Source organism: Leuresthes tenuis, unplaced genomic scaffold (assembly GCF_036924035.1).
Source record: "Leuresthes tenuis unplaced genomic scaffold, fLeuTen1.0.hap1 SCAF_24, whole genome shotgun sequence".
Classification (NCBI taxonomy): Eukaryota; Metazoa; Chordata; class Actinopteri; order Atheriniformes; family Atherinopsidae; genus Leuresthes; species Leuresthes tenuis.
This window is the reverse complement of record NW_027325378.1, coordinates 16145183-16215924: the sequence shown is the minus strand read 5'-3', so window position 1 is coordinate 16215924 and position 70742 is coordinate 16145183. Positions and strand designations below refer to the sequence as shown.

General features: G+C 41.2%; 4 protein-coding genes across 8 annotated transcripts; 2 read left to right on the top strand and 2 right to left on the bottom strand.

Annotated features, from left to right (window-relative positions):
- Positions 1 to 31921: 31921 nt before the first annotated feature.
- Positions 31922 to 44153, bottom strand: tfap2a (transcription factor AP-2 alpha). 3 transcript variants are annotated; one of them, XM_072378138.1, is made up of 8 exons: positions 42662 to 42749; positions 41837 to 42274; positions 40845 to 41264; positions 39520 to 39571; positions 37744 to 37966; positions 36788 to 36906; positions 34889 to 35030; positions 31922 to 33668 (listed from the first exon to the last, which is right to left on the bottom strand). In XM_072378138.1, exons 2-8 carry the CDS (start codon positions 41861 to 41863, stop codon positions 33380 to 33382), a joined length of 1272 nt encoding a protein of 423 aa, XP_072234239.1. In that variant the 5' UTR covers positions 41864 to 42274; positions 42662 to 42749; the 3' UTR covers positions 31922 to 33379. The 3 variants fall into 3 exon arrangements, with proteins under 3 accessions (XP_072234239.1, XP_072234238.1, XP_072234237.1); XM_072378137.1 differs by lacking the exons at positions 41837 to 42274; positions 42662 to 42749 and adding an exon at positions 43950 to 44153; XM_072378136.1 differs by lacking the exon at positions 41837 to 42274 and having other exon boundaries at positions 42662 to 43023.
- Positions 44154 to 48997: 4844 nt separating this feature from the next.
- On the top strand, positions 48998 to 51217 carry tmem14ca (transmembrane protein 14Ca). Of its 3 annotated transcripts, none has more exons than XM_072378141.1 (5): positions 48998 to 49091; positions 49577 to 49661; positions 50148 to 50249; positions 50637 to 50724; positions 50995 to 51217. In XM_072378141.1, the coding sequence occupies exons 2-5, from the start codon at positions 49586 to 49588 to the stop codon at positions 51053 to 51055; spliced, it is 327 nt and encodes a 108-aa protein (XP_072234242.1). In that variant the 5' UTR covers positions 48998 to 49091; positions 49577 to 49585; the 3' UTR covers positions 51056 to 51217. The 3 variants fall into 3 exon arrangements, with proteins under 3 accessions (XP_072234242.1, XP_072234241.1, XP_072234240.1); XM_072378140.1 differs by having other exon boundaries at positions 49016 to 49219; XM_072378139.1 differs by lacking the exon at positions 48998 to 49091 and adding an exon at positions 49303 to 49462.
- A 320-nt stretch (positions 51218 to 51537) lies between these two features.
- On the bottom strand, positions 51538 to 62256 carry mak (male germ cell-associated kinase). Its single transcript, XM_072378135.1, has 16 exons — positions 62141 to 62256; positions 59785 to 60192; positions 59068 to 59122; positions 58622 to 58743; positions 58113 to 58192; positions 56671 to 56803; positions 56317 to 56488; positions 56051 to 56218; positions 55111 to 55359; positions 54674 to 54882; positions 54376 to 54515; positions 54033 to 54179; positions 53175 to 53261; positions 52500 to 52619; positions 52173 to 52268; positions 51538 to 51951 (listed from the first exon to the last, which is right to left on the bottom strand). Exons 2-16 carry the CDS (start codon positions 59886 to 59888, stop codon positions 51791 to 51793), a joined length of 2043 nt encoding a protein of 680 aa, XP_072234236.1. The 5' UTR covers positions 59889 to 60192; positions 62141 to 62256; the 3' UTR covers positions 51538 to 51790.
- Positions 62257 to 63570: 1314 nt separating this feature from the next.
- On the top strand, positions 63571 to 69860 carry plcxd2 (phosphatidylinositol-specific phospholipase C, X domain containing 2). The gene is made up of 8 exons (XM_072378758.1): positions 63571 to 63673; positions 63981 to 64117; positions 64287 to 64406; positions 64990 to 65043; positions 65123 to 65278; positions 67569 to 67679; positions 68530 to 68660; positions 69662 to 69860. Exons 1-8 carry the CDS (start codon positions 63571 to 63573, stop codon positions 69819 to 69821), a joined length of 972 nt encoding a protein of 323 aa, XP_072234859.1. The 3' UTR covers positions 69822 to 69860.
- The last annotated feature ends 882 nt before the right edge of the window (positions 69861 to 70742 follow it).

Genomic DNA, 70742 nt, shown 5'->3' with positions numbered 1-70742 from the left:
ACAAAGTCACTTGATATCTGTGTGTGTTGTGATCTGAGGTAATTTGTTCTTTGCATGCAAGCTAGTCCCTGGCATTCAGTCTGAAGCTGGCATTTGTTTTACACTGACAATATAGCATTCCTCAGATAACATGTCTTTCATTAAGAGAAGCACAATACCAGAGAGTAGATTGCCCTAATTGTCCTGGGGTCTGGTTTTTCTTGATCAACAAGCTACTTAAAGGTTTGAAACTTAAGTTTCATGTTCAGTTTGGGCTGATTGTAAGATTCTGCCGCTCGACTATAACACAATGGATTTCTGAGATAGGATTCCTGTCAAATGTTATTTTAAATATTTAATTTAAATTCTATTTGGTTAGGTGTGGAAAAAAAGTATTGATTTGCGCTAAAATAGACGCAATAAGAATTTTTTTAAGTCACGTTCACTCTACAAAATTTAGAGCCTGATTTATCATGAACAACATGAAGAAACAGATCAGGAGTATGAACAGAATTTAGTTTAAAGTTACCAAAAACACTCTTGTCTCTTCGGTGCATCCAGCATGCACTATGACTACAGACACAAGGTAGAGAAGCCGTGGGAGAAACTGATATTTTCTCTTCAATAACCAGGTGAGAAAAAAATTATTGTTTCACCAGCAGCTACTTGAATCATCCCGGAACGTGAATGATTAATAAATAGATTTGTCTGCATGACAGTGGGAGGATCTTGATAAAGTTTGGGGCTAAGTCTGGCAAAAACTGTCACAGATTAATTGCGTAATGAGAACAAACAAAGTCTTAAAAACTCACAAATAAAGCAGATTGCTTAGTGTGAACATATCAGCCATTGACACTGATCCTTTCCTTGGTGAAGTATGGAAGGTATGTGCAGTTTTCCAAGCAAGGTAAAAAAAAAAAGACAGTCTGATGAAGAACTACTCAGTATATTATTATCATTATTGTGATTATAATTATGCAGTTTGACCAGTTGGATCCAAAATTCTGTTTATTCAACTGTTGTTCTTGACTCTTTTTTTAATCTAACCACCAAAGGAATCTTAGCTAAGCTCAGATAGCTAAATAGCGCTTGACGTTTATGTACTTCTACTCATTTAAAACTGCTGACTTGTTGTCAAGGTGTGTGATGATTAAAGCATACTCTACATCCTGTCAATTTTTTTTTGCCACAAATAACACTTTTCAGGGAGAAATTACAACCCAAGAAAGACAAAGATTGTTTCGTGAAAACACTCAGGAAGAATTCCTTTGCCTGAGGGCTGGAACTGAGATCTGAGTGTGGAACCTCCGGTCAGTCCAAGGCACACAAAAGCATGTACACACTTCCAAATTTTCACAATATTCTTCAAATGTCTGTGCACATCCATACATACATACATACATACATTGACATCAACATACCTGAAGACATCTGTTATATGTTTGGATGCACTCATTGTCTCATTTGTCATACACTAATCTACACAGTACACTCTCAAAGTCTCACACAGACACACAACAGCTCTCGGATCAGTTTCTTTGCAACACTTCTGGAGTGTCCCTGGAGTGCCAGGATCGCACCACGCAGTGTCATCTGAAGAGCAGACATTTGTACCTGTTACTCCTTCACTCTCATGAGAAACTGTGCTGCCACCTCTTCCAGTAGTTTCCTTTGTGGATGTAAGAGTAAAAAAAATGTATGCTACAAAGAGCGAGCAGTGGATAGAAGAGAGGAAGATGAAAGTCATTGAGTGCAGACAGAGGGAGACAGAGAAAGGGGGAAAGAAGCGTTAATGCCAGAAACCAGTGAGCTGGATGGAAACATGAGACTTTGCATTATAATAGAGAAGAACCTTTTAAAACAGAATAAATGTGTTTGTTTATGTCTTAAACTGAAAAAGTATTTAGCACTAAGTTGATTTGTGAGGTGTGTGGGACGGTTAGCATTGAAGCTGGGCTCTTAAATATTTTTTAAATTACAAATGGAGATTTTGTATACACACACATTCAGGTGGTGGAAAGGCTGATTCATTGGTGAAATAGCATGTGGGAAAAGTTTAGCAATGGACACAATAGTCTCCACTGAAAAAAAAGAAAGTCTTAATCAGAGCAGGACTACATTCAACAATTATTTCTTATCACAGTGAATTTTCCTGTTCTGTCAATACGTAATGCAGGGATTATTTGGGTTTGAGCAGATAGACTTACAACGTAACAGTCCAGCCTTCCACAAACTATAGCCATAAGCTACTGTTTGATAACAATGGTTATGTTCACAGAACTAGTCATTATGTTCAATTCTATTTCAATACCATGTGCATTTGACTCTCATGCCAGATGCCAACTGAAAGGTCACACATGTGCAGTATACACTTTAGTGTACATTATATATATATATATATACAAAATCATTAAGTCTGTGTAGCTTTTAGTATTACATACTTGCATTTTATTATCTTGCCGACAAACTTATATTCTAGTGGTATACTAGCATCGTAGTTCTTATTCTTATTCTTATTCTTATTCTTATTCTTATTCTTATTCTTATTCTTATTCTTATTCTTATTCTTATTCTTATTCTTATTCTTATTCTTATTCTTATTCTTATTCTTATTCTTATTCTTCAAATCAGCTGAGGGTGATCCTGCTGTAGACAGAGATCACTGCACCAAATTATTATCATTGTCATTTTTCATTTTAGCATTTTCAAATCTAGATTGGATTTAAATGACATGTAAAATGTTTGTTTTTTTTACCCTCTGTATGAGAGCGGAGGGACAAATTTCTGCTCCATCCTTTCGCTACCTCTAGTTACAATGTTATTTCACTAACTGACTTGTACACGTCAGACTGAAAAACAGATTTCGTTTTAAACATACTCAAACATGTTTATTGCTGAGTTTATGAAAAACATTGGCCAATGTTATTTTTAAGTGATGTGATAAAATGATACTTTTACTCTGATGTGAAGTAATTAAGTAGTAAGTAAAAGCTGTCAATCTTATTTGAATACAAATACTATTTTTTGCCCCAGCAAATACAAATACCAGATGCTCTGCACAAACTTAAAATGTGCATATGCCCGTTCACATCTGGTGGAAGAGTTTTGGACAGATTTTTAATGTAGTCATTTGCACATTTGCTTGTTTGTGTAATTGAATTCACTTTTATTCTTCGTATTGACTTTTTGAGAGTTCTCTGACAGCCACTGTAGTTTGTTTCACTGTATGTTTTTTCACTAATTTTCCATGAAGAACCCCCCACTCCAGGAAGCATTTTTCTTTATTATTTCTGCCTCATATAGCGAAAATCTGACTCACAAAAGGGGATTCACATGACTGATGGTAACTTCCATACTTTGATCACTATGAGACTTTTTTTTTTTATTTAAAATAACTCTGGTTAAATATTTTTTACATTAACTCCCATTTTAACCTTCCAATGTGAGCTCCAGATATAATTGACCCTCTGGGAATATTTTGGAAAGGTCCTTTTGGGGTCATTGCCGGAGGCAAACATGTGTTGCCCCAGGCGATCTGTATGATCACTTCTTAAGCTGAATATGCCTTACGGGTCATACTGCTGTAAGGTTGTAAATTCATGTTCATTCATGTTCAAATTCATACACAATTTCAGAACAAAATTTCCTGGAAGTCTTTTGTGGATTTATATTTTTAATATAAAGATATATTCAATCTTTGGACCTTTGTGAATGTGACAAATCAAAGATACGTCAGAACCATCCTTAGATTCTGTTTAGTTCATTTTTTACATGTTTAAAATGAAACACGTGCAAAGTTTCTCAATTTTCATCACACAAATGTTACACCAACTTGTCTGACCTCGTGCTGAGTAGCATGCATCTCTCTATTTCAGTTCATGTGCTTCACATTGCCCTTGCATTGGACACGAAGGTGTCCTCTTTCTCTTTTTTTTCTTTCTCTCTCTTTCTCTCTCTCTCTCTTTCCTCACGCTGTGCTCTCACTAATGGACAGATGGCATCCCATTGTTTACTGAGCCAAGGTACAATGCCTTATCGGCCATAGCAGCGGAAACTGGGGTAGCGTTTCTGCTTGACCCAGCTTAAATCTGCCACCAAAAAAAGGAGGAGGGGAAAGTAGGCAGGAAGAAAAAGAGAGGGAGGAATGGTAGAAAAATGACCAGCCAAAGAAGATTGTTGCAAAAAAAAGAAAAAAAATCTCCCTGCAATATGCTTTCTGGCTCTGTTTTCACCTCTTTGACCCTGCTGTGTGTGTTTCAGTCTGTGTGTGTGTGTGTTGTGATGGTCAAGCCTTCACTCCCCTATTCCCTTCCTCACCACCTAGTAATCAAGTGAGCTGTGACAGCGCCATCATATACACTCATCCAAACATACACATAAACACACACAAAACACTCACACAGGCCTTGGGGCAAACAGTGATTTCTTGACAGTGGGATGCAATCAGCTCAAAGCCAATCACTAATGAGTCTTAATCAGCTGATCGATTGAAGAGGAGGGGCTGTGTGGCTTGAGTTTCTAGCCCTTTTTACACTGTCCATTCAACACAAGACGGATGCATCCCAGATACACATTACCATCCAGTTTGTCAGGTACAGTAGCAGAATGGAGGATCGAAGCTCATGTACCTTTGAACTGGCTGAGGAGCTGGTCCTATAGAGACAAACAGACTCGTCTATGCGTGTGTGCCTGTTTTGAAAGTGCCAGCTATCAGAGCATAACAACCATACAGTTGTCAGTGGCTCCACGATACGAGTTTGCTTTTTCAAATCACACACTGATACAACGCTGAGTGCCCTTTATTTGGTTAGTTTGAACAAGCAAAGGGGAACATGAGCAGCTTGACAACTACTTCCTTTTTGCACAGCGGCGGCTCTTACATCACATTACATGATATATGTTAGAGTTCATTCAAAAATAATAATGTGATTTAAAGGTTATTATAGCATCCAAAACCAGAAAAATTTGTTTTCATTTTGAAGTCACAATATCAGGGTGGGAAAGGGTCATACTAGTCAAAAGCCTGCAAGGACCAGAGGATTTCAGGTGCAAAACAAATATTAATAAGCCCTTCATTTTACTTACTGGAATTATCATATCATTACTTACTTTCAGTTTGTGTTTGTGGATGACTAGTCCTCATGCTAACTATCAACTTGTTGTATGCCATTCTAAAATGCTGTTGCTGCCAAGTGTTCAAAACCCTAAAGACCTAAGATAATATATAAGCTTATATATACACACATATATACAGTACATATATACATTAACTTGTAATCTATTTCATTATAAACTTTTGCCACAGACATATCCTTAAATATTTGCATTTTTTTTTCAATAAAGGTCTAATTCGAACACAAATTTTAACCCGACACAAAATCAGACCGATTCCCTCTATCTGTTTCGTTTGTGCAGTCCCCTAAAAGATTGGCTATACATCACAACCATGGAAAGCCCCTGTTTCAATCACTCTGGGTCCAGCTCCTCCCCCTCTTTTAACCCCTGAGGGCCTGAGACCTGGGGAACTTTTAATTATCCACAGCCCCAGCTCTCTTCTTCTGTTGCCACTGAATGGTCAACAGGCTTTTTACTACTTACTGAGGCATCAGTGCCTGAATAATAATAGAAAACAATGTCAGCGTGTGGGGAGGAGTGTCTAGGGGGGTCTAGGCTGAGAAGAAGAGAGATAGACAGAAAGAGAGAGATAGGGGTATCATTAGATAAGCCTGTCGGTTAATTAGCCCTGCTTCAGGAGGAGGGGACCCCCCTCCTGATGCCAAGAATGGCCATCAGGCGTTATCCGTGATCGCCTATTTTTTATGGTCCTTTGCAGACTCCACTGACGAGGTTGTTAAGCAGTGTGGAGGGCATATGGTGCCAGGATAGAAACACGCTGTTGTCAGTCAGTTGCACATTGACAGAGAGAAAAAGAAGTTTTTATGAGGTTGCAGAGGCAGGACTGAAGATGCTGGGTTCCAGCTGTTTGTTAGCCACGGACTTTAAAAGAAGATCCCCCAGAGTAACAGAGGTGTTCGGACTATTCATCGGTCTATCTGTGCGAGTTGAAAGCTTATGACACAGTCTACTCATACATATATCTGTATGGATTCTCTCAGAAATTTTCCCAAAGACAAGTGCCAGAAATTGTGCTTGTGAGACGTTAAATGCATCACAAAGTTTATTTTGACAGGATTTAATCTTATTTAAAGGGTCACTTGAAATACTGAGAAACATTTCTCCCACTTATTCCTAGTGGCATCAAGCCATCTGGAGAGTATGAGTTTTACTTGGAGAGATTTTCTGATCCTTGCTGATGTTGGCAGTTGTATCAGCAGCTCGTAGATTTCAGTGAAAACATATGACATTGAGGTTTTATCCTGTTTAACAGTAAGTTTTGGATACTTTCCATATCAAAAAGCCAAATACTGTTTACTGCTATTGTACTGGAGCAACAGTACAAATACGTGAACTGATGCTTTATTTCTAAATGCAAAATATGAACAGAGTCATTTCAATTCTGATCCATAAAAATTTGTGTGATATTTTGAAACTAAATGTCTTTTTTTCTCTTTTTATTTGTATTTCTTAATTTTGTTTAGTTAAAATACACTCACACAAGCAACTGTCTAGTCAAACTTATACATGTGTTACATGTACATACTACTTTATATTAGTAATACATAATGCATACTGCGCCTTTGACAATTACTCAGAGAAAAAGTCTTCAGCCTGCAGCACATTCCAGACTTAAAACAAAAAGTAGGAGTAAATACAGCACAATTCTTTTTCACTGCTGTACCCTTCCAATCATCCCTTCACCCTTGTTCACTAATTCTTGTCCTTCATCCATTCATCCTCTAATTTTTTGTCTTCACCTCCTCATCCTTCCTCTCTTTCACTCTCCCCTCTTTCTCTTGGAGTAGTATCTGAGCAGGCTGAGCCCCGGGGCAAGAGAAGCAGCACCCAGATCTGTTCTGTGTCGTATGACTAGTTATTTTTATCTCCAGTCACTTTCTAGGCCCAAACAGCTCCATCTTCGTCTCTCTGTTGTCTCTCTTTCTCTCTCTCTATCTCTGTCTTATTTAGTTTTCTTTTTCTTCTTATCTAAATTTTTCCTCTCATTTTTGGCAGGGGTCCTAGGTTACTCACTATACTGTATTTCTTCTACTAAGCAGTGTTAGATTACATGAGTGGGCAGTGCTTGTGTGCATGCAGCCTGTGTGAGTGTCTGTCTGTGTGTGTGTGTGTGGGTGTGTGTGTAGCAATATGATTCAGCTTCCCTTTTGCCATTGATGTTGACGAGCATAAACACAAACATGCTCTGTCTGCTAGTAAATGAGTAAATGTTCCTCAAAATTATGAAGAAAAAATAACACCTCAGGTGATGACTATTGCTCATATGATGAAATAAAAACATTTTATATCGCAGCGATATATAAACAAAGAAAATGCATCTCCCTGATTTGCATTTACAGTTTTATTAAAGTCCCCATATGCTGTAGCCACGTTATAAACAGAATTAGAATCTGCAGCTCGGGAAAACACCTCGGAGACTTCTCCTGGTTAGAACTAAATACCATGTCAGGAAAAAGGAAGGAGGACACACACACTCACATGTCCACACACACACGTTCTACTCTTCAGGAGGAAGCCCATTGTGTGGAGAGGAGATCGATGGAGGGGTCAGGCCATGTCAGAAGAGGTAAAGCAGAAACAAGCAGAAGATTGTTTTCTGTGTGTCTCTCTCCTCCGCTGTCTGGAGACCCTGCTGGTCAGTGCTTTGCACCAGGTTACAACCTTTCAGTTCAGGGAGAAGGCAATGTTCACTTCCAACAAGTTATTTCCATGCAAATGCATCGTAAAATGTAAAGCAATATAAATATCAGCAGATGCCTTTACAATGATACATTTAAAGGTCTTGTGCACAATGATAAAATAACATTATCTGGTGAATAGATTTGTTAAATTTATTGTTTATCTGCAGTATTTTCCTGTATGTATAGAGTGAATATGTTCATCTAGAATCTTACACAATTGATTTATTGTGAAATCTCAGTATTCACTGCAGCAAAAGACTGTAACTACCCACTGTTTATCTAATTCAATCCCTTGGATGCAATGATATTGTACAAAAGGTACATTTGGTAGAAATTTATAGGGAAAAAAAGTCTTATATATCAAAACACTCATTTGCGTTTTGAAGACATTTAACCCATATCACAGCTTCTGAAATTCAGACAGACAAGTATTTTCATTCCATAATAGATGACAGCACTTTTATAGTAAATTACAGTCTTGATTTTTAATTCATAAGTGATGAGAAGCGTTTTCCAAAATATCTGAATCCTCTGCCAATGACACACTTTAGATTGTTTCATCTCTCATGACAGCTTACAAGGGGCAAGCTCACAAGCAAGAAGAAATTGGCATGTCAAATCATATGAACAGTGAGTAATTCTATTCACTCTGATTAATCTGAGCCTCCAAAAATACAGTATAAAGGCAGTAACTTACAAAGGCCAGCATACGCTAAAATATAATACAGTTAAAGAATGCAGCGTATTACTGACTATTAAACACAAAGAACAATGGCATGTTGTCTTTATCACAACTGCTAATTTCTTGCCATCTTTAGCTGTTACTAACCATAATCTGTTATTTTCGGATGCTGGCCCCTAACTGATAACTGTGGGAAAGGAACATGTGGTTCTCCACACAAGTCCTCCAGCCTCAATCACAATGGTCTGCTTTGTCCACCTCACCTCCCTCCTGCCCTGTCTTGGGCGATACATAGGGTTGGCATTGTGCTTAATAAAGTTACAGTGGCCCTAAGACGCCTGACTTCCCTGGGTTGCAAAAGCCAGCACATCGGGGTGTAACAAGCAGGGACAAAAGACCTCAACTGCCATTTTTCCCCTGTCGGGCGAAGTGTAGCTCGGCACAAAAATGAAGAATGGAGCTACCTAGCGAGGTTACATCAAGCCATGAAATGCAATTATCTTTTGAAAAACCTAACAGCATGGCAAATTTCTGATGTATTTAAAATAAAGGAGATTCTGTCTGCAGGGCAGATCATTGACATAGCTAATGAGTTAGCCCTGGCTGGCACCAAACCAAGCTAATGATTCACTAGAGCTTTCTTATGATGCTTCAGCCCTCATGTGACCCTTTTAACATCTTTTAAGGCTGTTGGTTGAGTGAGTGTGGTTGGTGGGGTGCAGAGGAGCTAGCAGTTAAACTAAAACAGTCTAAATGCTTGGGTGTTGGCTCAAATATTATGCATTATCAGATTAGTTACCAAGCAATTATTGCATTACCTTTGTAAATGTAGGGCAGAAGAAATGTGAGGTGTATTTATGGATAGAATGAAAGTTAGGGTGGGTAGAATGTTTCAGGATCCACCTGTGGCTAACTTAAAGGGACCGACTAATGCATACATTAATAGTCATATTCAGTTTATTCATTCAAAGATCCCAAATGGTGTCATTTTAATGCCAGAACTACAGTCAACATAAGCCATCCTCATCAGTTCAAAAAGATCACTGTCACTATTGTTTGCCCTGCAGGCCTAAATATTATCTTATAATCTGATGCTATTTTTGGTCTTAATGTTTTCAAATTGCTTTGTGTGTCATATGACACACAAATGTCCCCCTCTGTATCACCTTAAGAATTTTGTTTGCCACTCAAAAAGCCATTTTGCTCATGTCACAGCGAGCACATGGCCAGCTCTTGACTGATGGCATGCTCTCATTCCCCGGAGCTCCCAGGTCCCCTGGTAGTCACATTCCCCACGCCACAAAGCTCCCTGAGGGTGTCACCACCAGTTTGTGTACTGTGTGTCACAGAGAGTGTGTGAATATGTGTGTGGGTGCGGGCACTATATCTGTCCTGTGCAGGTAGCTTACTGTGACACCTCAGTCCTCAGGTAATAGTCAGGTGGCTGAAAAGATGGCCCCCTTGGGAAAATCACAGCCTAGAAGACTCTAAGCGACAGAGAGAGAAGCTCAGAGGTAGGTGGATAGGTCAAGCAGTGAGGGGTTTCAGACCTGGGGTGAGTGTTTCCTTCTGTCTTGCCAACAAGAACCATTCCTCTGCCGTCCAATGCTCTGCCCACAAATGTTTAAGTGTGTATTTGTAACTCTGCACATTGTGAAGTCAAGACAGACCCACTGCTAAGATGAGACCAGGATCACAAACGCTTAATATATCCATCCAGCCATCTATTTTCTGCACCCGCTTAATCCAACTCAGGGTCGCGGGGCCTATCCCAGCTGTCATTGGGCGAGAGGCAGGGTACACCCTGGACAGATACACTAAATGTATTTACATGAAACATTTGTAACAAAAATACAGATCTGTACATCATAAGTGTATTAAGGCATCCTCTCAAGTAACTGCAAAGGAAACAATATAAGTGATTACATTTTCTTACCATAGCATAGAACTTTCACGGAAATGGAGATGATATGTATTGTGATTTGAATTGAGCAATCCAGAAGCAAGAGCACTCAAAACACACTCCGATGCACATTGTTTGGTCTTTATTCTCACACGTCACATCACCAGCTTTAACACCCAAGTCAGGGAACACAGAACAGCAGATATTTGTGTCAGAACTTCCATTAGCTTCATCTTATTTAACATACATTATATACATGTTGATGTGGTGTGGCTTTATATAGCAAATACTGAGAAAGAATTAGCAGGTCATGACAGCAAGTCTCCATATCTAAAAAACTAAATCAAATAAAACATGTCTAAAAACATGTCCTGCAAATTTAAAAAGTAGTAATATAGTAGGAGAGTCTTCATGGTTATTGTCGCTTTACAGTTATTTGAGTAGATTATGATAACCTCAAGTTCCATTTAGTTCAGAAACAGAAAAGTGTTTAGAACTAGTTATAACTACTAATATATTACAATTTTTTACCCCTTTATTGTCTGTTGTTAAAAATGCAATATGCATACAGCCAGGAGTTATATTCAAATACAAGATACTAACCCAAAAATGACAACCACTCAATCAGGATTTTATTACCAACAATTTTGGAAAGCACATAATTTAAGATAGAAATTCCTTGAATGTGATACTAATTAGATGAAATCTGACCGTGACTAGCATAACAGCTGCAGCTATATTAGACAGTTATTGGCATCTGGTAAAATCAAGGTGATATTTAAAGAGAGTTGTCACACAGGTAGACTGTTATCATTAGCTAGTTATCCTCACTGGCTTAACTTTAAAAAAAAAAACTTTCTTACCTTTCTTTACACTTGCTCTTTGCTAAGTGATGATGTCTGATGTCCAGTGCTGAAAGCAAGACCCCACCCCAGAAGCCCCAGGGTCCAAAGGATCTATTGCTCAAGACTCCATTCCAGACACCAGGGCATCTCAGATGTTCTTTGTTCACACCCTGACTGGTCAGAGCTCTCTCAGCAGTATGACAGGGAGCTACTTAATATTAGGCAGAGGGTCATAACTTTATGGTTGGTTGGTGTAAGTAGCCAAATTGTGTTGCAGAATTTATGCAGACATCTCCTCCCAGACAGTCATAGCTTCCTCTGCCATGTGCTTTTTCTTTCTTGAAAGGAAGATTGACAGCTCCCAACAGAAACAAGGATTTCAGCTTCTCAGTCAAGTCGCTGGTTGCATTTGAATTTGGGAGATTTACTGTACAACATATTACTTGTAATTATGACGTTAATGATTCAATCAAACAATGCAGAGAAAGTCCTAAGTTTTTTCCAAGATATACCAAGACAAGATGGAGAACTTAAAATAAAAGATTTTAAGACCAAGGCTGTTCTTCAATACTGCAACTAATAACTAAACTAGTCTGAGATTGACTCATCACATGTTGGCATGAGCTGTCCAACTGCATACTCTCCAATTGCACATTCTTTCTGTTTTTTTCTTAAAATCATCCCCTAAGCTGCAAACTGTCTGTTTCTTGGACCTACAAACAGGTAAGTTTTAAGATATTGATTATCCAATAAAGCACAGCTGCTTGGTTATTGGACATTTGATAAAACATTCTAAATGGTTTGTAATTTATGGTGAATAGTGACATAATTAAGGCAGTATGATGATCACACAGTCTGAAAAAAACAGCCTTTAGTGGTCTTTATCATGGGGCCACCTTGTGTTGTATATGAACCCGGTGTTGGCTTTAAGTTCCTCTGCATTTAGAAGAGAATTTTATCAAGACAAATTTAAATGTACGCCACTGTGTAGTAGACTAATATTTTATTTCTGCTCAAATTGAATTGGTTTTTGTCAAATGGCTACCGTATTTCAAAGTTGATTCAGAAAATTGAACTGAATAAAATTGCATTACAGCTTCATAGCATTGCAGCAGGTGTTTCATGATTCAGAAAACAGTAACTCTCCAGGGTTTGAACATGTCTTGACATGCACTGACAGTAAATATACCTTGAGACATAGATCAAGCTGAGTTTGGATGCTTGCTGTTCAAAACTGTACCTAATGTTAATTGAGGAAGGGGAGGGAGCTATTACGTTGTCTGTTCCTCAAGCTAACCGCACAATTTGAGTCATTTGCTCATCGAAATCCTCAGACTCGCATGTCACAAGACGGCAAGACCTCCCCTGTCTTGTGCTGCAATGCAAATGAACCCCATTAAGAAAACTTCCCAACAAGGCAACACAAACAAGATTCTCTTCCTCTTGAATCCTCTTGTTAGGGCTGCCCTTTATCATCCTCTCCAGTTTTTATGAAGGGAGGCCTATCTTTGGAATATCATTTGACATCATGTACACATTCCTCTTAGCAGATGCTCCCTTGTGATATGCTGTGTGTGTTTCCCCCCTTTCTATGTGACTCAAAGGGTTGCTTTCTTCTTCTGCAGCTTCCCCCCTGCACCCACACACAAACATATAGACCATGTCAGCCACAAAGTCCATTCAGCTGATGGAGACTGCTGGCTGAGGGGGGAAAGCCACCACATGATAGTGGGTCTGGCCCCCTCACAGAAAACCACCTTTTCTGTCCGAGGGGGGAAACAGACAATGCTTTGTGGGCCGTATAGAGGGAGTCTACCCCTTCTATTAAAGGCACTGACACCCAGCTGCTTAAGCACGTCAGCCAAACTATGGTCCATTGTTCCATGCATGCCTGCTTTAGTCACAATCCTTCCTCGATAGGCCCCTAGTGATGATCAATGGCCAGACCCTGCTGGAGTGGCCGATGGTCTGCGGCACCCCACAGGTCTCAATACTGGGCCCACTCTTCTTGTGACTGATCGCCTGTCACTCTCCACCCTGTCCACACCCCTGGCCTGTAAGAGGCACTCGTCTTGTCCCCCTCAATTAAACTGACACAGCAGGTCACAGACTCCTTGCGACTGGTAGCTGGCTTTGTCAGACCACATAAAAACAGCAAGCAGTATTTTTTTCTCTACAGTATAGCTTTTATTGGCTTGGAGTTTGTTGGAGATAGGTGTTCCAGTTCTTATGTTCTCTCATTTTACAACAGCCTTTAAAAAGCTAATGTCTGTCATCTTATCTGTTTGGTGCAATTAAATTGTTCTTTTAGTGGAATTGTGAGGAGGCCTCAGCTCACCCGTCCATCAGAAGAGGAGCTGTGCATAAGAGACATGCTCAGTTAGACTGCACGGTCATAAAGGTTATATTAATGGTTTATGTACCCCACTGCAGCATTGTTAATGGCACATGGCATTTACTGGGTGCTGCAGAAGAAGGCCATTCAATCCACTGTATGGTTTATCTATCATGTCAAGCGCTCAATAAAAAGCCCTCAGTAATATCAAAGAAGATTCCACACAAAGACTCTACCCCTGGGCTAGATTTAAACCTTCTCTTGTGTTCTACATAACAAAATGAATAGTTTATATTTTCAAAATCCTTCTGCAATTAATCAAATTTAATTCCTCTTTGCGCCGTGCCTAAGTACATACACACGGACACACAGAGACAAACACACACAGCATGTATGTGTGTGCACACAAGGCAACAATACCATCCACACTCGGTGAAACAAACCCCATTAAAAGAATTTCAGGGGTAGTTTCAAATCCGACTCTATGAAATAGCTCACGCCTGAGCCAGCGACTGAGTTCATGAGCCTATTTGATTGTTCAGTGTCCCTTTATCTATGATGATGTCATCAAAATGAGGCACCACACTAGAGCTTCACCTCACTGGCTGTACAGTGCAATGTTGGTAGAGTGCAAGAGAGGATAATGATAATGATGATGGAGGTTATCATGAAGTAATTACTGTGCATGGTAGATTCCATGCAGTGTGAATGAGTAAAACATCCAAGCGTGATAGACTCAGAAAGGGAATGAGGAAGAAGCATTGGGGGGTGGGAGGGGGGACTGAATCTCTAAATGTGTCGCTTGATTGAAGTGCGTAAGGTTCTGAGCTAATTACATCCAGAACTGCAACATAGGAACAGATGCCACACTTGTGCATCAATAAATGCTTATAAGTAACTTATTTAGGGCTGCCTGCCATGCAAGGAAATGGCATGACTTAAAGCACAAGTGCCTGGGGGCTATTCCCCAGCTCTTTGTCTTGTCATCTTGCATCTTTTATATCAATTCACTGCTTCAAAACAACGCAGGCAGACAGCAGGGCAGGAAAAAGAAAAAAAGTAGAGGAAGGGAAAAAAGATACAAATATTCACACTTTGCAGACAGTATTACGTTTTCCGTTTGAGTTGTCTGCCATCAAAGAAATGCTGTCTTCTGTTACATTTGTGAGTCATAAAGGAGTGGTGAGAGCACTGTTTTAGGGCCAGGACCCTGTTTGATGAAATGCAGCTGTTCTTTAAAGTTTTAAGATAAATATGTTTTGACTGGAGCATAGAGAGATATATTAGCTTGACAAGTTGGTGCTATGTTTTATTTAGCTTTTGATGTAATAAAATGTGTGTTGTCACAAATTAGAGGTATCTTCCTGCTTTATGATTTCATCTGCTGTGAATAGAAATGAGGGTTTTGGCTGCTGATATGGTGGTATATACCATCATCTTTACTGGCTTGCTGAGTGACAGATTCAAACAGTCAGTTTACTAAGTGGATGATTCCACAGTGAGGCACAAATAACAAAAATATCAAATATCAAAGACAGACCTTAACTCTCTTCCCAGATAAAAAGCTATTAGTGTTGCCACAGATATAGTGCTTCACTTTCCATGAAGTATTTTCATTCTGACACAATTAGTCTCAATATTAGTTTTGAACTGTCTGAAGCATTTGAGTCATGAGTGTGGTATCAAAAGCAACCTGCTTCTGTCTTCTGAATCTTTCTGTATTTGTTGTGTCACCGGTTTTATGTCTGCTCGCTTGTCAAGAAATATTTCCAGTGGACATTTTATGTAAATAGGGCGGGAAGAAACTGAGTGAAGGCATGCCATTTTGCTCATGCTCTAGTAACTTTTTGGGTATTTATTTGCACTCAGGCTTGCAATTTGATGTGCATGTTAATCAGCATGCCAGTGATTCTTGCTATCTCAGGCTACAAATCTGGAAATCAACTATATTGACACGAAAGGCTCCTTAACACTTGCAAACACAGAGAGAAAAAGCATCTTCCCTGATCACTTTTTCTGCTAAGAAGGTGAAAGTACCTGGGAATTCTGGTTGGTCTCAAGTCAACCTGCATGACAGTCCTGGGCCAGAAAACATAGCAGTGCTTAAAACAAGAATGCTAATGACAAAGGAGAGCGATCATTTCCCGCTCGACTACTCTGTCGTTGAATGCAAGAAGCTGTTTTGCAATTGATGATTGTACCCTTGGAATAATTAGACAGGTTTGCATTTTTCATGAGATTAATTCATGGTTTTCTACTGTACGTTTTGTTCCTTCACACTGCATATATTCCAAGCCATTAACATATTTGAAATATGTATGATCTTTAAGGAATATGCCATATGTTACGAGCGAGCTCTGCTAGTAACACGCACTTTAACCATGTGAAAGCAAAAATACAAATAACGCACTTGGTTAGTTTTGTAATATTTAGTATAATCAGAAGTGTACATTTAAGGAATTTTACATTCTACATCTGAGGAAAATCCATTCCTAAACAATATCCATTGGCAAAATCTGCTGCAAGCACTGACAGCCTTGTATAGAAATGAAGTTAATTCACCTCTTTCAGGACTAAAATGTATGGAAGTCTGCAGTTTTTATTTATGTGTGTGCTTGTATGCTTTTTGTGCATATTTCCTGACAACTATGACTTTTATTAGCAGATCTATTTACGAACTCTCATCTCTTTTGTGGACAAACAAAAAGATGGCTTGAGAACAGGGAGATGTGATTTTGTTGAAGGTGCTGCAATCAAACATGGTAATTTTCCATGACATCAGTCAGCTGGTATTAACAACTTAACCGCATCGTGCTGCTTTTCTCTTCCCTCCATGCCACCCAAATGAGAAGAATATGGCAAAGAGACTGTGCGTGTTGCTGTTTTATGGAGTTCTGAGTGGCCTGCTGCCACAGCCTCTGCTCTGCTCCTCAGTCGCCTCTAAAGTGTGCAAGTTGTCTTGGGATAGGGATGCACTGGTATGTTACTATTTAGTGGGACACAGCACTGCATTGTACCTTGTCCTAACTTTATTAGCATTTTTTTTTTAAGTATAAAAAGCAAGATGTCAAGCTTTAGTTTTATCTTATAGAGCAGGTGGACTCAATCTGCAATATCTGTTGATGGTACATTAGTTTTTGTTTAATTTTCTCAATTGAAAGGTCACCCCAACATTTAGTAATACACAGCAAGATGTTCGGTCAGGAGCAAAGTCACTTCAGCAACCCCTTTTTAGTTGATCTATGAAATGAAAAAACTTTGTAAACCTTTAAACTGTCAAATAATCAGACTGGAGGCATTGTTTGCATTAGTATCCAGAACACACTTGGAGTGAGTCTTTAAATATAAGCAGTATGTGACAAATATGAAGGGAAAAAAAATCTTTAATCCAAGGTGTCTGGTTTCACCTCCAGGGCAGGAGGTGGAGGTGAGCTGCTTTGTGGGAAGGTACCATATTTTCATGCCTTAAAAAATTACCACTCACTCTTTGCTGACTTGTTCAGGCAGTGAACTAACACTCATGGCATATATACCTCAAAGACCCACCTCTCCTCTGCACCCACAGCTGCAAACACCACCCCCAATCGTTTTGATCTAATTTCCTCTTTTTTTTCTTCTTCTTCCTTTACCTTTCCTGCTGAAATTGATTTCTGCTTGTTTGGTTTGGCAGTAATAAGATCAACAGTAGGATCATGTTTCAATGGCATACTACCTTGAACCCCAGGCAAATGATTTGTCCAAACTTAATAATGGAAATACTTAGGATGTATTGGGAGATGTAAACAGTAGTTGTAATAAAAAAGTGCCGCAAGGTAAGCGCTCCTTTAAGTTGCAAAGCCTTTCCACTTATGTTGGCCGTACACACCTCAGGCTCTCCCCAAACACCATGAATAAAATGTATCCCCATTTAGCCTGGCGAAAAGTCACCCAATAAAAGCTATTTAACTGGAGAGCGGTCTGGAGTGTAGCATGTCTAGCTCACTGCAAAGTTTGACCGGCAAAGACAAAGACGTCAGCAGAACAGCTGACAACAGGACAAGTAACAGTTCACTTCACAGACAATTCATTTAAGCCACAGTTAAAGTCCCAAACATATACACCTGTAGACACTGGTGTAGTCCCACCTTGCAGTTTCATAATGCTCCAACATTCTTTGTGAACCATGAAGACAAATACACAAGGAAATCGCATTTCTTTACAATATTATTAACATCTGCATGTGTTTTGTTCTTTCAAAGACAAAGGAATCTGTATTATGAACATGCATTGCTGCTTCAAAGCTCACTGGACACTGGTTATTTTCAAGCAATATGACTTTGAGCAAAATAGTTAATTACTTATTAAAATTTGTAAGGAATGTACAAAATTACATTATTACAGAAAAACACTGGCATTTCACTTAAGTTAATGGAGAAGCTAATTTCAGGTTATATTTAGCTTCTAGGGCTGTATTTTGTAGATTTGTCAGTTTCTAATCTAACCCTTTAAGAGTTGTTTACAAGCTGTCGCCTCACACCTTGTATGCATTGGCTCATGGACATTCTTCAAAGGGAATTAGATTAGTTTCACTCCATGCAGGATGGCAAATTTACTCCCTGTCTTTTGCCATAGCCTGGAAATGTATCCATTCAGGAAATACTTCACATCCTATCTGTCCTTTCCCACAGATCTTTACCAAATACAAAGATAACTTAAAAACTATTTTGCTCAGAAGCACATGAGCAGGTAATGGACAATGAGATTCCTCTTACTTATTGTCTGTAAAATGAGTTTTTAAACTTCAGTCTCCTTTATTTAGTCGTTGGAGTAACTCAAGCATGACTAGGTGCCAAAAATATACTGTGAATGAATCATAAATCTTTTCCAAAAAACTCATATTAAAGGCAATACTCTCAAATGTGCATAGCATGAGAAGCTGTGACTGAAATGAGTTCAAGGCCCAAAACGTTTCTGCAGCTGCACTCTGTGGAGCTTTTGACCCAAAATAGACAGATTCATGGCGTGTTTAGTGCTGTATTGTACCCAGTGTTGTCTGCCTCATGAAGTCCTTGTGACCAGGCCACAGAATTGAGATAAATAGTTTACGGCTGAAGAACAAAAATCGACCCATTACTGAGAAATACAAATTCAAACATAGATAGATGGAAAATGTTAAAATGAAAACCAGCATTTTAGTGCTCAAGTATTTGATGTAGGCGCAATTCACAAATAGCAAATATCAGTTTAATCTTTTAGAAAATCTACGATCCAACTTAATGGCCGAGTGCAGTTGTTATTCCAGTCAAGATATTCTCTCAAAGGTTGTTCTTTTTCTGACTCTGTCCCTCCACAACAATGACTGCATTGAACCAGCAGCCAAAAGTCTTCCCTCCCTGTGAAAAATTAAACATGTTAAACAAATTCTGTCCAAATTCAATTTGCTATCATGATGCTTTTATTTCTTGTTACTTGCCACGAGTAAATTGGTATATTTGACCCAAGTGATGACACTAGAAAAAAAAAAACGCCTAAGACATTGGGTGGCTTTGTTGGTGGCATAACTGGTGTGCTAATGATTGTGAGCCTGACATATTTATAGTTAAATCAATTTGTACTGTTGCAGTTGAGGCAGTGTCAAGCCTTTCATGCCCTTTATCGTAATTTCAGTTTTCTTGCTCCGTTAATTATTTGGTTCTTTACTGGCTGAGCAAGAGCGACTGAAAAATGATCGGTCTTAACATGGCACATATTCATCAATTAACAGCAAAGGGGCCAGTGTTTCTTCTCAGGAGTTACTTTTTCTGGGGCTGGGGCTAATATGAGACCAAACAGGAAAAAAAGTGTAAACCATGGGATTTGAAGCTGTCATCTACTTAGGTGTTTAATTTTTTTAACCCTTCGCCAGGGGTAGAAATTGAGACGCGGAAAGTTGGTTGGAATAAACAGCAGGACATGTGTCTGTGTGGGGGTGGACTCGTAAAACACCTGTTTGCAGTATGGGGTCTGAAAGCAGGAGTTGTTAATAGCCAACCATAAATCGCTCACTCCATTGTTCTGTCACCAAGTTGCAGGGCTGCATTTCTCTGTGGGATTCATGAGGTAAAACTTGGTTGAAAGTATAAGCAACCCCCCCACCCCCAGTCGTCCCTTTCGCCACTTCAGAATCAAACATTTTAAAGCCTCAATCACCAAGCACGCCATGTGTGCTGTGACCCTACACAAACATGCAAACTGCCCTTTTAATTGTGACTCTTTTGCAAGTAATTCAGTTCTCCTTAAATAGTCTACATGGATCCATTTCATAAATTTAAATCAAAGATTGCTGTCTGCTCTTGTGGGCACACAGTTCGACCGTACAGCAAATTAGTCACAGCCCTTTAACGTGCGCTTTTTGGTGGAATGCTGATAGGGTGATTTATGTGTATAGAAAAACACAGAAATTTATCAGAGTTTAGCTGCTGTTGACCTTTTGTTAGGTCTTGGGAGAGCCAGCAGAGAGGGTTCTTTTTTTTTCCACTAATCAGTCTTTTGACAACAAACACAAGGTGTTTGGGCCACAGAAAGCACTAAAGGTGTGTGAATGCGTGTGAACAGTCAATTTATGTCTGTGTATATGTCACCTGGAAAGCCTGTGAACCCTCCACCCCCTCTGAATTTTAAAATAGACCTGTGGACGCCTCGGCCACCTCATTGTGAAGCAGTCAGTAAAGACAAGTCTGAACGGGACAGAGGGGAGACCTCTGGCCTTATGGCTGCCATCCCTCAGACTCTCCACAGAGTGTGGAGTCAGTTCACTGTAACAAGCTTCACAAAAGACAGCAGGAGGAACAGAGGGAGCACCTGAGATCAGATCTGCTGATCACTTGCCTGTAGTAAAGGGTCATCTCGGCACTCATTTATTCCACCTTGAAAAAGTCAGACTTCTATTGTGAGGGAAAAACATCAAGGGGGGTAGAAAAAACAGAAACAGATACATTGTGTTAAAGCTTGTGTTTTTTTTGGGATAAATCTTTGTTGATTAAAAGCTGGAAACTACAATTCTTTTTTTTGAAAAAATTGTTGCAACACTATTTTAATGTTTGCATTGATTATAAATCCATTTCTAAAGAGCTGAAACAGAAGACTTTCCATTCACCCGCTACATAAGGACTTAAAAGTGTGGAACATTTTATACCTCAGTTTTAAATGGGTGGCAGAAGGAGTAAAACAGAAAAGATAAGAGCCGCACCAGATTTTACGTTCTCAGTCTAGTTAATTTTGAGAGGCTTTAATAAAAAGCCACCATGTGCCAATTGAGCGCCTACAATTAACAGATTAGAGTGATAAAGAGGTTGCATGGCTGCAAGGCACAGGGCCGCCTCCCCGGGCCCTCAGGGCTCCATGACGGGCAGGAGCAGGCGGAGGAGGAGGAGGGAGGCTGAACCGCTGATGAAGGGCCCAGATAATCTCTTCCTCCCTCCTTCTTTCTCCCTCTCTCTCCCCCTTTCCCTCCTCCCTTTGCCCTCTCCTCTCACTTCACCTCCCCTCTTCCCAGCCACCCCACCCAATCCCTTGCACTCTGTGCCCTGGAGCACCTTTTGCAAATACCTGCTCAATATTCTAGTTGGGGGGTTCAGCCGCAGTGGCGGTGGTGGGGCATGTGGTGTGTCTGCAGAGGGGAGATACAACGCACAAAAAAGCTGCTTGAAACAAAAAGCGGAACATCTGCTAAAGCGATTGTGGGGTAAATATGTTTGACAATTATTGTTTACAGTGACAGTGGTAACAGTTTCAACACCAAAATCAAAACCCCACCATTTCTCTATTTGGAGTGAAACAGATGGGCCTAGAGCGATCCATTAGCAACCTGTCAAAAGCTTCATTCTCAACTTACTTTTATGTCTTTGCTTCATCGCAGTGTGACTGAGACTCTGTTTGGGTATAATGATTATTATCTATTTACCCATCATTAATCTGATACCTACCGCTCATTGTGTGTATGATTTTGTCTTTCTCATTCCTTAGTTTCTACTCCTGCCAGTGTTTACTGTTCAAGGAGAGCTGCTTGAACCCTCCTCCTCACATATTATAGTATTATTGATGGAGATACACTCTGCTGTAGGTTGCACTTGAAAGAACCGAAAAGAGATAAAGATTTTTCACAGGTTGTTGTTTTTGTTTGTTTGCTTCAACGGTGAGCATGTAGGGGCATTTCTGATTTGTGTCAGTGAGATTATTCAGCAATACAAATTATTAAAAAGTTGCCTCCATCATCATGCAGTCTGCATTATTAACGCCACCGTGAGCTGTTCTGAACGAGCATGAAGTGCAAGGATTTTGGATACACTGATGTGAAGATCTTAATCAAATCAATTGTCAGATGTTTCCCAGCAAGAGTCAAACAAAATCAGATCCTTTCAAGATTCAAATTAAGCTCCCCAGAAATGAATGTAAGTCTACTTACATGTGTGTGTGCACATACATAAGCTTGCATATGTCTGTCACTGTCTGCCTGTGACTGTCAATGCACATCAACAAAGACTAAAGCATTATCTACCACTAACCAGGTCGCTGTTCTTCCACAGCACAGTGCTGCTCTAAATATGCCCAATCAAATAATGTGTTTAGAATAATTAACCCCAGAGCCCCCATTGGTTCTAATTGGCACCTATTAGAGGGCTGTATGATTTTCTTGATAAACACTGAGGAGAGAGAGCTGCACCGGCAGCAGTGGTGGGCGGAGGTCTGATTGGTAAGCAAAGTGCGGGAGCGATGCATACCGGGGGTAACCAACATTTAATTATCAATGAGGTTTTCGCAACACTTTAGAGAGGCCCCGGGCATCATTTCCTTCAGTAGTAGTAATGGGCTCTTTTTAATGGAACTTGTGTTAAACACGGTGCTGCCACTGCAAAGCTTTGGCGTTCAGCCCCGGCCCTTAGTTGTGGCTGCTTTAATTTAGGTGACTACAGAGAGAAGACAGAGCACATTTGGGTTACACACTTTAAAAAGCGTGTATCAGGGCTATGGAGGGAGATAAAGAGGGTGCCCATTGTGAATTCACATAGGCTGCTTTTTTGCATTTGCTTTGCAACTTCTTTAGTCAAATTATTCATTTATTCAGGCCGCATCTAATAGCTTAACAGTAGTCTCTTCTCAGTATAACTATATGTTGGTATGCTATAAAATAAAACAGTACAAATGATAATTTAACTACTTCCATGTTTTAAACTTTTAAGCCACAGCACTGAAGCCACACTGTTTTAAATGACTTGTGGTTGAGTGTCGTTCTAAAGTCAAACTCCACCAGTTGTCACCACAGTTATTAATGTGGTTTTCCCATTAAGACTAGTGAGAATTTTATATGATCTGTCACTTGACTTCTTTCAACAATCTTCTCTTGGTTCTATGTTTGTCCCACTCATTCACCCCACAGTGTCAAAATATGTGTTCCTTTTCTTTTTGACTGTGTGGTCTATAAACATTTTGGCAGGTCAAGAACTAGTTGTCATGAAGGCTCAACATGTTGCCAGACTTCCTGTGTTGAACAGTCAGCCCGGCCTCTGCTGAATGTTAATTCTTCTCTTTCTTTTTTTTTTGCTTTTTACGCCTTGTACTTTCAAGGACTGACACCCTGCCATGAACCTTTAGCCTAACAATTTCACATGTCATTTAACGCCTTAAAGTGACACATGCAAAGCGTAAAATACATAGAAATTACATGCAAAACTATGGCTGAAGTGACCTTTGATTCATACGCAAAGCCATCAGATCACTGAAATCAATTTAACATCCTATGTTAGTGTCCTCCTCCCCAAAACTTGCCCGTGTCCAGGACCTGCCATGTTTTTGTTGTTTCTCTTTGCATTTTCCAAATGCCTTTTGTTCACCACAAGGTCCATTTTCTGTCACTGAATTACAGAAAATAGTGATTCAACCAATCTGCACTATACTAGTTTCCTCTTTCTCTTATCTTTTTTCTTTGTGGGTATTCCAGACAAATTAAAAAAAGCATTGGAAATGTGTTCTAAAAGGATGAAGAAGCATACACAAGTTTATCCATTAGGGCCTTTTTTTCATAAACAAATATATTACCACTAATAACCACAAGACTTCACATTCATCACACTTTAATACTGTATTTTAAGGTAGAAGTCAAGGTCATGATGGAGCATTTATGACTTTGGCAATGATTGTTTCAAGGAAGCTATGGCCTTTCATCTTCGGCCTGAGGCCCGGTCCTTCTCCTTCACCACCACATGCACTGGGACCAGCAGTGGGGCAAAGGGGCTCCAGGCAGAGCCAAGCCCAAGTCTGACCCAGTTTTCAGGGGGTTCCTGATAACAAACGGCTTGAAGTCTCAGGGTAACCCCTCGTCAACACCAGCTCCTGTAATCTGGCCTAGCATGTGCCAATCAAGCGGACCATGATGACAAGCTCATGATGACATGGCCATCGTCCGCCCTCCTCTCTTTGCTGCCTGGACATTTCAAAAGCAAGAAAACATCCCAGTGATTATGGCATTTCAGTGTCAAGTGGCATGTTGAGTTTGGCCAGAACCATGAGATTGACAATCGAGAGACAAGATGTTTGTGAGCTTTGCAAAGTTTATTGGAAAAGGTTGAGGTTTTTGGCACACAAGTGTTCGGTGGTATTAGATAAAACTTGTTTGTGGAAGCTAACTATCAGATCACATTTACGTCCTGGGAGCTTCCAACAACCGTGAAATGAAACGTGTTTAATGTCCTGTTCTTCACCGCTATCATCCACAAGTATTAAGCACACAAGTCAAGTGGACGTTAGCCCAGATTTAGATATTAGCGGAAAATGAAAATGTTCTTGCACATTTACCAGCTGTCAGGACGGAATACTCCTTTTTCTATTTCTTTTTTTTTTTTTTTTTTGGACACTGACGTAAAAGTACAATGGCGGCAAGAGACAGAGATATATTCAGTGAGAGAAAGGGGGGAGAGAGCAGCACATCTGACAATCCACTGGCATGAAAGTGAGCCCCTCAAGCTAACAAATTCAGAGAGAAAATTACAGTTTTGTGCGTTTGTGTCAATATGCATGTCAAAAGGTAATTGGGAAATTGTACTGCAATGTCAAGTCCTGTTGGCAGTGTTTAGCCTGTGGTAAGATCAAAACCATTTCTTCACAGGCTCCAAGAGGCCAGACCAAGCTCCTCTAACTCCCTCAACCATGCAGGACTCTGCTTTAAGCTAATATCATGGCTGTTTATCATACAGTTATTACATTATTATCAGCTGCGCACAGGATCCGCTGCAAATGACAGAAAACTTAATTGTACCTCTGCCCTGTCATGAACAATTCTTCTGCGAGTACATTTTTGTGTCAATAGAATCACTTACATCGGGGAAAAAAATCAAATGAAGATTAACAAAGTGCAAAATAGTCTTTCTCCTTCATACACATGTATGGGTAATTGAGTAACTGCCTTTGTTTCATTAGTGAGAAAATAAGACGGAGGGCATAACTACACCCTGCTTCTGCCAGTTATTCCCATAATGTTGCTAGAAATGAACGTGTTTCAGCTGTAGTTACTTATATCCTCCAAGATGGCTCATCAAAACTATAGGAAGAAGATACTAAATGAAGGCTGACTGATTACTAAGTCCTTTTATCTTTAGCTGTCATGTCATTTTGACACACAGGTAATAGGAAAAATCACAGAAAAGTAACACTGCCATTGAGCCCAAGAATTGCAGTTGCATAGATAACCATGTGAAGCTTGAAATCATTAAAACATTTTTGTTCATTTGATGTCTTCTCATGAAACACATTGATTTGTTCCAAGGGTCAGACTGCGTCGAGGTGCTGTGGAAACGTGTGGCGTTAACAACAGACAGAGTGCACGCCACCTCGCAGGGATTTATGTGTGAAAGGAAGTTATGTGTGAAATTCTCCACTGCACAGTCCAACCTTGTAACTCTTTAGCATACTAGAAAGTTGGACGTTTGCATTCAATTTAGGCTGAATGAATGTTGGTCAATGCTGGCCTTTTAAAAAATGTTTTCTGATGTTGGAAGTTCTCTTCAGCCATGTTCATTTCATCTGGGTAAGAATGTTCTTTTCTTTTACTTTGTTTTTTCTTGGTACTATAAATAATTGTCAACCTTGTGAATTATTCTTGGCTTCTTTTACTGTTAAAGTCAAAGCTAAAGGTTGATAATGATGCTTATGTGATGACTTTCTTTTTTAAAAAAAGCACTCTTGGCAGGACTTTAATCTTGTCAGGAGTGCTTCTAGCTGGATCCCGTTCAAACTCCAACAAAATTGATTATTTCCGCTATTTATTTTTTAAATCATAATCACTGCCTGGCAACAATAACTGACAAAAACTATCAGCAATAAAGTGGAAAATATTTTATTTATCCATTTCGAAAAAGTCCGTTGCAATTGTCTGACCTGGAGTCGGAGGATACTTTTTCTTTTCTTTTTCTTTCTTTTTGACAGAACGAGTCTAATAGCATCACCTCCCATTTAAAAATCACATCTTGCTGCATATCAGACTGCACTGTTGTCATTGGAAAAAGTCTCCTTAGGTGCCTCATTCGCTACTATATTCAACCGGTAGCCTAAAGGTCGGTGAAATATGTCTGAAGAGATTTTTGGGTTTTTAGGGAGAAAAAAAGAAGTCTCTATAGCGCAAATGCCTACATAAATTACTTATAATAACACAAAAAATTATTTGGTTTTTTTTCCTTCTTTTTATTTTCATTTATTTATTTTTATAAAGATGCACGCTATGATCAACAGAAATTTGAGAAATTTGAAAAAGTAAAAGTGGTGCAGCTTGAACCACAACTTTGGCCTCCTCTTCAAAGTTTAATTTGTCTCATTCAAGTCGTTCACAAAATCTAATTCGTTGTTATAGAGAATTATATTTATTTTTCATTATTATCATTATTATTAGCAGTAGTATTAAGATGTTTGCGAAAGAATAACCAAGCCCAAAATGTGCAGGAACAAACAGAAGAAAAAGGCAGAAAAAAGAAGTAGAAATGGGGGGAGGGGGTAGGGATGGAGGGAAAGAGAAAAAGAGGGAGAGAAAGAGAGGCAGGGGGTGTATACCAATCGTTAAAGGGCCAAGCCAGTGAGTTGATTAGGTTCGGGAGAGAGAGAAGCTGCGGCTTTCTTTGCGCACAGACAGAGTATAAGTCCTTTATCATGGGGAGGCACTGGCGTGGCCCCGAGCTATTGCTGGCCTGAAGCAAAGTACCAGGGAGAAGGAAAAAAGACAGAGAGAGGGGAAAAGAAAGAGGGGGGCGTCTATCATCAAACTTCATAATAACGCTTGGGGTTTGCCACAGCTGCGCAGTGACCCTTTTATTTTGCTGTGATGGAACAGATAGCTCGCTATGAAATAGTGTGAAATTATCATGTCTATTAATTCAGTCAGACATCCACGGCTCTCTGCCGCTCCCTCCCCACCCCCCAGTCCACCTCTCCCTTGCTCTGTCTTATTCCATCTCTTATCCGCGGAAATATGTGATTTCCTAGCAAATGCACCTTTTTCACCAGAGTGATTTTTCATCGTTGATTCACAGAAAATAAGGCAAACGATTGTGTTAAAGCTCACGGCGTGCGCGAGCGCGCGTTTGTGTGCGCGAGCGCGCTTGAGTGTGTGTGTGCAAAACATGATCAAAGTCGATTTGCACTTTGAAACACATTTTAAACTTGCAGGAAAAAAGCGTTTGGGTCCATGAAACACATCTTTGTTTCCTTATTGAATCCCTTTGGTTATTCATTCAGCATTAAAATCAGATGAGAAAGTTTAACAATGCACGGTGCTGGTAGTCCATGGCCACCTGCGCGTGTGAACCTATCAGGAATGTCATTATTACTACTATTATCATTAATATTAATATCATTACTACAACTATTGTTGTTACTTAATAATAAACATTTTAGATTGTCAAACGTCTCCAACTTTGAACTTTAACGTCTCTTATATTTGTTGCTTTGCATGTTTTCCTACTAATGTAAGATAGTGGGTTTTCTCCTGAAATGAGGCGCACTTATCGCGAACCTTGCCAGCTCTGGTTGACAGGCCAAAGTGTTTTTCCCAACACTGACTAAACATTGCATGGTGTTAATTAAAAAAAAATTCAATAAAAATAGTCAGCGGCCTGACAAAGTCCCCAAAAGTTATAATAGAAAATCAACAAAAAACAGAAATAAAAAAAGCCAGTGTCGCACACTGTCAGTATTAATGAAGATGGTGCTCCTAATGTGATGACCTGACAGCAGCAGCATCAACAACACAGGGGGAACGCGAGGGCGCGTTTTAAAAGCTGGGGCTCTGTGCTTGAGATGCGCGAGGCTCTGGTTTGATATAAAAAGAAAAAAAAAGATAATTAAATGAAAATAGGAAAAAGGGGACTGGAGTTTCGACAGAGAGAGGGAGAGTTGATTGAAATGGCGTGTGCCTGGCTGACGGGAGCCAGTGAGGGACAAAGCCCCTGCGAAGCCACGGCCACTCGAGCAATTATTCCTCCACGCTGCATTTGGATTAGTGCAATGGAAAGAAGCATATGTTTGGCCCGGGGCGACACTCCCCCCCTGGCTGACTGCAGAGGATGCAGGGAAAGACAGAGAGAGAAAGACAGACACAGAGAGAGAGAATGACTAAAACTAGAATACAAACTGCATTAACCGAGTGAGGAAACATTAACACAATTTTAATCCGCTCGTTTTTCATATATTTGGGGACACACAAGCCCATTTTCCCCAGACCTCTGCGCTTGATGGGTGACTGGGGGGTAACAGTTAATTCCTGATGACTGCTGTCACAGCCACAAACTGCTAACAAAGCCAAGACTCCTTCAAAGTGGCGAAAAGAAAGCAACACGAAAGCCTATTTTAAATCAAATACTTAGTACTGAGAGTCGCCAAGTCTTTGCACATGTAGCGATAGAGGTGTGGGCTTGTGTGTGCAAGCTAAGGGACACTATTCACATACTTTTCGTTTTTCTGAATGGACCATATTGCAGTCGAATTATTGAGCTCTAATACCTATCAGGACTCCCTTTGTTTATTCAAAGTCACTTAATGTTTTCTAATCGATTACCTAATGTCTCAAGTAATCAAGGGCGATTTGGTGAAGTCTTTGACCTCTCTCAGAGCCCTGGATTGCAGAGTGGGCAAGGGGCCCATAGGGGGTCAGCGCCAGGCGAGAGTGGGGGCCAAGCCCCAAATTACGGCTGATGTCAGAGTTGAGGACAATTAGCCATTTTGCGCTTCATTGCAAACTTTAAAGTCACATAATTCGATTGCACCAATAACCGTATCAAATGCCATTTAGAGGAGCCCTGCATCTTGTCCAAGCCACTTATTATTAAGCAGGCAGTTTGAAATGCGCTCGCGATAGCAAACGTGACACAAGTAGCTCCGCTTGAGAGCGGTGCGTTTGCTGGAAATCCTGTCGATGAAATGAGGATCTGTTTGCTATTATCTCAGACTCAGTCCCATCTTAGTGTTTCTGGCACATCAACATATTTAGTCCACCAAAAGCCTCTATCAAAACATATCCGTTGCATCAAGAAGGAGAAACTTTCCAGCACTGTGAAGACACTAATCCCCCGTGAAAGCTCACTTCTCTCTTTTTTTTTTTTTCAAAATAAAGCGACGTGGAAACCATACCACAATCGCCCACCAGATTCAGAACCCTCTGTTTAAATGTCAGGAAGACAGCTGGGCTTGAATCAAATTCCAGGCATACCAATATAACGTCTATGTCAGTACAGTGAACAAATCTGGGCCTTATAGACGGCTGCTCTATATCCTCCCATGCAGGCGAGCGACTCCAAAGCATTGCCTCCAAGCGTCACAGTGCAGACTGTTGTAGCGATGCTGCTACAGGCTAATTAGGCCACGCAGACAGTCCCTTCACCGAGCAATGATCTCAGCAGTATCAACTAAAGACTTCCTGACCACAAAAAATCCCCCCTAGCGTGTAAAGTGGACGGGACACATTTGTACAGGACTGATGAACGCAGCGGCGACGCGCAGCTGCTTGTAGATGAGAGGCTGTGATCAATAGAAGGCGACCGGCATGAGAAAATACGTTTGTGTGGAGTATTAGCACGCAGGCATTCGTTTCTCCTCGAAATGTCTCATCCACACATGCCACATTTATTCCGATTCGGTACAACAAGACTTTTGTTCTAAACAAAGATGTGTGTGGCTTAAGCGCTGCAGAGGTGGTTCGACTTGCTCTGTCTGTGTTTGTCCTTCAACACATCTCTGCTGCCAACTGTAAATTTCAACATAGATAGAGCCAGCCCACTGAATCTCCGGCAGACAAATGTTGTAGGAAGTAAATATGAGCATATACACATTTCTGTATATATACATATATATATATATATAGAGAGAGAGAGATGTATATATATATATATATAAGAGAACCTTCCCTGAACATCATCGTCATCTGCCTGTAGAAAACTCTTCGTTTCACAGTTTCCTCCTTTATTCCTTCCCTTATTTTTGCTTCATATATTCCCATCAACATTTGATAACAACAGGCCTCGCGCTTATTAATTACTATAGGAGAATCAGCTGTAATTGCTTTAGTTGAGACAAGCAGCAGTTATGGATTGAATTATCCAAATTCAGCTGGGTATTGCTGACTGGCTCTTCAAATTTCAGACCTCCTTCTTTTGCAAATGACTTCTGCTGTGAGGCATGTGAGAAACCAGTTCTACCTGCTTAAGATCAAATTAGGGTAAAATTACAATTTTGCATTAAAAAGCGATGCAAATTGTGGGCTGGTATCAGTATAAACAAGCAACAGCACAATGGGATTTTGGAGTTTCACTCCCAATTCTATTAGACGGAAAGGCGCAATTATGGGCCTCCATCTTATAATAATAATGCACACAAATATCCGCCATTGTCACAGATGCAACTATTTCTAATGCGTTTGTTTCACCCTCAAAACCTGTTTTCTTTCAACCAAACCCCGATAAATTTATTAAATAACATTAGCATTAATGACACACGCGAGGGGCTTCCTTTTCCTCTAATACCAATGAATGCTGTTTTAATACGATTGTTTTCCCTTAAAGTGACTATTTATGCTACGCCTCCCTCCCCTCCACCCCCTCCAATCCACCATAGAAGCAGCAGCCGGGTAGTCTCTCCCCTTTATGAGTGAGCTATTGTGCCTGAGGACAGGATCCCACACACAATCTGAGGACTGAGCCAACAAAAACAGGCCCTGACAGACAATGACTCGCTTCACCTGCTCCAGCACTGTGCATCGCAATTATGCCAAGGACATGTACAGTTAGGCTTCGTTCACTCTCCCGCAAAACAACTGCCTCAGAATTAAACCAAGGACCAAAAATCATGCAGATAATAAGTGTGGCCGCTGAGGAGATGGGAGAGAATGAGTAGGAGGGTGAGTGGGGGGGCGGGGGTTGCCCGGTGCCATATCTCCCAGAGTTACAATATTTTAAACTGCATGGTTACCAGACAGTGAAATGGGGAAAGCAAGAAACAATACCAAGATGCATATATCACCAGACTGATTCATGCTCCAGACGAGATTGATTCCGAGCCATAGGTGCCACGCCATCAATACACAATCAAACTCAACTTAAATGTTATGCAATGGCCTGCTTTCTGCAGCTCTGCACGCAAAATAAAGCAAAGGCCAGAATCAGATTTGCCATTACAGGCGAGCAAGATCGCCACATCACCCAGACTGCCTCAGCCTCAGCGCAACGAGAGAGAGATGGGGAAAAAAAAAAAGAAAAAAGAGAGAGACTAAATCCCGGTTAGATGAGGAAATTCGTTATGAAAATGTTCTGATTATATCACGGGATAGACACAAGAAGCCAGCACACTGAGCGCTGATTGTGCGCTGATTACACTAAGAGGCAAACAACATAACAAATATTTGATGCACGTCTTTGAATAAGGGCTCCAGCACAGAATGAACGGGGGAGAGCCAAATATAGCCTGTAACAACCAAACACTGCACACCAGGCCTATATACATCTCAGAGGGTTTTAGCTGGAGGGGTGGCGCTGCACATCTCAAACGCGAATACATCCATTGTTGTGAGCCATTTTGGCCTGCATAAGATCATGTGCTCTGAACCAGGGAGTTAAAAGTAAGATTTTCTTTTATATATATATATATATATATTGTACTTGAGGGAAACAATGAGTTCAGCTGCTTATTGCAAGGAGAAATTGTCAGGGGAGACATAAACTCAATTACTGTAGCTCTTCAGAATGTGGAGGAAAGAAAAATATTAAAAAAATACTAAAAAGCATCAAAAGCAAAAACAGAAACAGAAAAAAAAAGCACCCGGGTGTATGAAGCGGTGGATACAAAAATTAAAAGATGTGAATAAAAATCGAGATGAAGCGTATCAAATATTTATTTTTTTCTGGGCAACAAAGGACTATAATACATTGACAGGCATAGGAACTATTGCCAGCACAGATCTATACAATACAGCTAAAACCGCCTCCAATTTTTGGACATTATCGGACATAACAAGATATCAGGTGGTCCCAAAAAATGTTTTTGAATGTCTTCAACCATAGAGAGAAAAAAAAAAAGACAATATTCCATTTATTGCTTTTATGGTGCTTCAAGGAGAGAACAAGAGGTGAAACGTATTCTGATTGGCACAACACATAAAAGCTTGTATAAAAACGAAAATAGACACACTAAAAAAATTCATATATATATATATATATATATACATATATATATATATGTATATATATATATATATATATATATTCTCGGGGTCTCACTTATGCTCTGTCTCAGCTCAGATTTTTAAAAAGGAAAACTGAATAGGATGATATATAGAGAGAGAAATGGAAGTTTATTTCTATTCAATTTGTTCACTTGCTTCAGTGTCGCCTCAACATGCTACAAGAGGGCTGAATTGAAATATCCCAGAGAATTAAAATACCCCAAAAACTTCTGTTTTCTAGAACCATAAAAATCACATGAAGAACTAACCGAATATTCAAACCCACTAAAACAGGAGGCACCAGATAAATAAAAAAAAAAAGAAAAAAAAAAAAGAAGAAGTTTCAACAGACGCACCATATTTACAATTCCCATTAAATTACACATAAATAAATATATACATACATGAACACTGATTCCCTTATATAACCGCGAATCGTGTTGAAAATTCAAAAAGTTCAAGTTGGTCGCTTGGAGAGAGAGAGAGAGAGTGTGAGAGTCTACAACTGAAGTCATGACATGGAGATCTGTGGAATTTCGCTTTGTTTTTCAAGTTTATTATTCACAATACTGATAAAGAATTCATCTTCTTTTTGCTTCGGTTTTGTCAGTAATCGTAAAATTGGGATATAGAAGGGGGGGGGTCTGCTGGATTTCAGTCCATTCGTTGCAGCTCATAAAAAATAGGAGGGGTGATGGGGGGGTACATAAAAAGTCCTCTGGCTGAGGTGGTGCACCTTTTCCTCGCCCTGGAGCTGCTCCTCTGCAGCGTTTCTCTCTTTTCTTTTGTTTTTCTTTCTTTCTTTTGTTTTTTTTTTTCTTTTTTTTTCTTTTCTTTTTTTCCAGAATAACGTTTCGCGTGGTTCAGGTGATGGAAGAAGGAGATTCTTGCGTCCTTCCCCCCCACCCCCCCCTTGAATCCAAAGTGGGATGTAAAAACAAAACATGGAAAATCGCGCAAGATCAGGAAGTGGCACGTTTAACTTTATCAATAATATTTATAAGGTATTTATAATATTTATATTGGATGAGAAGGGGCCGGAACGAGGGCGTGGGTCGGTGCAGAAGAAGGGCCCTGGGATTTGGCCCTCAGGTGCAGGTGGGATGGAAACATCACTTTCTGTGCTTCTCGTCTTTGTCTCCGCCTTTAGTGCCGTTATCTGAGTGACTGTTGGGGTTGTTGTTGAGGTACATTTTGTCCATGGCTTTGATAGCCTCGGTCAGATAGTTCTGCAGGGCCGTGATGGCCGCACACAGGGCAGGGGTCCCGAAACCGTGCGAGATTAGACTGAAGTGGGTCAAACAGCTTTGGATTCCCGGTTCGAGGATGGGCTGTGGCCGTGAGTTTCCCAGAGGCGAGCGGTCTTGGGACAGCAGATCTGTAAACTCTTTGCAGACTTGCCTGAAAGCAAAGAGAGTGGGGTGTTAATGATCGAGCCAGAAAAATCCCTACAAGCATTTCAATGTCCTGATAATAATTAAATATATCACAGCGGACACGCTGCAAGAATAACCAGTCCTGCGGTTGTAAATTCTGCATTTGCTTGAGGCAAGTGAGAAGTGCCAATTCATTGTGGTGAGATAAAGTCTCCCTGCTTCCATAATTAATTTGTTTTATCCTACAAAGAGATGACTGCGTATTCGTTGACTGGGTCCATGTTTCTTTCTCAAAGAATAACACCTGGGTAGCGAGAATATCGCGGCGCCAAACAGGTTGATGTAAATCTCTCGGCTCTGCGTCGCGATGACTAATTCTGCGCCGGAAAGGAAACTCATTTCAAGGCGAAAACACGAACCAAGTGACGAAAGCGTTACACCGTTTCTGCAACTTAGCACCCAAACGGGAAAAAATGAAAAAAAAAAAAAAAGACAGAAAATAAATAAACTTATTTCAGTCATCTGAAATTGCTGCAAAACGTGAAAAAGAAAATACTCCATCATTAAAATGTGCTTCAACGCAGGTTTAGGCCACTCTCCATTTCATGGTAACAACACTTTAAAAGCCTGTCATAGGCGGTTATGGCTGACAGCTGTTTGATTATAGCAGCCCATCATCAATATTAAATGCTGGCCCCTGCCTCTCTGTGCCTTGTGTGGAATCCCCGTGCTTTAGTTAATGCATAGTAAACAGCAATGGCAGCGCTGGATGAAAACCAGCTATGTGTCAGTGTCTCTGAAATTACACGGTAAACAAAATGCTGCTGTGCGAGCGCACGAGAGAAAGGCCCAGTCAACATATCAGCAGCACTATGGCCTGTTTGACTGCGCTGTAGTTATGATCATAATAATAACCGAAGCACCTGTTTAAATAGGAACAAAATGGACGTCTGAATCCAATCCGTATTCAGGAACAATGCAGGGTGAGGCACAACTTTTTAAAAAAAAAATCATTATTATTTATTAATTATCAGGCGTGCTAGTAGCGTTGACAGTATAACATGAACCTGGAGCAGTGTTATGTGTCTGAAACGTTTAGAGGCCAGGAAAAGAAAACGTCAAAACTTTAAGAACGGTGTGTGGGGGCAAAAACATGCGTTTTAATAGAGTGGGCAAGCAGGCCCGTGCTGGCAGAGACTGGGGTGCATTTGGTGTGACACGGTGAAATGTGATAATAACACTTACTTCGTGGCCAATAGCATGTTTTTTCTTTGGACTTGTTCGTTTGGGTCGGAATGCTGACGGTTTACATATTCAGCTACTGCCTTGGCTGGAAACTCGGTCTCGCATACATAACCAAAATCCCTGGCAAGATGCACCGCTTCGCCTGGGAGACAGAGGGGGAAAAGAGAAAAGGAAAACATGAGGGCTGAAAGTGTTTTCTCATTAAATATGGCTACATCAAAAACACGCAAGAGTTCACACCCCCTGCTTGGACGAGCACGTGATTAATCTGCTACGAACAGAACGTCCACTCTTGTTTATGCGTTCAGGCAGCAGGGTCGTGGCACCTGTGCGTTCCCAACCACTCTGATGATGATGGCGACGATGACAACAAGAATGACCCGGGAAATAACAATAATAATAATGATTATTATTATTCTAATAACAATCATTATTATTATACTTGGGAACTGTCATTACACGTTAGGTTCTTTTCGTCATACCGTGAGAACGCTTCAACATGGAGGGGGAAACTAAGTGGATATGAAATATAGACGGAGCGTCATGCTTAACACCATGTCATTGATTACCAATGCCTGCACATTATTGAAAGTCCAGCAGATCATAAAGGCATGGGGGAAGCAATTTTAAAGGGCTGTAGCCAAATCTCGTTGCCATTGCAGCTCTGAGAATTGCAGTTCTCATTCCGTCCGTGTCTGTCTGAGCTCGCCTCTCTTCTTGGTTCCATTTCCCCCCTCCAAGCCTTTGGTTTTAATTTCCTGAAGCAGTTGAGTTTTTACTGCGGGGCTTCCTGCCCATAAGCCTCTGCTCCGGAAGAACGCATGCGCCAATTAGCATCAAAGCTCGAGTCCAGTAAACTATTTTCCATAAAATGGAGCGGATCATAAACAATGACAGCACAGAAAAGGCAGTGTCCCCTCTCCAAACAACCAGGCTGCCTCTGCACCCCTCCCAACACTCCCTCTGTTACCCACCTCCCACGTGCCACCACCCTCGTATTACTCACAATCAAACATTTCTCCAGGCTCATTACAATACAGGACCAAATTTTCTACCAAACACAATGAATATTGCATTTGGGTCTAGTCTGCGATAATGATTAACGGGGACCAATGAACCGTCGCGTGCTTTCACCTTTGGAAACCAGCTGCACACCAAATACCACTGCACTGAATAATCAGACTCAACTCTGCGAGCGAAATGGATTTATTCAGTCACGTAAAAGGCATCTTTTCTGGGCACAATAATTGCCTAATTTATTCTTTAATAGGCCCAAAACATATAGCCCCCAATAGGTCAGCGCTGCGCCATCTGAATGCAGTACAAATCTTCACTGAAAACCAAAGCAAGGGAAGCTATTAACGAAAGAATTAAGTCGCCATTAAAAATCTGCCCCGCGCTGCTATATCCAGGCTGTATTAATGTTTGAAACAATGCTGGGTTAATAAATCAATCGACTTCTCATCCATGAGGTGAAACAGCTCAGCGGTGCCCAATAAACAAGCAGCACTCAATAATTAACTGGACTTCAACACAAATTAATCCAGTGTATAAACTAGGCCAGCCGTGGACCTGCAAGTGTGCTCCTGAAAGCGAAGGCCAACGCTCCAAAGCCACTAGAATTACCAGCACCACTCTCTCTCTGTATGTGTTGGTCTCTCTATCTCTCTCTCGCTCTCCACACACACTCGCATAATCACACACACGCACACACATCCTTCATGCTTTATTACTTGCGAGGCAAAGTCGGTCCACATTACACGGATGAGCGCATATGCTGATTTCCAACACAGAGAAAGAGAGTGGGGGGGGGGGGAGAGAAGAAAAAACGTTTTTTGCAAGTACCTGGTATCGCGGGAGCAACAAGAGTGGGAACGTGATTTAAGGCTAAAGACTTACCTTCGACTAGTGACGTCAGCAAGGTGACGTTGGCTGCCTTGCGTCTGCCTGCAGGTAGATTCAAGCCGATTTTATCCAGCTTCTCCCTTAAGGATCTTCCTCCGTTCTTGGACTTGGCTCTGTGACAGGAAAACAAAGCAGAAACTCATTGCGGTGTTGCTCATGTGGAGGAATTTGTGTCAGGGGGCAGAGATAAACTATGAGGAGGGATATTTTCCTTTGAAATGGACACGAAGATTTCTGCGCACCAAATATGGCTACAGTGATTTACAAGCACTCAAAATAAGGGGCTATAGCACTGTTCTTATGTGTTTGTACACTCGGATATTTAGGCGACAAGACATAAACAGATTTGACCCAGTAAAGAGGTTCATCTCCTCTTTGTTGTTTTTAATTTGGGAGTAGCTTTGCCCTTGTCCACATCTCTGATACAAACAATAAATAAATCCAAAAGAGCCCCCGCCTTATCACCAGCAGACAAATACTGTACAAACTGAATAAATAAAGTCCCACTTAATAGGCAGTGCTATTACTGGCTGCGTGTCTGCAGCAGCACTTCAGTAGACAGTTCACTGGAGACCAATGTTTTCATGTGTAATGCCTTCACTGGGCCTATAGAGCTGGTGTTGAAACAGACTAGGCCTACATTAATTTGAGAGAGACTGAGAGAGGGAGCTCCAGTGCGCAAAGGGAAGTTAATATGGAATTTAACAGAGCCCTCCTGCTTTAAATGCAGGAGCCAGGTGTCATGGTTGGTCGATTTTAATTATTCTTGGTACAGAGGAGGGAGAGAGAGCGCGAGAGAGAGATGCACGCTTGCAGAGAGAAATGATTGGAGAAGAGGGAGAGTGTTCGTGCGCACGCGCGCAAACACACAGGTAAAGACGGAGCAAAGTAGAGTGAGAAGATTTTTTTTCCGCTTTTTTTATTTCTCTTTTTTCGCCAGTCAAACTCACCTCCTCAGCACCCCGCCCAGCAGAGAGGCGTTGAGGCACTCGGGCGGCGAGAGGCGTCTCTGCACCTCGGCCACCGTGACCTTGTACTTTGATGTGGAGCTGAGGAGAGACAGGCGGCCCGGAACCGAGCAGAACACCTCGTTGGGGTTAACCACCCCTCCGAAAAGACCGTCCTTATTTACGGGGATGGAGACGCTGTTGTTCTTGGATAAAGACACTGGACCTATAGCCAGGGAGAGAGGAGGAGGGGGGGTGGAAGAGAGGGATAGTGGGATGGAGAGAAGGAGGGGGGATCAGGGGTGAGACGGAGAGAGAGAGAGAGAGACCGTGCTCAGTGAATTTCATGCAATGCAGAGCCTTAACTAAATGAGAAGGGGGGACTTAGGCCTCGTATTTAGAGTTTAGCATCACATGTGTACACGTTCAGAAACAAGCATATGAAGAGAAAACGAACAAACACAGGCCCATACATACTATTATGATAATGATAATAATATTAACAACGATTATATTTGTATAATACATTTGTGCCATTATTTCCATCATGACCTTGAGGCGTCAATATCTTATGTGCACTTCCTTATTTGCAACGGAGAGTGAGAAGCAGATCAGCGCTAAAACAGCGCATTTTTCTCGGATCACCAAAGAAAGACTGTGCATCCACACCAACGGAGAGATTCGATAAAGTCTACCCATTTTGACATATCCTTGGTATCCAACAAAACATCGCTGCCCGTGTGTGATTTCACACCGAGAGGGAGGAGGTGTGTGTGTGTGTGAGGGGGGACGGCTCAGCACTGCCGGGCTTTACACCGTTTTGGTGTGCAGTAACCGGAGACAAAGGGGGACTGTGCGCCTTTGGATAGATCACTTGTGACATTAATGGCTCAAGGGAGCCTAATAGAGACAATAGGAGTTAAACGAACTCTTGAGATTACTAATATAAGAAGCCAATTATCATGTTGATGCGCAGATAGACTCAAAAAAAAGGGCAAGAATGGGAAAAAAGACAAGACGAAAAAGCAGAAGGAGCAGAGAGAAAAGAAGCAAAATTGCTCCACATCATATCCAGTGAGATTTAATTTGACCTGACAAAACGCTTTTAAACATGGCCGCGAAAAGGCCTCCTTATGTTGGATCATCAGTCATATATATCACCGATTTTTTGACAGCAAATAAACAGATAAACCGAAGCAGGATAACCCATCGCGAAAATTACACGTATTTATATATATATATATATGTACATATATATATATATATATTTTTTTTAAACAGCCGGTAATTTTTATTTTCCATGCCCAGTTTTGATTCCCTCCTTAAACGACATATTATCACCCTGCACACGCTTGGCCTGTGCTCCATCCGGCGGTACCAACTTCCATTTTAGATTTGGCCATGCTGCGTGATTGCAGCTATTGGCTTCTAAGTGCCAGCATCGTCTATAGGCCTGTATCTTTGACCATCAATAGCGCGGGCCTACAAAGCCCACCAGCTCCACTCATCTCCCCGCTGCGCCGAAACGCTGACAGTAAATTCCATCAGCGAGAAAAAGGTGCAGCCAGTTTGATGCACTTGGAAACCATGTAATGAAAAATGGGCTACTGCGTATTAGGATCAGTCAGGCATTACCGCATTGCATCGAGTTCTCCCGAGCAGAATGGTGAACGGAGTGTGCGCGCGCGACCGTGTGCGTGTGTGTGCGTGCGTGTGTGTGTGTGTAGCGGTGTGAAAGCTTGAAGAAACATGCATGATATCTCAGAGGAAATTGCTTACCTTTTTTAATTACAGTCTGGTCGGGAATGTGAATTCCTTGATCCTCAACAGGCTATGACACAAATGCAAAAAAAAAAAAAAAAAGAAAAAAAAAAGAAGGAACATATTTTAGCACAAAAGGTACAAAAATGTCAGTCTCACTCCTGTGGAAGTAAGTATGCCGTGCGCGAACAAAGCCTGACACAATTAGCGGCCATATATCGCCCAACATGGAGGCTCTCGTGGCCCATACCTGTTAGGACTGTCCACGGGTGTTTTCGGCGCGTTACACTGGTGGACTCATTACAGGATAACACAAACTCAGACTTAAATAACGAAGCTGCGTTGCCCCATAATCCTGACCTAATTTCGCCCTCAGTTTGGCTCTATACGCACAAGGAAACTTCTAATCTAGATTGGATAGTAATTACGGTAGCACAGCCTATTAAAGGCCTATGAACTAATTAGAGAATTATTGGTGTTTGTTTCTGATTAAAAACTGGAAAGAATAGTCTCAATAAGAATGGGGGTTACTGACAATTTTAGAGCTCATTCATCACGCGTCTTTAGTAGCTAATCGCAGCTACCAAAACTCAGTATAACAAACTCAATTCTCCTGTAAGTGTGCATGCGATGTATTATGATGTTATTGTTCACGAAGAGCCGCGAGCTCGTGCTTTTTTCTTTCCCATTTCCCCCCCGCAAGACAAATCCAATAAAAGTCCAAGTACATCAAGGAAACCGCGTGGAAATACAGACGTACGGTTTCTTTTTTTTTCTATGATTTTAATTCAGTTTACTTTAAGTCAAAGACCAACGCTGAATTTTTTTGAAAAATATATATCAAAATTGGCAAGTAACAGCATTAAAAAGGGACCGGTTTGGGAAATATTTTTCAGGAAAGAAAAAAAAAAGCCAAATTCTTGTGATTTGTCTGGGATAATCTTGACAAAGCAGCAAACATTTCCATACTATTTGTTCAAAGCTGGGAGAGGAGGGGGGGGTCTATTTTAAAAGCAACAACAATAAGCAACCGGAACCTAATTAAACGCGTCATCCAACTAACTTCAATCCATTAATATTTATTCTAAAAACAGTTTTTCTACAATACCAATAAACCTACATTAAAAAAAAAACTCATATATGAAAATAAAGTAGAATGATAAGCAATACCACACTCCTTTATCCATCAAAATATTAACTGAGAAATTGTAGAGGTGCCTGAATGCACCAATTTAATGACAACAATGTTGCACTTTTATTTATCATCATATTATTTGTTTCTATATATATGTATATAACGAACAAACCAACAGAAAGGGAAACCCAGGTAAACGCTGCCTCACCTGAACGTCTTCTAAAGAGTGAGGTATTCCATGGATAGGGATAGAGTCCGACAGTCCCGTATCGATGCCGTGGCCGGACGGTAGAAGCACTTCCCTGCGATACTCCCGGCACAACTGGTGGGGCAGGCTGCGATGCTGGTGCAGCAGGCCGCTCTCCTGACCCTGTCTCTGGCCCGGCCAGCCCGGGTGCTGCGACTGAGGTTGGGCGTGCAGGGAGTTTAGGGAGTACGGGTCGTTGACGTGCGAGTACGGGTCCTGAGACTGCGGGTAGATGGGCTGGTAGGGTGGGGGGAAGTACGGGGGCTGGAAGTCCGAGTTTGGCGTGTGGGAGAGCGGAGGGGCGCTCGTGTAGGGACTCTGGCCCACGCCGCCCAGCTGAGGTAGCCTGGCTGTCCCATTGCTGGTGCCGTCGTGACGGTCCTGGCAGGGAAGGATAGAAAGAAAAGAAGATTTAATATTTAAGCCTCGAAGACACAGTCATAAATTGATCAAATGTCCCTCTTTTTTTTTTTTCGTCTATGCTCAGCGGGCGTGTACTCGGGCAATATAGCCTGAGCGGATGACAAGAACAAGACCAAGAGCTAAATCTGTGTGAAATTGTTAGTTGTTTGTCGATCAAATAAACAAAAGAGCATTTTAAAGGAGAAACACACCATTTTCTCACAACAACCACGTGTCCACAAAGTTTATACACACACACACACACATATATATATATATATATATACATATATATATTTATATATGTATATAAACGTGATAATAAATTGTCAAAAGTAAATAATAAAACGAGACATCCAAATTCCAGGGGGGGAAATGCTCATAAATATGTAACCGTGCCTTTTTGATCGTTTTTAGCAAGCTGCACCGCTGGTTTTAGGCAGACAACCTCCGCAAAATACAAATTTACGTGAAAAGAAGAAGACGAAAAAATCTGGAATGCAAACAGGCAGAGAAAAAGTGTCTGACACGGTGAGGCTCCAGCAACTTACCATCGCGGAAAAACTGTGCACTAACATCTGTAAGGATTTTTTTGGTGCAACTCAAGAGAAGAAGAAGAAAAAAATCAGTTCAAAAACACCGTTAGTGTTTTGGGGGGGACGAGCAAAGGGAATTAACCGGCAAAAGAAAAAAAAATAGGCCCCCGAAAAGACTCTTCTCTCCTGCAGGATCACGATGGCCCCGGTGATCAGATATGTGCCTCGACAGCGGGACGATAATCCATCAGAAACAAATGGTAAGATCCGAGCTGCCCTTCATCTGGGTCTAAAAATGCAGATACGCGGCGGTGCTGGCGGATTCGGGTTGAAAAGTTTCTCTCGGTAACCCCCTCTTTCTCCCTGCTCTCCGGCTTCTATCACAGTGCGACCGTCCCCTCGCTTGAGCTCATATTAGCAAAAGAGCCGCTTCTTCGTCTCCCTCTTGGACTCCTAATAGAACACATTCATGACTATTAATATTACAGGAATACTTAATAATAAGGAAAGAATAGTCGGAAATCTGGCGTGAAGCGGAGGACGCAACTCAAGGCAGGAGTCGACGCTTAAATGACGTCCATTGAAAGGAGGAATCAGTATATCTAATCAGAGATGGGGAGTGAGAGAGAAAGAGGGAGTGAGAGAGTGTGGAGGGAGTGGAGAGGGAGACAAAAAAAAGGGGGACATTCACTCCCGTCTGACGAATCAGAGAGAGGGGGAGGAGGTGGGGGGGCATTTGAAAAGAGTCCCAGGGCCAAAGCGCAAAAGTGAAAGAAAGACATAGGAATGAAGGGATGTGGACCGCAGACAGGAGAAGCCAGGCAAGGAAATAATGTGCACCTCTGAACTGGATGAAAATCCAGCAGACGACGCTACGGGCGCTCCGAGCGGCTCGCTCGTACCGCCTGTCCCTTTGTTTTCCACCTCAGACTCCGACAGCGAGCTGTCCTCCATGGCTCTCCTTTCCTCCATTTATCTCCGCCGAATTAATCCAACGATTCCTCCTCGACTCCGCGGCCAAAAGCCACGCGGCTAACGTTGACTTTAAACGGGAAAAGACGAGGAAATTTTTTTTTTTTAAATGTCCACACTCTGACATAGGGCCGCGGGATCCGGCGCTCCAACGAACTTTTACGCGCGGCTCTATAAAGCAGCTCCACTCCCCTTCCTGCCAAAAACACGCAGTTCAGAATTACGAAACACGGGGCCATAACCGGATTTCAAACGCAAATTGTATATCTATATCTATATGTATATATTTTTGTGTCGATACCGGGGAAGATTTGGCCAAAATACTAAAAGAATCAGAACAACAGGAACGACGAGGTGCCCAGTATTTTATTTCTTTTTTTTTCCTTTATCATTTGATTTTTTTTGGTTTTGTTTTCCAGCTCCACGTCGGTCCCTATCCTCTCAGGACGCGGGCGAAAACACGTCCGACTGGCTTCTCCACTCCTAAAGCCTCTGATATCACCGCCAAACTTTGTCTATGTCCAAAACAAGTCGCTTTCAGCAGGAAGTCCACACGTACATACACGCAGGCTGCTCACACGCCAAAATCCAACGGCTTGAATTGAAGAGATAATGAAAATAAAATAAAAATGTAGAAAATGAAAGGTGCACGTGCATATGCCGTTCAAGCATAAAATAAAACAGATTGTGTCAGCATTTACATTGGTCCAAAAAGCTCATGTTAATTCAATGCATGGTAAGTGCATATTATCATTTTAATGTGTCCACGTGTCTCTTAATGTTGGGACATATTTTATTGTGGATCTTTTTTTAAAAAAAGGGGGGGAGGGATGATGTTGGGGGGGATAAATACCGGTGTCGTTTTGTTCATGCAATTAAAAGTTGGACATTTAACATATAAAATTCAAACTTAATATTATTGTTAGTATCATTATTATTGTTGCACACCAGTGGAGGTGTCAGTGTGTTTGAAATGAATGAAAGCTACTGGATGAAGCCTGCTCTGCTGCAGCTAATGTGTTCACTAACAGCTGTCAGAAGAATGTCATACGTGGTCAAAACAGCCCTTTGAATAATTGTACTATGCATTAAAAAAAAAGAAGAAGAAGAAAAAGTGCAATATAAAATTCAAATAAATTGAAAAAAGGTGCCTTACCTCGCAGTCTTCATATTTAATGTTATCTGTTAATTTCCAAAGCATTTTCATGGGTTGTTGAGGTGGCTATTGAGTATAGGTATCGCCTTAGTCTTGTTTTCACTCAGTGAATTGTGCTCTCCGCTCAGAAAAAAAACTACTTTTATTGAAGCTGTGGGCTGCTGTCTGTCTTGCGCTCTGAGGTCTCCCTCTAATGGTGGAAGTGAAGGGCTGGAGCAGCTCTGTAATAACACTGGCACAGGGCCTCATTAGCATATCAACAGCCGTTTTGATTCCCCCCCATCTGCTCGCACAACACCAATGGACAGCGCACAGGTAAAAACTAAAGCAGCAAGACGCTACACATGTTTGTTATTGCTACTGTTCAGTGAGGTGTGTTTGTTTTTTGTCGAGGGGAGGGGGGGGTGTACAGTCATGCATGGGGACCTGCACGCACCTGGGACGGTTTTTAGCAAGCTCCACTGTTTCGTCGTCTTTCTTTGGGCTGGAGTAAGAGTTACGCGATCATCTCTAATTTGAGATATTTTAAAAACTAAGATTTAAAATAAGAATTACATGTGTTTATATACTAACTTGTTTTTTCCCCTTACTGTTTCCTTTACGGGTAGAGCAAGTGTATTTTTTGTATTTTTTTTTTTTTTTGGTGTAAAAACAGCCTGTCCATGCAAATACCACACGGCCACGCACCATGTTGCCAATCTTGACTTCTTTTTTTCTTCAACTCCAAAAGAGTTATCTTAATCCCATTGAGAGCGGGGACCTTCAGAGGCTATTCTCTTAATGTTATGTTAAGAAGGTGAGCGATTCGAAGCGGCTCTACAGGTCCATTGACTACCTGTAAGGTAGCAGGGTTTGCGGGAATGTAAATAATTAACACAACAACATGGCCTTGTTTCATTTGAATGAGTGGCCGGGGGAGCCTGGCTCTGCCCTGTCGCCGGTCGAGCCTTCACCTCAGCAGGTCGTGGGTCAGCAGACAGGTCGCCAGCTCTTTTCAGGCGTTGGCCCCCTTTGCTCAAAACCCGGATTACCATTTTTGGTGGAGCACTTTACATTTTTTAAACAGGTAGTTGTTATTAATGAATCTGGAGCGATGGAAGTGGCTGACAGCCATTCATGCCAGCGGTTTTTTTTTTTCTGGAGATGTGGTCTGGTTGTCTGTCTTAGTGATTTTTTTTTCTTTTCTTTTCTTTTTTCTTCAGACGAGCGAAATTCAAGTGTTTGTTTCGTCTCTTAAATCCCCCCCCATCCCACACACACACACCTCCCAAAAAACAAGGCCAGATTCCCAGTGAAGCTCACGCAATCTGCAGAATAAGACTACATAAAGTACATGGGTTCCTTTTTCAGGAACAGCTGCTGTGGCTGAAAAGAAAAGTACTCATATGAAAAGTTACATTTTCACCTCAAAGACGCAGCGACGCGATTTGGGGCAAAAGGGTGCTTTTTTTCTTTGTCATTTCTTCTCTGTGACAAAAACCAAACACTGTAAAGTCTACTTTCCGCACATTTATCTCTTATGATGCAACAAACCCCAAACGCAGTGGATCCTAAATGCACACACAGCCCTTAAAGCACAACACCTCCTCAGATTTTCAGCGCAAAAAAAATAAAATAAGATAAAATAAAAACAGATGAACAGTGTGAAATGTAAGGCTACCTCAACGAGAGAGAAAAAAAAGCCTCTAAAATATATCTCAAACGCTTACATATGATCCCTGTCTGTTGAAAATCAACAGCCTTCTAGCGTGAGATAACTCCTCCACCGTGCACCGTTCACCAAACAAATTAACAGTGCAGCCTCATGCTACAACAAGTCAACACTTTGACAGTTTTCATGGATTTTCGCAGCAGTCTCTTTGTCTCAAATTAATCAACACATACCTGCCATTCCCCCATTTTGCCCATAATTGACATTCTCTGTCTCCTGCTGCCTTTTGCGGGTTTGTTTTGAGCTGCTCCTTGTCTATCTCATTGAGCCTTCGCTCCCAAAGTAAACCTTTACTTTTTTTTACCTAGACCAGATTGCCTCACCTGGCCATAAAAAAAAACTGTGAGGGGGCCCACCCGGCGGCGCATGCGCACTGGTCCGGGTGTGGACAAGAAAGTACCTGGGGAGAAAAAGAAAAAGTGAAAAGGGCTTACTGACGGTGCCGTGGATGAGTGGAAGCTGTCGCACTTTGAAAAGAAACAATACTATCTGAAAATGAACACGTTTGAAATAGTGCGCTGCTCTGAGTTGGAAAAGCCCCCCCTGCTACAGACTAGAATGCTCATCAGCAATTAATGCTGTCAAGTAACATACGATTTACATTCATTTATCGGTAGAATTTATTAATAACGATTGCTCATCGAGGATATCCTCCTCCAGCATGTGTTAAAGAGCCAGGGAACGCACGTGTATGTGAAGTGACGTTGGTCACACTTGTGTCTTCAGTTGAGATTAAACCCCCCCAAAAAGGCCAAATCTTTTCAATTGTGGGAGTCAATTAAACTTTTGCTTGTTTGTTCTGTTTTCTTCTTCTTCTTCTTCTTATTCTTTCTCTCATTGCACATAGAAGTGTGTCGAGTTCAAATCCTGAAGGTTAACTGCCAGCGTCGTTACTTTAGCACAGAGAGCTACCCATGCTATTGTGAGGGGTCATTATTTATTTATCCTCTGTTTATTTCTAATACATACTTATGTACAACCCCCCCCCCCCCCCCCTCTACCCCCGGGGGGCCAAGAGAGAATGAGCTCTGATTCTCTCGGTAGTTCACACGCGCACGAAAACACACACACACACCGTGGAGCAACACGTGCGCTCACATGGGCGATAACAGTCGAGGCTTTTCAGACTAAAGCCTCCTTTTCTCCTCTTAAAATCACCTTTTCTTCTTTGAGGTTCTCGAGGAAGCGCAACGCACATAAACGCGCTCCCACCGCCGGACGCACTGAAATCTCAGAGTGTAAATATTAGACAAACTTTTTATTTAAAAAAAGAAAAAAAAAATAGTCACTGATGAGTGTTTTGAATTTTTTTTTTACCCCAACTAATAGATCCATACTTTAACTTTTGACTTTTCTCCTGCAGTTGCATAATTCCGCGCGGAGACTATAGATTTTCTTGGCGTTAATATTTAAAACAAGCCTTCATGTTTGACTTCAAAGGCGAACGCGTTTTAACCGCGCACACAATACCTGCAGCTACAGACCTGGACAAAGGAGTAGGCACAGTGGAGGGGGTGTTTGAGCGGTGGGGTGAGGGGGTGGGGGGGTCAGAAATATTGTTTGGGGCTCCGCGCAAGGGAGGAGTAAGTTTTGAAGCGGAGCTGTCTGAGAGTTGAAGCGGAGTCCCTTTTGAATGTCTGCCCTGTCTTTAGGGCTGGTTTTCAACCACTTCCACTGTAGCGCCGGGCCTCCGGCAGAGCTGTGTCTAATAAAGGCTGCGGACCAAACAACGACACAAAATGATAATAATGACAATTCTTATTTTTATTACTATATGTATGATTAATAATTATTTTTGTCTGAAGCTTTTCATTGTTGCATGCTGATCTGTATGGAGGTCAGTTAGTGTCTTTTTCCAAAGTGAGGAGAAGCAAACACATTTGAATGCCAGAAATTAAAGCTTTTTACCCAGTGATTTTGAGTAAAAAAAGAAAATAGCCTCGGCGTGCCATGTTTTCTTCGGCTCTGTCGAGCCGGCTGCCGCTGCTGAAGCGTTCTGTCCGGCGAAGACACAAAACTGTTCCGTCACCGGCTCCAGCGATAAAAGCCTCATGTGGTGATGGTTAAGTGGAAGGAGTTTCGGCCCCACTGTGTAAAACGCAGCTCTCCGAGGAATATAAGTTGGGTTCCAGCGCCACCTTGCGTCAGAGGACGCGGCCGTCTGGTTTAAGGAGCCTTACCATTGAAACCAAACGAGAACGAGCGCACAGAAACTTGCAAGATTACCAAACCAATGCTGCCTAACAATTGACTAATACATATATGATTGTACAATTACAAGTTATAGAAATAGAAAAGCAAATAAATGAAAACACACACACACACGTACACACAACACAAGAGCTCCAAGATCCAAATTCGGGGACATAATGAAGCAAATGTTGATTTTCGGTTTACTTTGCTTTTATTCACTTTTGTCCAACTGCCCTTCTTTGTAAACTTTATCGAAACTCCCAAGACTGACCCTTACCATTTTAATGATCATTCTGAGCGGTTTTTATACCAACAAGTCACTGAGGGGTGAGTCTGCACATTGTTCTTTCAACAGTTTTATTCTACTGATTGCAATTAAATATATATATATTGGCAATTTGGGAAAGCACTGAGCGAATGTACATCCTTAAGTCTTTTATCGACACATCGATGAAGGGTTGTGGTATAACGCAGCGTAATTTAATCCTATGGCGCCATCTTGTGGTTGAGAAAAGAGTTTTTCGAACGGCGTCAGAGGAGTCATCAGTGAGTCTTTAAGGTGGTTCGTCAGGCCGGATCTGAATTGATTCAGTTCATATGTTGTCTGTGGACTTAACTCTTGAGACGGAAAGGATAGGCAGTTTATTAGTTTATAAACTCGTTCATTTATTGAGTCATTTATCTGGACAAACTATTTGGGTTTTATTCGGAGGAAATTTTGTTTTACTCATGCACACCAGGAAGGAAAATGTTTTACAACGCTTAAATTACACTGTTTTGTTTGTTTTCCCTCTCTATTGACTGTATCATCATGAACACTGAGATTCAAACGCAACCAGTGGAACTTCCTGTTTTACCACGACACAAATCGCGAAAAGGCCTAATTTTTTATTTATTTTTTTAACTAAAATTAACCAGGCAGCCCAATAAACAGTTAAGCTTTGTTTTTAAGCTTAGAGACCAGCTTTAACTTTTATCTTAACTGAAAGTGCTCGGGTTTAACCTCAAGTTCTCTCTACACCCTGTTTTTGTAGTTGTCGCTGTGAAAGTTTTATGGATGTACTCTCCAGACTAGACCCTGAACGCACCATCTCTCCTCTCTCTCTCTCTCTCTCACGATTAGCGAAGCCTACATTTCCCGTCATGCAGCTCATCGCATTGAATGTGTACCATTCATTTGTGCTCGTCGGAGAACAAGCTGCGAGCGGCGGTGACAGAGGACAAACAGAAAGAACAAGGTTGTATTTGGCTTTATTAGCTCTCTCCAGCGCCACGCACTCGTCATTTCGAGGCTCCTATCCAGACTGACACACTGCTGTAACCTGTAGTTTATTGGACGTTTAGATCGGTGGGCCCAACAAATTGTGTAAGTTTTCAGCGTGTGTGTTGTAACTGCGATGCTAGTCAAAGCTCCTGGTGTCTTATCTCCATAACCCAGACGCACACATGTCCCCCTCTGTGTAACGATCTGTGATCAGATGCACCCAAACGCCACTTTTGGGACAGCGCTACGTGTGTTACAATGTTTTCGCACGTTCTGTTGTTTCAGTTAGTGTTCTGTAACAGCTCTATGTTACAGGAGTCAGGCAGCCTGAGTAGTTTAGCACATGTAAGTGAGATTAGAACTCAAACCAGACAGTCGTCCTAATGAAATAACTCCAGTGTTCGATGCATCAGGGATGTTTGTTGTTTCACTCACTGAAGTCCGTGTGTTTCCTGGCAGGTGTGCAACATGTCTGTGGATTGGATAGGATATGGATACGCCACCCTCATTGCGTCCGGAGGAGTCATTGGTTATGCGAAAGCAGGTAATTTCAGTGGTTGAGTTGGGTTATACCCTGTCAGTTGGACAGTACATGTCTTTGAATACTTTTCTCATTCATCTGTTTACTACGGAGTGGCCAATATGCAACATCTCTCGGTTGCAGGTTCGAACCCCTACATTTGCAAAAGAAGTTAAGTGGAAAAAGCAGACCTGCTCCTTTCTATCTCTAAAAGAGAATAAAGGCTGTGCCCTGAAAAACAACTCCACCTATTGGCATTTCTCCATCAGATACATTAATCTTCCACAGAAAATAAACCTAAACAAAATAATTATATTTATCTCCCTCTCAAACCTTCACTCTCAGTGTCATCAGCAGCCATGCTCACACTCACAGACATCCTCATCAATAAGTCCTCAGAATCCACCTGTCAGCCTCGTAGTGTTCACGGTCTTCAGATTCAGTCCTGCCAATGTCAGGTGCATGTGTTCACCTCTTTTTCCTCCCCATCTCTCTGTCTCTCTCTCACAGGCAGTGTCCCCTCCCTGGCCGCTGGTCTCCTTTTTGGGGGCCTTGCAGGTTTTGGTGCATACCAGATCTCCAATGACCCGAATAATATTTGGGTGTCCCTAGGTTGGTAAACGTGAAATGTTTTGGCTTCCACGGTAACAATCAAAGTGTCCTTAACCAGACAGAAATGTCCTGACCTTTAGCCTTTAAATTGTTTAACAGAACTGAGTAATTCGAGTTAGTGTGTTTTTTTTTGTTGTTGTAACATTTAATGTTGAGCTAACTAATAGCGCTAACGATACATTGTGAATGTTTCCGTCAGTCTGGAGGCTTTGCACATTAACAACAGTCACAGAGATGAGTTGAGCGATTATTACGTGGCTGCATCTTAGATCTTCACACAAAAAATGTGTAAAGTATACTCCATATGGTGGTTCTGCATGTGGTGACGGTGAAAAAGTATTGGATTTGAACTGCGACTAACGTTGGCCTCCATGTTCTGTGTGCCAGCTACATCCGGAGCCCTGACCGGCGTTATGGGAAAGAGGTTCTACGGGTCGAGGAAGCTCATGCCAGCTGGTTTGATGGCGGGAGCAAGGTGCGGTATTCATCACATCCATGTTATTGGATGAATTCTGGAAATTTTTATTCGTGTCACTCATGTAAGATTACTAAAAGTAGGACTATGTTATGCTTAGTTCAGCTTTTGTTATCACTTGTTAGTTAATGTTGGAAAGAGTTAATTTTTGAAACACTTGACTTGGCATTTAACTTTTTTTTTTTTCCTATTTGGCTATACAGTGCTGCTAGGTGTGTTATGATGCAGTAATACACATAAAAAGAGCCTAATGTAGTCCTCTCATTCCAGCCTTCTGATGGTGGGGAAGCTTAGCTTGGCATTGCTCCAGAAACCTGCAGAGTCCTCATGAGGTGAAGATGCTGAAAGATGAAAATGTTCTATTCCCATTCACTGATGTGGATCTTATGTTTAAAGAGCAGCCCCCCCCCCCAAACATTTTGTCATTACATGTTGTTATATTCAAAAAATATGTATCATTGATCATGAAATACATTGTTTGTATACAGTAGGAGTGGGTGTCTTGTTATTTCTGAAGAAGAAACACCTTGAACGTCTATGCATTTATTAGTACAAAAGTGTTACAAAATCTTTATTCAGTGCACATACAAAGAGCTGAGCAGTCGCTGTACAGCATGAAGAGTCGTCATTCTCGGATGCACTGATGCTTGAACCTTGTGTCATCTACGATATGAAATATAAAGCTGAGAGAATTTAGCTTTGCGGAGTCCGTTGATAAAACGCTATTTACATTTTCTCACAGGGAAGTGAGATAACACTTTACTACGAAGTAATATTAGAAACAATGGAATAAAAAAAAAGAAAGTTCCCGACACTTTGCTACATTCAAACTCTACCCAGAAGATCCAAGAACTAACAGTAGAATTGGCTCGCACTGGCTCCCTCAGGAAAACAGTGGACTTGTCTTGCAGACTGTTCCAGTCTTGGCAACCATCACCTCCCATCACACATGTACCAACATGGAGACGTGAAAACGCATTAATCCTGTGGTTCCTGAGTGAATTCACATCAAGTACTCGAAGCCCAACACAGCCGGTAGAAACCCTGTTGCACCTCCATCCCTCAACTACCGATTTCCACCATACTTGGAAGTCCAGTCCACCCTGCCGTGGACGGGCTGCACAGCGGGAGCTCGGCTCAGGAGACTTCCAGAGGTCTTCCCAAATGCTGAATAGCTGCTTCCCTTCACCTGAGTCCTGTCTGCCCTCCTCTTCCAGCCCTCATAATCTAGAAGAACAAGACAGGCAGGTCATTTTTCTGCTTCCATGTTCCAAACAAGCCACACGTCCGGTAAATAGAAAGCCCTGTAAAGTCCAGCCTGTTCACATCTGAACATGAATGTTTGTTTTTTTAAAAAAGCATGGAAAGCTGACTGCTTATGTGCAACAGTACAAATAAAAAGCAAGAACAATAAATAGAAATGATGACCTATAATAAAATGGCAATACCTTCACCAGTTTCACTCAATGCTGAGTTGGATATTGGCTTGAGTTTTGCAGATTTTGTCCTGTCTTTTTTATTATCAGGAGAAGGAGAAAGATTGACTGAAATAGTGAAGAAAAAGGGAGAAATAGAGTTGGAATAAGTGAGTTTGAATAGAAATACGAATGAAACAAAAGAGAGGAAATAGCTTAGGAACTACAGTGTTTATTCGTTATTAAGAATTGATAGAATCCCACAGAGTGAAATAAGCAGCAGAGGAGTTTTATTTTCTCTTTAACCGAGCAGCGTCAAAAATAATTTGTTGGCTTTGTACAGTTGAAATAAGTCCTTACTTGCATGCTGGCCAGCCAAAGGGGCAAGCTGGATTCTCTGTCCCACTGAACCGACCTCTTTCTTTTGGAAAGAAGGAATGTAGCCACTGGAGAGGTTGTATTTGGTGCTTATGAAGTTCCCTTAAAGAGAAGAGAGACGCGTATCAAGGTTTGTGTTTAAATAAGTCACGTTTTAATAAGAAGTGTAAAACACACAACACAAAGCATTGGAATGAGGAGAACTACAGTAAACATGTGTTTCACTTGTGTGAACGTGTGGGAGGTAGCTACACAGGAGCCAAACGGGCTCCTTTCATTCAACTTTTCAAGCCAACACCACAAAGGTGCCTGACCAGCACTCAGATGGTTATTAGCACAGTTAGTGAAAAGCTTAATTGTTCCTTTACGATGATGGTTTGGTTGTAATGTCATTTTCTTTCTATTTTACACCCAGGTTAAACTGTTACATCTTACATCATTTACATCTTCATCTCCTGCAGAGCTTTTAGCAGCTGTATTATATGCTAAGTTACTGTTAAATCAGCTGCCACGCTGGCTCAAGTTGTTCAGTGCACTCCGGCCATAATGTCTGCATTCAAAGCCGTCTCAGTGCACCAAATAACGTATATGGGAGCAAAGATGTTTTCACTGTCGTCATTACTTGTAAAACAAGCTGATGTCGTCTGATTGAAATACCTTTGGACAGATCAATTTTCTCCAGTATTCTTTCTTTGACAACACTTTTCTCTGGTGTGCTAGCCACGGATTTAGTGGCGTTCTCTTCTAATTTCACAGCCAAAAACGTAGAGTTGGAGGAGAGATGCGCATGCAGTCAGAGAAAAGGAAGAAAACAGAAGTGAATGGAAGGAAAGACAAAAAGATCAAATAGCAGGACACACATGAAGGTGACATGGGGCAACACGTGTTTTTATATGTTTGTGAAATGCTATATTAATGACTTGTAGGTGAACAGTAGTAAAGCAAACACTGCTAAAGAAATGCTGGGAGGTGGAACAAAGAAGCGAGGGGGTGGGGTGGAGTTAGGGGTCATTAAAGGAACATTTGATCTCCAACAGACAGACTTAATCTCATGAATAGATGATGAAATGGAGAGTCAAGGAGAAGGAAAGAGTCAGGCAAAGAAGTGAGCACATAATGTGTGTCTGCCCACACAAGAAATGCTTCTCAGGCTGCGGACATTTGGACTCACCCCCAACACTTATTAGTCTATGGATCCATAACTACTGAGCAGCGCTGGATTGCTGTATCATTAGCATTTATTGGCTTTGAGCCGCAAAGAGGACAGTATCATTTTGTAACTATAGCTACAGCAAAAGGGGCAAGTCAGAATTTAGAGCTAATGTTTAGATTTAACAAGCCTTCGTGTTTTTTTTTCTTTCTTAAATCTTACGGTTTGGACTTCCACTCTTAGATATCTTGTTGAATATTTTTTCTTCAGTTCCGTCAGTAAAATCTAGAACCCTGAATTCCCTTGAACGTACACGATGCCAAACACCTCTTAAGACTTCTGCATTAGACATCAGCAGTCGTTACCTGCGTTGGCCCTGGTGACAGTGAATCCTCCTCCAACAGCACCCGGTGGTTTATTTACAGTGTTTGAGGAGTTCTCCCAGAGGTCCCGCAGTGTCATAGCACTCATCTCCTTCTCTCCAGAGGAAGGCTGAGTCCTGCCAATCAAGCCTTAAAGCAACAGATACTATGTGAATAAAAGTGTAGCAAGTTCATCAGTAGAAATGGAGATTAGTTTATCAATAATCTTATCAATAGTAGCTTCTACCAAAACAACAAAAAACTCAATGAGTGAAACCATATTGCTCGTACAACCTACATTAACCTTATTTGCTGTATTAAGGAAGTGGCTGCTTCGTTGTCTCACCTGGCAAGTAACGTGATTGGCTGAGATAGTGCTGCCTTGCTGCAGATCCAGGAAGACTGGAATCCAATTGGCCAACCTTAACATTGTTAGGTAGTTTGGTAACAGTGCTAAAGGAATACAGAGGTTTTTGCTCCTTGGACCTGATAACAGAATGAAAACACTTTAAGTACACAGAGTGTTGATGATGGCGTTTGACATTTTTATATGGATCAAATATTTTATTCCTAAAAAAGCATTGCACATATGACCGTAATGTCTCCCATTTTTGATGCTCCTGTAAAGATATTGCAGCACTTACTGAGGGCAGCGCTCCGTAGAGCTCTCCTCCTCCTCTCCATTCCCCAGGCTGGGCTTCTTGGAGTTGGAGGCAGCAGTTTCAGACTGGTCGGATTCCTCCCAGCTGTCTGAGGTCTTGGCCACTGTCTGTCCCCAGCGACGACGTCCGTTTTTCTGCATGCCGATCCCACTGGTCCCAACACTGTTCTCACCACCCAGCGGTGCTGCCTTCTGCAGAAGACAATGCTGCCATTGTCTGAACTGTATTTTATGTATCTGAAAAACTTGCTATATCCCACTCTCTGCTACAGTCACTGTTCTACAACTGCCTTAATAAGGACACTGTCAATCTGGAAGGACAGCCTTATTCTACCAAGTTATATTCCTAAATATGCAATATTTGGTCATTTCATTCTGTTAATAGAATGATCTTTTTAAAATGAAAATTAAGTCACTCACTGTGTGCCTGGGGCCTCCTGGTTTACTGCCATCCTGAGGCAGCGGGATCTGCTGAAGAGGCTGATGTTGCTGGTGGTTTCTGGAGGAGGTTGTGGAAGCTTTGGAGTCAGAGGAAAACTGCTGTGGATCAGCCTTCGATTCAGAGACCTGTTTCTGAACCACCTGCCTGGTCTGGACTTTCTTGACCTCCTGGCTCTGAGGACGAGGCCCCAGGACCTGGCCAACCTGGAAGTAAGGGTAACGCAGGGCCTAGCCAGGGAGAAGAGTGAAAAATATCATGTACTGCGAAACAGAAGAGGCAAAGACATCTATGTAAGATGTACATGAAAACAAGATACTGTATATAAAACAGTTCTGCAATGGGACCAGGATGGCGGGTATGTTTCTGTTATGTAATCGTAAATGTTTGCTGTCTGACTGAGCAACAAAAAAACAATATAACTGGGAGCTTTGGAGGCAGAAAATGGAAAAGCACTGTCACTCCCTCTGGAAAAGGTTTTTCCTCCTGAAGGTCCACAGAGTAATTCACCTGTTCTACTTGACCATGCTTTGGATACAGCATGTTGAAGCATAAAGCCAAAGCTCAAACACTCTGTTTCAGAGAGAGAGAACAAGTGCTACTTAAAATGTCAGTGATTAGGGTGCTTATGTGATCTTTCCATCTTAATAACAGATGTTAGTAGGGAGTGATGCACAGGAACGGAAATTTCTACTCTGTGGACTGGTACGTCCGCTTGGGTTTAAACTAAGCATCTGTCCAAATAGGTCTTCTGGAGGTTACACTCTGGCCTAAAAAAGCCAAAGGATTCCTTCTATTGCTCAAGTTAAACACCTGGAGCAGGGTTCAGACTTAAATACCTGTGGCTGGATAGAGTTTAGTTTGATATTCAGCCATGCTGATACACTTAAAATCAGTTTTAACTCAACCATAAGAATTTACCTGTACAGCGGTTGGCCGTTTTTTGGGGTCCCACTGGAGCATGTCCTTCATCAGTACAATAGCCTCGTTGCTGGCATTTGGGATGAGGGTCTTCAGGTGGGTCGGCACGCATTGTGGAAAACGAAAGTTCATAGCAGACGCGAGTTGGTAACCCTCTGCCCAGTCGGTCTGATTGTAGAAACAATGAAATGATTACGTATTCATCCACTCACTTCTTTAAATGAATTCACGCCTCTTCCACCTTGCTCCACTTAATGCCCGCTCACCTTTTTAACAGTGCCCAGAACTTGGCAGATCTTAAAGATTTCATCCACTTCACTGTTTCCCGGGAAAAGAGGTCTGAGTGTATAGAGTTCGGCCATGATGCAGCCCACAGCCCATAGGTCAATAGGAGAGCTGTAGGTAGATGACCTAAGCAGAACTTCAGGAGCTCGATACCTTGATACAGAACAGTTTGCAGAACATAAACAACTCAATGTAAAAAGGGTAAAAATGTGTATACATAAAAGTACTAATTTTACAGTGATTAAACTCTATTTCTTGGTTTAGAAAACTATAATTCATGCCTAAGGTTTGTGTGCTATTTTAGAAGAGTGCAAAGTGTAGAAAACTCCTCTTACCATCGAGTGGATACATAGTCTGTGTAAGGAGGTTTGGAGCGGATCTCTCTGGCCAGTCCAAAATCTGCTATTTTGACCAGTTCTGGACCCATGCACAAGAGATTCTCTGGCTTCATGTCTCGATGGAAGAAACCTATACAGATGATCATATCAGTCTTTTAACTTCCTTTTACCGGACTTTACTCAAATTATAAGATTGCAAAGCTGCTCTGCACTAGTATTTTGAATGTAATACAAACTTGTTTAAGTCAGACAGAACTTCTACTGGATGAGTTTACATTTACTGTAGGATTTCACATGAGCATTTTCATTAATGCCATCAACAAGGGCCAAGGGCATCGGATGGGCTTCATTTGTCATACTTTGTCATTTGGAGCACAATATTAGTGAAAATCATTCACGACACGTTAAAGAACCGTACTGCCAGTGTTTGCTCGTGCATTTAGTAGAACATAAGCAAAATGTGTCAATGTAGCTGCAACAGTGCCACATGATCCAAATTATAAGTCTCTGGGAAAAAACACGAGTTCAAGAGCTTGAATGATGGAGAAAAAAATAAGTACATTTCATAAATCGCTCTTATAGGTGAAACAAAATAATACGCGTATCAATTATTCAAATGCGGTAACGGTCTTTGATGTCATGAACATATTTAACATAAATCTTTAAAGGAAAAAACAAAACGTGAACATACCTAGTGGCTATAGAGAAAAATACCAACATATTTGCACAGGCAGCGCATTGCTATATGACAAGCTAAAGGTTATGCTACTTATTGAGAGAGCATGACATGACAAAGTGAAGCCTCTTACCATGCTTATGTACAAAAGCCAACCCAGACAGCACTTGAAACATGATGTTCCTAATTTCATTCTCTGAGAACATCTTATTCTCTCTGACAGCACACCAAACAGGCAGAGAAGGAAGGAAGGAAGGAAGAGAAATAAAAGTGAAGTGTTAAGAAAAAGAAAAAGTGTGCATTTTGGATGTGTGGAAGCATGGACACTTATGCCAAGCATGTGTTTTTGGTCGTTCCTATGGACAAGGTGTTTTTCTTCTGGTAAAAACAGCATCAAAACAATTGATTACAACAAATCTCGTCAGATGTTTTGTTTGCTTTTTTTTCAGGGCTCACATTTGTAGAAACAGGGCATCCACACACCCTTTTAATTACACAGAAATGACACAGACCAGAGTGTTTACAACAAAGCAACTATGGAGGGTTCACACACTACAAGAATTTGATGAATGTTCAGCCAATTAGACACGTCTGATCTCTGACTGCATCACTTTATGTGACACGGCTTTACCGAGCCGTTTGCTCGTGAAATTTTGATCTTAAACAGGGGTCATTATTTTCCCGTTAATGATTTTCAATGAATCTTGCAGAATGAAACCACCCTCGTAGCCTTGCGAGCATGAACGAAACACTATACACCTACCATGTTTGTGAATAAATGACAGGCCTTGTAAAATCTGAAAGCTTATGTTTCTTATCACTGATTCAGGAAACATTTTTTTCCTGTAAGCATAAAATCAATAGAGGTCTCATGAGCAAGCTAATGAAAGCATCGTGACATAAACAGCATTCTTGTAACAATGAACACGAACAGTAATCTGACTAGTTGTAAAACACTTTCACTTGTCTGCTTCTTGCCCTTAACAACTAAGCCCAGGTGTGCTTTCCACATATACAGGCCTGGGGGTTTCCAAACAAAGAAAAACATCGAGGCGTCCCCCAGAGATGCTGTTAAGCCCGGTGACAGCTGTTTGCAAAATGCAGTGGTAGGCGGAAACTACTGAATGCATGACGTGGGGACAGAAATATCAAATATTCCACTGGAAACCACTGGATTCCAGCATATCATTCAAACTATACTAAGTGTCAATACATGTATTTACATTATAATTAGCTACAATAGGTGTGTGATACAGTTGTTCCTCTTCTTACCTGTCCTTCATAAGCTGGTAAAGGTTCTCCTTCATGTACTCAAAGACAAAATAGAGGTGATCGTTCTCTCTGATAACCTCTTTTAGTTTCACCACATTGGCATGGTTCAGTTTCTTCAGTGACTGTGAAGAAAAATCATTTGGAAGGCAGGAAAATGTTATCGAAAAGAGTGTAATAAAACACGAATGTGCATTTAACACCAGGTTTATTAAGTGGTATGCCAACAGATGTAGTGGAGTCATGTATAAAGTATTCCCGTACAGCTTGAAGGAGCCATTTTAAGTTTTCATTTGACTGTGTTGCATTTGAAAGCAGCTCCAACAGTTGTGATCCAACGCATTAAATCCTAAATCACAAGGACACAAATACTCATCCGGTGGCTTTTGAAAGTGCTGTGTGCTGGAAGTACTGCCTCTGTGTGTACCAATGATTATCAGCATCCCTACCTTCACTTCTCTTAGGTTCATGCATTCTTCCCATGAATAGAACTTTCTCTTCATCCTAGGAAAAGATGTAAAAAAAGACTTAAAAGGATAATCTACATCCAATATGCATATATACCACACAGTTTACATACAACATATTACCACGACTGTCTATACAAAATCAATCATTTAATTCTTTTGAATCTTCTGTCATTGTTATTCTAATCCATGTAGTTTTTAACCACTCATTTTTCTTAGCTTAAATTTCCCATGTTGAAAACATGCTGATTTGGTCAACGTCGCTCGGTTTTGTCGCCGTACGTGTGGCCATGTGGATGAACGCAGCGCACAAGCTGGTGTTTGCTTATCCTCACCCTCCCTCTGGAATTACATAAGAGTTACAGAACGAGCAGATATCCTTTACTCCTTGTCTCCTCTACAATGTCGGCAACCTGACACACCCCCACTACTTTCACTGCCTTTCACCATCACCGCATGTATTATCTTGCATGGTAACCAAATGATCAACAAGTGGGCTCGTCTATTATTGAGCACAGCGGCGATGTTGCAGAAACAAAGCAATGTAAGCCGGTTTGTTTGCCCTGCTGACATCAGAAAACTTGAGGTGGACAGGTCATCCAGGACACAATCGTCTTGTTATGCAGCACATTGGCTGGGACATCGGTTTAGACAAGTGGAAAACATATATATACAGTATATAAAAAAAAACATCCTCACCTTTTGATTGCTACAAATTCTCCAGACTCGTTGCTTCTCCCCATCAGAACACTCCCATAGGTGCCATCACCCAGCTGCTTCAGGGTGGTGTAGCGATTCATCATCTCTCAAAATGGTTTCATCAGCTTTTTAACGTTCTTTAAGAGTGAGATGAGCTCTATAAACACTGCGAATTTATCAATCAAAGTGTCTTTTCTGTTCTCTTTGAGTGATTCAAAGCTCAGTCTTGTTTCCCCAAAGCCTGGTCTCCAGAAGAGCTCAGCTGATCTTTCCAAAGATGAGGAATCTTCAACTGGCCAGATAGGTCACAAATCCACCGACTGCGGAGCTCAAAACTTATCTTTCAGTAACTGATCCATTGTTCATCTTGATCTTGGTGATGGAGTTGGGCCCAAATTCACAAGACAGCTAAAAAAAGAAGAAAAATCATCAGTTAAAGACACATACAGACAAATACACGAGATTACAAAAAGGCAACCGATCATCTTACTTGCTCCCACAAATCTGCACAACAGAGACCTGGGCACAAGGTGATACTACAGTAAAGTCGCTTCCTGTTTTTCCCTTAGCGAGTACGTTTAGGTGCGTGCCACATCAGTGCTGGAGGAGGCTCCAACATGAACACCCAAAGGAGATGACATAGCCTGCCTAAGGCAGATTAAGCAAACACAGATGTAAATAGGATGTTACATCACCAACATGCTTACCGGCATCCACAGCCATCCCCAAGCACCCTGCTCGGCAAGAGGATTTGATTGACGCCATAGGCCATACTGATCAAGGTATGTTCAGTTGGATAAATCTCCTTGAGGACTTGCTCAAAACTGCAGGGTCAACAACTTGTCCTCACAAAACGTTACACTGTCACACTGTCTTTTCTTCTTGGATTAAATGCGCAGGTACTTGCTGTTCTGTTTTAGTTTGCCACAAAATGCAACAACTATATTCCTTATTTTGATACAGCGAGCAGCCTTCCTGATACACTTTTAGCAGAGAATGTCCCGGGGTTCTACAAACTAAACAAAGAGGATCATTTTATGTGGAAAATATAAAAGGTAAACAACAGAACAATGACATCAGAAGTAAAACAAAAGAGAATCCACAGATCATAGCACAAAGAAGCCGTCTGTGTCTTTTGTAACATGCTCACTTGTGACAAAGTCACACACACACCTAGAACAAATCTCTATTTAACCCTTGATTATCACTGTGGGAAGTTCAGTGTGCCGTAAGCAACAACCGTAAGCATGCAATAAGATGCACTTAAGGTGAATGTGTCAACATGCTCATTCGTTATCAATAGGACTAAAAAACTGCCGCATAAATATAGTTGATGTTTTTTTCATAAATAAATGTTTTGCCCTTAAAGAATGTGCGGTCATTACATGCATCAGTTGCAAGTTGGTGAACAGAATGTAAACTAAACATGCAGGACAAGTCAAGGTGTAGTTTGCAGAGGCATAAGGGTAAAAAAGTCAAATGTGGTGTTTCTACCGATGCATCCATCGGTGTTTGGATGTGCCTGTGACACTGTATGGACTAAGATGTGCTTAATGTGTGTGTGTGAATGAGTGAACGTGGCTTGTCATGTTAAAGCATTCTGAATGGTCAACTAGACTAGAAAAGCTCTGTGTAAGTACAATCCATTTACCATTTACAACTTGTCTCCTTGAGCGTTGACCAGATCTGTTAAGTTTCAAGGGAAAGCAATTTCAGGCAAGCCAATGGGAGATTGAACTTTATTTCAACTAAAGGGTAAAAATTAAATTAAATTACTACAATTAAAAAAATCTCTGAATCATAAAAGACAACAATCATAAATTGAATTATTCATATACGAATTAAACATCCTTTCTCTGAATGAAGGCCAGGTTGGCATCCTGGTCTCACGAAGACAATAAGCAATGAGAGAAGAATTGGCCTGCAATCCGTTCGAGGGGGATTTAAAAGGAATTAAGATGTAGCATGGCCACGTGACAAGAGGAAGCTAATCAAGATCAGTTCCACTGAAACCACACACCGACACTAACCTTCCATAAAGAAAATAAACACGATAATAATAAATTGAAATTGACCTAAACTGATCACAGTATTATAATTCAAACACGTATTTCTAACTTCGTTTGTCAAACTTATTCAACCACAGCAGACTGCGCGTGAAACAATTTGACCATAACCCACTTCGACAGTTTTGTTGGACAATAACGGCCTATTTTATCCAGCGTCGTTTATCGGGGGGGAAAGGCTTAGCTCAGGTTGACATGTCAAATTTGACAACTCAATTTCACTGCCATTTGTTTACTCGTTATCTATCTGTCTCGCCCTAACTTCGTTCCTCTCTCAGTTTTAAACTCACCATTTAGCGGTGTTCCTTTTCTCGACCGTTGTCTGGCTCAACTGATAGCTCTAGATAAAATTCACGTAGTGTTTAAACCCAGCACTTGTGATAACGCGTGTGTGTGCGCGCATGAGTGCTCTCCATGGAAACGGGCACACAAACGAGACGCCTGTTTAGCAACCAGGTGACAAGTAGCGCAGGCTGCCGCAATGATTTGTGGGGCTTGTTGTCTTGGAGACATTTGACTGTTGACGCTCAAATATCATGTAGACCCACCTAAATAGTTCGCACAGACTAAGCTACGTCAGTATTACAGCCCTATCAAATGTAACATTTTACCCGGTAAAAAGGAACATTTGTTTATTCATATATATATATTTTTTATCTATTTGTTTTCTTTATGCAGCTAATTTCAGACAGCTCCTGGACTGAACCGGGTATTTAGCCTATATGTTTCCCTAGTATTTCAGAGCATTCGCAGCATGACTGTTCAGGAGATACAAAACAAATTACTGGAAAAGTTTGTGGAAACCCGTTCACGTGACGCCTCTGAACCTGCAGTTCAGGTCCCACGCCAATAGATAGCGCTACATGATTGGGTTTGTGATAAGGCGTTACACCAATATTGCTGTGTTGCTCTTTGGATTCTCTGACACACACAAAAAAAATGCTGGCTTAGTTGTATTCTAATGTTGTGAATGTGTCATCACTTACTTTTGATAATGCCTTTCTATTACACAAACCACAAATTTAAGCAGTTTACCACAGGGTATGCCCTATATTTAGATATTACAGGGAGAAGTAAAATAATCTTTAACAGCTATAGGCCTATGTCTAATATTAAATAATTTAGCATGTATATATCTTTATAGCTAATTGCAATTGCAAATTGCACCAATTCAACCCCACTTGAGGTTTTGTTACTTGTCATTCGACTTTATGGTCATAAATGTATGAGCCGATTACTGCTTTATGCACAGTCATCCAATCACCAATATATAGGCTACGTCAGGATTTGCTGACTCTGGACAAGCAAATGTCCTCATCTTTCACTTTTCTATGTGTCTGATTGTATTTTTGTGTCCAGCGGGTGGTTCTAGCGCATACACCGAGCAGGTTAAGCCAAGAAGCAGGAGGAATGGGCGGGGGAGCAGGGTGTAATAAGTGGAAATTCACTAAGAGGATTAGTGCAGCCGTTAGCTCCCAGTCGGTCTCATCAAGGATGCCCGGTTTGCCAAGCAATGCAACAACTGACCGGAAACCGGGCGAGGAAAGGGGTCTAATCTGAACTGCAATGGCATTCTCTGTGCGTTTTAAAGATGCTGAAAATGTGTTGAGATAGATGCAATCTTCCAGGATGAACTGCGGTAATTATCACCTGTTGGGAGCGCGCGGGAATCCGTTACTGGGCGGTTTACTGACGGAGCTGTTGGCGGGCAGTTCTTGACATGAAGACGAGACCTGCTGGGATCGGCAACGTCAATGCCGACTGGATGGGCTCCCTCCCCTCCAAGCTCAGTGCAATGCCCCTCAAACACCTCGCCGTGCCAGGTGAGCCAAGCGCCCTGAAAAATGTTTGGTTGCGCTGCAGAACTTTGGAGGGATGAACAACAAAGTTGGCTATTAGTCTGAAAGAAAACAGATTGTAATATTGTCTTGTTGTAAATGATAATTGGTACGTTGGATACACTTTTCTAAGTGCATGAAGGTTCACTATAGACACATGGAGTATTCACACAGCTATATGAAAAGACATCTTTATACTGTCTCACCTTCATCCAAGTTGCCTTGTTTATTCCTTAGTCAATTAAGATTGTCAGTCAGCATCACCACAAGCAGCTCTATCTCTGTCCTCTAGGCTCTCATGACTCTTTCACTTTCTGGGTGGATGTGCATGCTCCTGTGGGCCCTGACCAGAAGGTTTATGTGAAGTACCTGGCCACCATGTTCAGTGTCTTGGCCAAGAAAGTCATGGTGAAGTGGTCCATGACACAGGTACTGCTCTCAAATGACAGAAACGTTACATTTGGAGAGTCTTTCAGTGTGCAGATTGTACAGGGTAGATTGGGAAGGGCTTTTTGGTCTGATTTTGTAACAGTCATATTTCTTTGTATAGTTTTGCGGCCACTTGTGACATATTATGTAATACGATCTGTATTTATAGAACCTGACTTTTAAGGAGCAACTAGATGCAGGGATTCGTTACTTTGATCTCAGGGTGTCCTCTAAACCAGGTGAACCTGGAAATGAGATCTACTTCATCCACGGCCTCTTTGGACACAAGGTGAGTGGAGAAATATTCAGTTACTTTTAGCACCTAATAAGATACCATTGCTGCTATAATGCCTGTTCCCCAGTTCAAGTGTTAGCAACTAACTCAGGTAGTCTGATAATCCCTGATAATGTCTTCCCTATGCTTTTTTTTCCCCAGTGTGTGTTCTTTTATTTAGTTGTAAGTACAGCAACATAAGTGACCCAGAGCAGGGATCAAAGGATGTGCTCTTAGTTGTAAAGATCCCTCCTCTGAAACGAGTCATTATAAAATCCCTGTTCTCTGTTTGAATCTTTTTTACATCTCGTTACAAGGACTGTGCCAGAGGATGGGCGTGTGGCTGTAAAATTTAACACAAGAAAACATACAGGCATGGCTGGTGGTAGGGGCAGTAACATACGCGCTGTTAAGAGTCTGTACACTTGAAATTTGACTCCATTTATATTTGTTTTACGAGGCAAGGTGGTGGCATTTTGTATTCCAGCTCTCCCCACTGAGTTAAAGGTTAACTTTATGGTACTAAAACTGTGACCAAACAAGTTGTTGCATATATAAGTCATGGGAATTCCAACCTCTCTCCTATTTTCCCCCAAAGGTGCGGGATGGCCTTTTAGAAATCAATTTCTTTCTAGGCAGACACAAGAAAGAGGTGAGAAGCACATTTAATAGTTGTTTTTAAAGGCGGATAGATGTAGTCAGAAGAACAACTGATTTGATTCTTGATTCAGATCGTGTTTTTGGACTTCAATCATTACTATGCAATGGAGACGCAGCACCACGTGTACCTCATCACCATGCTCCAGGAAGTGTTTGGCAGTAAGCTGTGCAACAACTGCACTGTGGAGAACATCACTCTGGACTACCTCTGGGAAAAGAAATACCAGGTGACGTTCCCGATGCAGCAGGGGAGCATTTTAAAGTGAATTTATGTCCCCACAACCCAAATCTTACAAGAATGACTATCTGCGTGCATGTGTATATAAATGCATGAAAACAACACGTGTACGAAGTAGAATGGGTATGTAGGTGCGCAAGCTCAAGCTCAATAAATGTCAGGTAATCCCTGCCACTTGTGACTTTCCTGGGCAGGAATTAGTGGTGAGTATCATCCCATTAGCACTCGTTCCACCAGCTCGACTTTCTCTTTTTGGTGAGTGTCTTTCTGTCTTTCATTCTCATTTCTTATCAGTCCATAATTTTTCGGTCTCTCAGACACAGTAAATGATTTATGTCTTTCTCAGACACGCCTTAGTTTTAAGGTAGCTCAGCAACTGTTTGTGTGCCTGTACACACACGTCTGTGCCTGCTTGACATATTTACAAAACACCAAAATAAAAGAATTATAGAGTTAATTCAGCCAAAATATCCAAAAAACAGACTTTTTAAAGTGCATGTGAGCTTGTAAGTACGACTGAAAATATGAATTCTCAAAACAGGGCTCACACACCCAAAAACCTTGACTGGGGATTGAATCACCCAAGCATTAATGTTGTTGTTATACCTAAAGCATTGTGTTTAAATGACCTTTTTTATTGTTTGTTTAAATACAGATGCTTGCTAAGATAAGCTGATTAGCTTAGATCCTTTCCCGTTGCCAGTAGTTACAGGTTTATCCTCAGTGATTTGTGGGTTACTGTATTATACGTATTCAGAATCGGCCCAGAAACTTCCACTTCACAAAGGATAAAGCTGTATCTACAAAGTAAAGGGATGGCTGTTTTCTACGGGCTGCGTTGGACAACAATTTCTGATAAACACATCTTTCTGAGAAAATTCCACCAATTTATTATTTTTGACTGGACTGTGGACGTCAGCCCCACACAGCTGGACTAAGAAAGAGCTGCCAGCCGCCTTGCAGACAAGTAAAATCAATCAAACTCATCTCTCTTTTATTTATTAGCGAGTGTTTTTTCTGCCAGTTTCAGAGCCTCCACGTAAGAAGTTGCGGTAGGTTTCAATGAAGAAAAAGTGAGTCTTGTAGGCCCGACTACAGCATCAAAAGATTGATGTGTTGCCATCATTGGTCTATAAGTGTGGGATGCCTGTTTAGGTACAACTAATGTCATGGTTACAGCAGGACTGTACAGTGTGTGCACAAGTGTGTCTCATTCAGATAGCCTGCCATCTTTCTTGTTCTCATGACCCTAATCTGTGACTGGCTTACTTGGCAAAGGAGGCGGTGAGAGCGAAGCACGCAGGGAAGGAAGAGCATAGACAGGGTAAAGGGAGAAGCAGATGCAGGGGGCAGCAGTTCTCTTTCCACTGTTCTTCACGGTAAAGACGCTTTAAACCCAAATTCTCATGTTGTCTCACTGGTAAATCCATGCAAATGAACAGCGGTCTGCTCAGATGTGTAGTTACTTGAATAAAATCTAAAACATGTCTCACATATCACTGTAGATACGAGGCTATGCTTAAACATACAGTAAGATTGAGGTCAGGGGTGTGTTTCATAGACCATGTAAAGAAAAGTTTGTAAAAAACAAATAAATTGAGGCTGAGATTGCGCATTTCATTAGTTAATTTTTACTTCCCATAGCAAGACTCATTTAAAACATATACAAGATATTCGTGTGTACTTTTTTTTTTCTTTTTCTTTTTGCAATAAAGCCTTATGCATGCAGCATAAGATTAAATATTTGATGTAATACACCATATAACTGAACCCATATGAGTTTTGATATCTAATGATTCATCCCCTTCATTGTTACAGTTGAAGTTGAATTTGTGTGTACTCCACTTCATGGACTTATTAGGATTTATAAAGCTGAGTGATGTGGTTGCAAGCCAAAGAGTTGGTGATAAAAATATCACATCCTCATCAAGTTGGTATTGAAGGAACTCTGGTAAAGAAAGTTGTATCACGATAGCCTGCCTTGGATTAGTGCAGTTTCCCAGCATAAATTGCCAAAATCAACTGAGGTTTAACTATGTTGAACTTGCAGAGCGAATCAACAGAAAAGACAACAAACTTATGAAAGTAAGCTTGGCTTATTCGGCAAACTTGCTCTCCAACAAAGGTCCTACAGGTTACACCACGTCCTGCTTCCTGTTTGTATTCTAGATTTGTGGGTATTTTGTATTTTCATTGTAAACTGAGCTCAAGTTTAACTTGCCTGTAGCTTTCAAACTCTTGGCTTCAGCACATCATATTAAAGGCTGTTCTCTTTGCAGGTCATTGTGTTCTACCATCATCCTTCAGCCCAAGGTATCAATGCTATGTGGCCTGGCAATAAGATCCCCGCTCCCTGGGCAAACACCACTGAGCCCAACAAGCTTATACAGGTAAAAAAAAAAAACACTAACCTTTTCTGGGCTCAAGCGCTTCCTAGAATGGTATTCCTGTTCCTACAGTTCCAGGAAAAACATCTCAAGCGAAAGCAGATCACGCAGGAAGCCAAGGACCCAGAGCATATAAATTATTCCAGCAAATCATGACTAAAGAAGAACAAATGTAATGTTTTTCCATGAAAAGCCAAAGTCGTGACATAAGCCAGTAAAAAAAAAAGTTTTGGAGAGACCAGAAGTAGGAAGGAAGGAAACCTCACTGTAACTTTCCCAGGGCTGAAGTTGTTCAATACAGAGGAATGGGCTCCAATTCCTCCAGTCTAGTGATCAGGTCTGACAATAGTTACCCGAAAATGTTTGTCTTCAGTGTTCTCTGCTCAAAGGAAGCACACCAGATAATATAAGCAAGGCTTCACATATGTTTCCACCCTTAGAGACGTGTTATGTTGAATTTTTCACAATAAACTGTGTGCAGAGTATAATATTTTTTTTTTTTCTTACTGTTTTATTGGGTTCTTGGTCTCTTTTTTGGACTTGCTTCAGGGAAACTTAACATCTTAGAATTCTCTAGTTTAGCATTACGTTATAGGTTCATTCCCTTTTTCCATTTGCTTCTCCAGGCTCTCGTCATCCTCATCTACCCTGTCCTCCTTCAATTCTTCCTCCCTTTTATGTGCCCCCTTATCCCTTATAGCTCTGTTCTCTGTTAACATCCTCCCAAAAAAGAAGGTGCCCTCCCCTCACATTTGCACAAAATTCTTTCATAACAGTCTCAACCAAATGTCTGACGTATAATTGCTCTTTTAATAAGACTTCTCTGTTTCAACTCTCTCTCTCTCTTGTCCAGTTCCTTGAAAGTACATTGAAGGAAAGAGCCAAGCAGGGATCCTTCCATGTTACACAGGCCATTCTCACGCCCACCGTCAACACTGTGGCCAAGGGGCTGGTCTGGGGGCTACGCAACTACCTGGTAGAGAGGTCAGGAGTTGTTATGACTGGATTTGTGTGGGTGCGTTAGTATGTATGCGGTGGGGCTAGAGTGGTTTGTGAAATTCAGTGGGATGAAAATAGCCGTTATTTTGAAATGTAACTTTAAAAACCTCATGGGTTTTCTTGTTTGATGGGATTCTGTTCATTGTAGTGTGTGTCCAGTAGAGGGCAGTACAGTAAATTGTGCTAATGGATTTCACATGCCGTCAAAAGACTGGATGATGAGGAAATTACAACAACGTTGAAGTCAGAAATATTGTAATTGTTGCACCACTTGAATTTTTTAATTAAATCATATAATCACTCAAAACTTACATGATAAGTATAGTATTAAGTAGCAGTATTAATCAGGAGTTGGGATTTTATCTGCCCACTTAAGTATATAATCTTTCTTCTTTTAAACTGTTTCATGCCTGCATTTATTATCTTTTATCACATCGCTGGTTTATTTGACTATGGATCAGGTATAATCCAAGTCCAAACTGCAGAGCATTAAAAATGAGTGCATGTCAAGCTCTTTTTTCCCCCTAAACAAGCACTGAAGTACTTGCACAAACTTTTGCAGTGATCTAGGTTGTTGACTTTAGATAGAAGTTGACATGATGGTGGAAATCTTGACCCAGAGAACATACGCTCCATGCCCTTCCATCTGAGAAAACCGGCCACCAATGCTGAGGTATGAAATTCCCAAAACGGATGCCTCGGCGAGACAGGAGGTGGCCCAATTTGGCACTTCCAAGGAAATAGAATTGTTTACCACGAGCGTATAAACAGTCTCACTTCCAGGTTTTGTTCTGCTGGTGGCTGACACATAGTGGAGAATTCAGAGGTGATACAGCCACAGTGTCTCTGTGTGTGCTAAGAACCAAAACAAAAAAAGCTCAGGAAATCCCTTAAGATTAAGACTGAAATGGCCAAACTTCCCTCGATCAAAAATTACCGTAAGCGTTTGTTCTCTGATAAAAACTTTTGTCCGTTGTGTTTTTTAGAAATCTGCCAACCATCATGTCTTGGGTGCAGACTCAAAAGCCAGGCATGGACGGAGTCAACATCATCACCTCTGACTTTGTGGAACTCACTGACTTTGCCAACATTGTCATCAAACTCAATAACCTGCTGCTGCCTGAGCAGGACCGCAAAACGAGATGACACATGCCCCACGTGCCAGTGGTGGTGAGCAGAAGTATGAAGGCAGATTCTTTTCCCCATGTTGTTCAAATTGAATGTTAATGATAATGTATCATAGTAGATGGCTTAATCGAATTTATCATAGGATTTTTTATTATTTTTTTTACATTGTTCACAAGCAGCTTTTCTGCCGCTGATAGAACTTCACAGTCTCACTCAAGGACAATCACATTAAGAGTGGGGGACCTCTGACATTGTAAAGCCTTTATATCTTAATGGAACTCATCAGGTTTGGTTGGAGAATGTGCTCACAGCCCCAATATTATGAGCAAAGTCTAGAAGAATTAAAAAAGCCAGAGCTCAGATTAAAGAGAAGCAGGAATGCCCAACATCTTCTCTTTTTTTTTTAAATCTTCAAATCTTTTTTCCTATCCACAGAAAGTAGAACAGATCTTGTCTCAACTCAGCTCTGACTGGCTTGTAGTGCACTATGAGAACTGACTGCCACACAGATCCTCCAATTCAAAACCATTCTACATGTTACCTTTATTTTTATATTCCTGGGAAGTGGGAGCACAACTTAAAATGTTGTATTAATGTGTTTAAGGAGTCCACATGAAAAGTTGAGGGTATTAACAGGCATTTTCTTCCAAGATCAGGAAGTCCATGACAGAAAATGCTCAACAAGATGGCTCGAGCACAAGAAACACAAGGGACTATTATTATTTGGCTCGTGGGCTAAAGTTACTTGTTTAACTGTGCCCTCTTTCTGGAGTAATGGAATGAAGATGGGGGAAATGCGCATGCTGCAATTTTTCTGGTTAGTTTTGTTTCTTCAGTATGTTAAACAAAGTCATGTGTTGGGAGAGAGGAGCCCTCTGTGCCAGCAATGTCTCAACTCTTAAGACATCTAACGAGAGCTGCAGACAGTTCATTTTTGGG

Bases quoted from the DNA above. Each gene is read 5' to 3' on its own strand.
- tfap2a (XM_072378136.1), bottom strand. From the start codon at position 42,793: ATGGAGGAAAGGAGAGCCATGGAGGACAGCTCGCTGTCGGAGTCTGAG. The intron at 35,031-36,787 runs GTAAGTCTTTAG...TCTGTCTCCCAG, and splicing joins GCTGACGTCACTAGTCGAAG to GCGAAGCGGTGCATCTTGCC. The intron at 33,669-34,888 runs GTAAGTGTTATT...CTTTGCTTTCAG, and splicing joins AACATGCTATTGGCCACGAA to GCAAGTCTGCAAAGAGTTTA.
- tmem14ca (XM_072378139.1), top strand. From the start codon at position 49,376: ATGTTTTCGCACGTTCTGTTGTTTCAGTTAGTGTTCTGTAACAGCTCT. The intron at 49,662-50,147 runs GTAATTTCAGTG...TCTCTCTCACAG, and splicing joins CATTGGTTATGCGAAAGCAG to GCAGTGTCCCCTCCCTGGCC. The intron at 50,250-50,636 runs GTTGGTAAACGT...TCTGTGTGCCAG, and splicing joins TAATATTTGGGTGTCCCTAG to CTACATCCGGAGCCCTGACC.
- mak (XM_072378135.1), bottom strand. From the start codon at position 59,888: ATGATGAATCGCTACACCACCCTGAAGCAGCTGGGTGATGGCACCTAT. The intron at 56,489-56,670 runs GTAAGAGGAGTT...TTCTGTATCAAG, and splicing joins GACTATGTATCCACTCGATG to GTATCGAGCTCCTGAAGTTC. The intron at 52,620-53,174 runs GTATTTCAATCA...CTTCTCTTTAAG, and splicing joins GAAAATTGATCTGTCCAAAG to GGAACTTCATAAGCACCAAA.
- plcxd2 (XM_072378758.1), top strand. From the start codon at position 63,571: ATGAAGACGAGACCTGCTGGGATCGGCAACGTCAATGCCGACTGGATG. The intron at 63,674-63,980 runs GTGAGCCAAGCG...TCTGTCCTCTAG, and splicing joins CAAACACCTCGCCGTGCCAG to GCTCTCATGACTCTTTCACT. The intron at 64,118-64,286 runs GTACTGCTCTCA...CTGTATTTATAG, and splicing joins TGAAGTGGTCCATGACACAG to AACCTGACTTTTAAGGAGCA.